The sequence below is a fragment of the Coregonus clupeaformis genome, unplaced genomic scaffold, assembly GCF_020615455.1.
Source record: "Coregonus clupeaformis isolate EN_2021a unplaced genomic scaffold, ASM2061545v1 scaf2048, whole genome shotgun sequence".
Lineage (NCBI taxonomy): Eukaryota > Metazoa > Chordata > Actinopteri > Salmoniformes > Salmonidae > Coregonus > Coregonus clupeaformis.
In genome coordinates, this window is record NW_025535502.1 from 16,109 (window position 1) to 88,197 (window position 72,089).

Genomic DNA, 72,089 nt, shown 5'->3' on the forward strand with positions numbered 1-72,089 from the left:
TGTATCCTGTCAGGCTGCTGAGGAACTGGTGGTGCAGCAGGAAGGCCCGGAAAAACCAGTTACAGCCGCTGGGGAGCAGGACCACGACCTGCAGAACTTCAGCCAGCTGGGCCTTTTCTATGAGTACCTGGAGATGGGTAAGAAGGTCCCTAACCCACTTCACTCTCTTCCCACATAGACAGGAGACTGTGTAGGGCTGTTCATCAACATGCTCTCTTTCTCTCTTTCCCTCCCCTACTCAATGCAGTAATCCAGTTTGGCTTCATCACTCTGTTTGTGGCCTCTTTTCCCCCTGGCCCCCCTGCTGGCCCTCTGTAACAACATCCTGGAGGTCAGAGTGGACGCCTGGAAGTTCACCACCCAGTTCCGCCGGCCTGTGGCGGCCAAGGCCACAACATCGGAGCCTGGCAGGAGATCCTCAATGTGGTGGCCATCTTGTCCGTTGTCACCAATGTGAGTAGGAGTAAAGCTGGTTGTTATCAAGTGTTCAAATCTATGTCTTTATTGTTGAACAGGCCCATTTTATCATTCATATATACTGTATAATCAGAATACATAAATAAATAGTTAAATGTGTCTCTGATCCCATCTCATGCTCTCTCATCTCCCCAGGCATTCATCATGGCCTTTACTTCAGACATGATCCCCCCGCCTGGTCTACCTGTATGCCTACCACCCTGGCTCTGAAGCCACCATGAGTGGCTACATCAACAGCAGCCTGTCAGTGTATGACATCTCCCAGATCCCTCTCCTCAGTACGCCCGAGGATGGGGCAATTCCTGCCTGGTTCAACAGCTCCTTCATCACCACCTGCAGGTGGGTAGAGACCGCAATGCCAGGCCACTCACATGCACATTTTATACACCCTTGAAGTCTTGACTATGGAGCTCTGATTGTATTCATCCAGATGTTTACCGAGGACTGCACAGGTCAATGCTTGGGGTTTAGCAGTATTGAATGTAGTTGCTGTGTCCTGACATTGGCCCTATATGTTGTCTCAGGTATCGTGACTACCGCTACCCTCCAGGCCACCAGAGGCAGTACTCCCAAACTATGCAGTTCTGGCACATCCTGGCAGCCAAACTGGCCTTCATCATTATCATGGAGGTAAGCCATCCAAACATGTCTATCAAACACAGCACATCTCTCCCCTTCTAAACCAGCAGGTGCTCTACATTACATCCAGTATGCACCAGAGCCCAGTCTTTGCTATCACTGTCTTTCAACATGTTATCATCTGTACTTCATAAGGCGTGAGTGTGTGATAATGGTATGCTCTGTAAAAACCCTCTTCCTTTCCCATCAGCACGTGGTGTTTGTGGTGAAGTTCTTTGTGGCCTGGCTGATCCCCGGATGTGCCGTCCGAGGTGAAGGCCGGATCAAACGGGAAGTTACCTCATCCAGGAATACCTGCACAGCTACGAGGTTGGGAGAAGCTCAAGATCCAGCTGAGTCAGAGTTTTATCATTGAACCCAAACCTGAGGTCTGCACTGCCACCGACAAACATGACGGATCTGAGTGCCTGTAGGCCCCCAGTCAGTAACTCTCCTCCACTGATGGTAAACAGAAATACAGTAAAGGGCTTCTGTCAGTGGGGCAATCCTATCAACTGTTTCTCTTTGTTTTGTTTTGTTGTTTGTTAATTTTCTAATGAGCAGCTAGCAGATTTCAACCTTTTCGCAATTAGACTTGCATTGAGGCAGGGACGGAATAATTTGATCGATGACCACATCCTCGTCACCTTTCTCAGCCTCCAATGCTGTTGCAATGCAATCTCCTATTGTTCAGCGATTCATGTGCTCTGTGGAATGATGTTTCTTGTAAGTGAATCAATCATTCACTGCCAGGTGTTGATTGTGATAGGATATTATGGAATCCCTACAAAAGTATGTGCCAACTTGTTAAGTGTTCAGTTAAATGCTATTGAGTATTGTATTTATTTAGAAAACCCTCTTAGGCCCCACTCCCCCTATCTGAGATACCTACTGCAGCCCTCATCCTCCACATAAACACCCGTTCTGCCAGTCACATTCTGTTAAAGGTCCCCAAAGCACACACATCCCTGGGTCGCTCTTCTTTAAAACAGTTTCTCCCAGCTAGGTAATGATAGATAGAGATGCTGTAATGGTCCAAGAGGGTAATGCAACCATACATCTACTGTATATATATTGTGTCTGTTAGAGCTTTTTCCAATGGATATAATCTACACTCAGTTTGAAATGTTTTGAGTGGCATATTAAGTCATACCAGACAAAATATTAGCCCTGTTTTTGGGGTCGCATTCCTCTTTCTTGTTTAGATTTATGGCGAGATATGCAACTGTATGTGTGATTTCTTCTGGGGTGGGACCAAAATGTGTTTTTGCCTGTGTTACTCGGGCACATGTATCTTATCTGCTCTTTATGTTGACACTTATCAAACTCCTTGTAAGCAGGAAAATCAGATTCTCAGCCCTGTTAGTCATTACTCACTTAAGTTAAGTTGCTCATTCCTATCAGCTTTTCTGTCACACTCCGTGTCTGTATTCAGTAGCACAATGGGAGGCCTTCTCTTTTAATTTGGTTTTAGCACAGAGCACTTATATGGGACTGATTTTATTTAGCTAAATGAGTCTTTCAGACAGAAAACTCCACTACATTATCAGTGTTTTATGTCAATCATTCCAACATGTCTGGATGGTCTCATATTAGAAAGGAAAGTTGACTTTAGATTACATGTTTCAAAGCAATTTGTTATTCAACTTCAAAAGGGGACTGCAGCTTATTGAATCGATTTCCAAGTTACTGTAATGTGACTTGTGCAAACAGAGGTGTTAGCTATACAGTATATAGACTCAGAGTATGCATCAGAATCTATTGTGTCCCATAGACATTCAAGGTAAGGAAACATGCATAATTTAAGAACTTGGGTGAACTGTCCCCTTTACAGCAATCAATTCTCACTATTTTATCACAGCCTGTATACACATGAAGAATGTTGGGATATGTACAGTAGTTTTCACATTCATTTCAGTAAACAAACTTCACTTATTATTTAGATTGCTGTACAGATTACATTTGTAAAATATAGTTTACTCAATGTAAGATTAGGTCTTATAATGCAGTTAATTCTGTAATTTATTGATCAGATTTTATTTGTAGGCTTTTTCTAGGTTCATCTGTTTTGAGCTAATCTGTTTTGTAAATGTTAATAGCCTCTCATGCTGATGGTGGAAACTATACCATTGGACAATTTTACTTGGTATACCTTCAACTTCAAAGTCATATGCTAGATCTCTATCTCAGGCTTGTCAATATTCCAGTGCTTGACTAACACCACTCTCAGCCATACAGACAAAATCCCTTGGGAGACTCTTGACTCCTCATGTCCTTCTTGCATGCAGAGTGCAAGCCATAGTACATGACCAGTAGACCAATGCCTTAAATGTCTATGTTTACTTTTTGGGATGTTCTTCAAAAACAATAACTTTCTATTGTTCTATTCCAAATGATGTTTCACAACTCACATTCTTTAATATCATAGTCTGTGTTGTCTAAATATGTTGTGTCTTGCTTGTTTTGCATGAAAGGCCATTGACCTTTTAAACAACATTTTGATAATGTAATAAAATAAAATATTTCAGGATTTTAAATGTGTGCACTCTACAATTACTGTATAACTAAGCAATCTCAAATTCACATTTATTTACAGTTGTTCAAAAACATTGTCAAACAAACATGTATAGAATAGAATAATTCAGGCATAACAAAAGCAGCCTATTCATATGAGAAATACTTCAAATCTTTGACAAAGAACAGTCAATATCAGGTTTTTTTATTTTATAAAGTTGATCATCACCAGTGGTGTAAAGTACTTAAGTAAAAATACTTTAAAGTACTAATAAGTCGTTTTTTGGGGTATCTGTACTTTACTTTACTATATATATTTTTTGACTACTTTTACTTTTACTTCGCTACATTCCTAAAGAAAAATTATACTTTTACTCCATACATTTTCCCTGACACCCAAAAGTACTCGTTACATTTTGAATGCTTAGCAGGACAGGAAAATGGTCCAATTCATGGACTTATCAAGAGAACACGTGTTCATCCCTGCTGCCTCTGATCTGGCGGACTCATTAAACACAAATGCATCTTTTGTAAATGATGTCTGAGTGTTGGAGTGTACCCCTGGTTATCCGTAAATTTTTTCAACAAGAAAATGTTGCTGTCTGCTTTGCTTAATATAAGGGATTTGAAATGTTTCATACTTTTACTTTTACTTTTACTTTGATACTTAAGTATATTTAGAACCGAATACTTTTAGACTTCTACTCAAGTAGTATTTTACTGGGTGACTTTCACTTTTACTTTCTATTAAGGTATCTATACTTTTACTCAAGTATGACATTTGTGTACTTTTTCCACCACTGTTCATTTGTAAATTATGTCTGAATGTTGGAGTGTACCCCTAGCTATCCATAAATAAAAAATTTAATTGTGCCGTCTGGTTTGCTTAATATAAGGAATTTTAAATTATCCATACTTTTAGACTTTTACTCAAGTAGTATTTTACTGGGTGACTCACTTTTACTTGAATCATTTTATATTAAGGCATCTTTACTTTTACTCAAGTATGACAATTGGGTACTTTTTCCTCCACTGATCATCACGATCTCATCGCAGCCAGTACTGCAAGTAAAATGTACTGTACTTCGAGGACGTCTCACTGGCCTAATGCAAAAACCTGACAGAATTACGCTAAATGCCCGCCAGATGGCGTCAGTGCCTCAATCCATTTATACTGTATTAGCATAAAGTAGTTGCCAGCTTTTTTTCAGAATCTCCATGTGTCTCTCAAAGGTGTCTGGCTCTCACATTTTATTATTTCACAATGACCCAACTTCAGAATGAATTGTGGTGGAGCCGCAAGTCTCAAGAAATAGTCAGAAAAAGTGGATTAATTGTTTTTTGACTTATTTGCAACATTGCTCCAATGAATACGCATGGAGTAGCCTCCATATTGTACCCTTCTACCCTTTGATGTTATAGTTACAGTAATGTGTGTGTGTGTGTGTGTGTGTGTGTGTGTGTGTGTGTGTGTGTGTGTGTGTGTGTGTGTGTGTGTGTGTGTGAGAGAGAGAGAGAGAGAGAGAGAGAGAGAGAGCAAGCAGAGAGAGGTGGGTGAAAGTGTATGTGGGGGGATGCCTAAATTATTGATGGATTACTGTTTTCACGAGAGCTCATTCGATGGGAATCCACCCTCATCTGGTTTCCATAGCACCGCCCTCCGGAGGCTAAGACAGTCTTTTATGTAGGCTACATGTAGGCTTCATGCCTGATATAAAACAAATATTGGGAAAAGTTGTAAAACTGAAACTGACTTGCGTGTGTATGTCACCATGCATAGCCCTCACACTTTGTAGGGTTATGATTTCCAAATGCAATCAAACCATCTAACCGTCCTTTCTTATTCCAGCCTGAACCACTCCCTAAAACAGTCGACTACAGTGTAACAACAATAGCTTTCAGGACAGTAGGCTATATTGAACATTGCTCTGGTGATCTGACATGGAGATGCTGCGTGCACCACGCGCAGATAGTGTGCAAGAGGCTGTCGCTGACCTTGGTGCTGAACAGCCAGAGGTTCTCACGACGTCAGAAAAGCTGGCGCTCTCCACATGAGACGCGTGAGCCCAGCTCTGTGGTTTACAGAAGCAACTCCACACACCGCTAGTTCCCGCTTCTACTGGTTGTTTTTTGTTTTAAATTATATGGTTATCACCGTAGACGCTTCTAACGTTTTTCTCTTTCGTTCGCTTTAGGAATGATCTGTTGATTTTCATCGCGATGGCATTGCATGCACTTGTACGCGATGCGAACGATGAGTTTATAATGCTGAATGGGGAATCAGAGCTCATCTGATTTCTCTCATATGTAGGCGTTTTTACAGCGATCGACGCGTGATAGGCTACAGATCTTGTCTGCTTTTCTTTTCAAAGAATCAGATACATCGCTTGCTCCACGGGTTTGTTCGGTCACATTGCACCGTAACATGAAGCTTAAACAGTAGACATATTTGAGAAAAACATCACATTTGGATATGGAGTCCGTCAAGATGAGAGCCAAAGAGGGAATGAAGGAATTTGGGGCGAAGACCCTGGGGCAGATGTACAAGTAGGTGTTAAAATGTAGTTTTATATGCAGGTTAGCCCATGTTTAAACATGGGGCTGGTTATGATTTCTGTATTTTCAAGTGATAGGCCTACAATATGGTGGTGTAATATGGTGGTGTAATGGTAGTAGACCACTACTGTACTGTACGTTCCTATCCCATGCCGAGAAGTGTGTTACTTTTATCTCAAACAGCTTGCAGTCATGGTCACGCCTCTAATAGACGTAGTGGGAAAATTCTGCAATTCTGCATAACCTCGTGAAAGCGCAGGAAGGACCTTGATGCATGTGGAAAAAGTCAATAACACATTTATGCATTAAACAGATAGCTGTGAAATGCATTTGCCGTGAACTAGCCTAGGATGTATGCTATTAGATAAAAATCCACGGAGTGTTATCTTCGTTTGGAATTGGCTTGTGACCGGGTCCCTGTAATATTTTAAATATTTTACTGAAAACCTCCTGTAGTTGTGTGAGGGATTCCTGTATTTTTTATTTATCTCTTTTCATTATTTACGGGATGGGTATCGATTTATTACTAGTAGCCTAAACGTCTAACTGATTTTTTCTTGCTAAGTGGCAAGGGCTTCATTCAGACATCTATTCTGATGCTTGTAGTTGTAGCCTACTGTCAATCAATGTATTGTTGAAGCTCTAAATTAATATATTTCGTTTTGGTTTGGATATTCTTTTTTCGATTCATTGTTACTTCCTTCGATAGGCCTAGGCAAAAAGATGAAATAACAGTTACATGTTATTGCGTAAAAAATATGTATTTTTCGTTGGGCATAACGAAATGATCACCTTAATGTAATTCATATAATGACACATTATGGGCAGTAGTTTTGATATTCCAAATGTATATTCTAAACAGGAGTGCTTAATTAGCTATCTTCACTGTTATAGTGCCGTTGTGAATAAGATAGAGAGTTCCTTGTCATTTTATCCTTATGCCAATTTCACATAAAACATTTTAGGTAAAGGCCTAATACTGGAACTGGAGCCTAAGCTTTATTTGGGCTTATTTTTGGTAAACGAATTAATTGTGCATATGGCCATAAATACATTTGAAACCGCTGCATGAATGTTTGCCTGGAGAGATGAGCAACTGCCCAATCCGTGAATGCAAATGAGGGTGAAGGTGAGCGGTTGCTGCAATGCGGTGGACGCATCTTCAGTTGCTTCGTGCTCCAGTGTACGATGCTTTTTTTTTGGCATTTGATTAAATTGAACCTGGTTCCGCTAACATACAGCGCTATTTTCTATTAATAGATGTTTAATTACCTTGCTAAAGTAGACTTTTCGTGTAATGAAAAAATCTAAAATATGTTTTAGATCATGTTAGTTGTCATGTTCTGAATCGTGTTGGTTATGATTCATCAAATAGCGCCCCCAGTCGTTGGGGCGAATACACTATTCTCATAAAACAGCGGATTGAATAGGCAAAGATATTTAATGTAGACCTAGATAACCTAATAAAATGATATTTTAGTACGCTATCCGAAGAAGATGGTTTTAAAATATAAATTAGTCTCCTTCCTTATTTACTAAAACGTCTACATTTTAAATACTATTATTGGACATGATGCAGGCCATATTTTGAAGGCTACAGGCTATAATATATAGGCCTGTAGGTCTATAATTTAACATAATTACAGGCCTGAATTTTTGCTAAACTAACATGCCTTTATTATGCATAACAATCAAATATCAAACGTAGGCTAATCTATTAATTTGAGGCTGATCAGCCGAGGAAATTGGATGATATTTTATTTTATTTTTAATCTGGCTGTTTGCAGGGTGATGGAGAAGCGACAGGGAACTGGTGAAGTTATCGAACTAACAGAGGATGGCAGGCCCTCTGAGGCCCAGGAGAAGAAAGCACCCCTGTGCGACTGCACGTGTTTTGGGCTGCCCCGCCGATACATCATCGCCATCATGAGCGGTCTAGGCTTCTGTATCTCCTTCGGCATCCGATGCAATTTGGGCGTGGCCATCGTGGGCATGGTCAACAACAGTACGATACACAAAGATGGGAAGATCATCATCACAGAGGTGTGTGTGGTGCACACTTTACTGACGTCAACATCGTGTCACCGCCCTCCTGCTCCATAATTTGTCGGCCCTAAAAATAGTCGTTGGAGATCTCTTAATATTCTCACATTTGACCTGACCTTGTATTGCAAAGAAAGAATAAGCAAAGGAACATTACCCTTAATGTATGGGTTTGATAGCGAGATTAATTTTGCTCCATGCTTTTTCAGTGCAGCCATGATAGGTATGCCACAACCAAACTAAACTACTGTATCCCATAATAACACAGTATTTAGCCTGTGTATCCTACACATCGAAATGGTGTACCGGTATATCCCTATTTCCTGTTATGATATGAGAGCCATAGACTTTGGTTATTAAGGTTATTATACGGTATTATACGTTTTGTGAATTATTATATTGAATTACAATGGAATTATGAATGTGAAGAGGATTTATTTTGATGTTTCATCGATTTTTAATGGTTTATTTTATTGTCTTTGTTCTTATTTCACTGGAAAGAAAGCAAAGTTCAACTGGGACCCAGAGACAGTCGGTATGATCCATGGTTCGTTTTTCTGGGGCTATATAGTGACGCAGATCCCGGGAGGGTACATATGCTCGAGACTGGCAGCTAACAGGTAGGCAGGCCTACATTCATATATATATATGTATATTTTTTTTAACAAAAGTTCGCTTTCCTTCTCACAGTCTCAAATGGGATTTATTCGTTATTATTCAATTGATTACTAAAATGTATCACCATGAAATGAACGACCCTCAAGAAAAAAAATGAAAATAGGTCTGATTTATTTTAGTCATAAAGAGATGTAACCAATATGTTTGTTCCGATAAACTGTGGTGATGATGATGTGGATGCAGGCTACTGAAGCCTGGATATATTCTCGGTTTTCATCTTGTTATTATCACACCTCTTCCCGTCAGAATAAATTATGTGATAAACGAATTTTCAAACAAAATCTATATTTTAATGGTATGAAAATGTTGCAGACACAATGGCATCCCACAAGGATAGGCTACATTTGGCCGTTTACTTGGACGTTTCAAATCTTTACGACAATTCGGACTTCATTGTGAATGAGAGGGAGGATTTACAGGCCTATATTGCGAGCCAAGGTTTAACAGACAGTAGGTAGGCCTAGTAACCAGTGTGACACTGTGACTGCAATGGAGAAGGCCATTAATGGGGAATTAATTTGGGAGGGAGACGCTCAGTCGCCGACGTTGGCAGGGCCATTGAGATTTGACCGTGTAGCTCCGGTCCACAGGGCTTTCTGCCACCTGTTAATGAGGTCCTCGGGGGGAGCCGTGTCTAATTTGCTGCATTCTGGGGGCATGGCGACCAGCCCGGTCCTCGTCGCCAAAGGCTTACTCACGCTCATATGCACGGTGCACACTAAACATGGCTTATAAATAAGGTTTAGGCCTAGCCTACATGAGACCTGAGCAGCATTTAAATATAGGATATTATAATAGGAAATCTAGGTTTAATGACTATATATTTTAGTGGATATTTGGTCCACTGTTCATAATAGTAGTATCCATAATCATTTGGTGATCGCAATTCATACCCTTAATAGACATGAAGAAAAACAATCCATTTAGCAACATAAAATGTTTTGTTGAGTATATACAATATTATTATTTGTTGAGCAGGCTATTTAAATATGTAAGATATATTCCATTTGTATAATGTATAACATGTTTATTGTCTATATGCTTTCTTGATTGACATTGAGATGTAATCAAATCAACCTGTCTCGTGCCAGCGAGTTGCCTCAATCGGATTAGAGGTTGCCCCCCGCGTGCCTGTGGGAGGGGCGGGGTCTCGGGGTGTGTACAAAACGTGACAAAAATTTAAAAAACCATGGTTCGTGTTATTCATTAGGGATTGCCTCCACTGGCTCAGCTGCGCTCAAACCAATGCAGTCTGCTGTCGGCACTCCCTGTCATCACGCTTTAATTTCTTTCTCCAATTTAATTATTGCTATCTAACCTAAATAGAAAAGTTAACGGTGCACTAGCTAATGCTTGACATGAAAAAATCCTAGTCTTGAATATTGTAATTATGCAAGAAAATTATATATATTTTGGACGTAAGATTGGCAATTTGATTAGAAGAATAAAACCAACCGGCCGAATATAGGCCTTATATAACCGTTAGAAAAAGGGATAGAGAAATTATATTGAATAGCCTATTCGAATAGGACTAAGTCAATTTTTGATAGTAAGCCAGTAACCGAGTGTGGACTGTGATATGTTCGATGGGTCCCTGCTGAATATAACCAGAATGGCCATAAAAAAATCAGCGATTAATAAATTAAACATGAAGTCAATGAGAGGCCTAGGCCTATGCTATTTCTGTTTCCCGCTTTGAATAATAAATTGGGCAAAACATGAATAAACCTAAAATAAATCGCTAGGTCTACTGGATACATTGTTTATGAACATTATCTATAGGCCTACGACATACTATATATGCATGTTTTCATATTTTTATTTCTTTTAGGGTTTTCGGTCTAGCCATTTTCCTTACCTCGACGCTCAATATGTTAATCCCCTCTGCGGCGCGGACGCATTATGGACTGGTCATCTTTGTGAGGATATTGCAAGGGCTGGTGGAGGTAAGGGCTTCTTTAATTAAAAAGTCACATTTCTGGAGAGCTCTTTTTGATATGCAAATTGTAATAGAACCTGTGTAGGCCTATCCTGTCAATAGCACCGTTTTCGAAAATAGCCAGTTTTCCTTTGTGGCATTTCGATTATGATTAGGCTACAGTATATCAGAGGCAATGGAATAGAGTCAGTACAACAGCCAGAATGCACCCTGGGGAAATGTGAGACTGTTGTATTGATCTGCAGCTGGGTATTTGTCGTTTCCTCTCCTCTATGTCTGTTATAAAAAGATGTTCTGCTTTTTTGACACAAAAATTAACTGTCCTAGTTGCCCCATCTTGATTACTGTCCAGTAATATGGTCAAGTACAGCAAAGAAAGACCTAGCAAAGCTGCAGCTGGCTCAAAACAGAGCAGTACACCTTGCCCTTAACTGCACATACACAACTAACATCAACAACATGCATGCCAGTCTTTCCTAGTTGACAGTTGACGAGAGATTAACTGCTTGTCTTCTAGTTTTTATGAGAAATATTACGGTGATGAAAATTCCAGATTGTCTGCATAATCAAATAACATACAGCTCAGACACCCATACATACCCCACAAGACATGCCACCAGGGGTCTCTTCACAGTCCCCAAGTCCTAAACGAATTGAAGGCAATGCACAGTATTATCCTGAGCCATGATCCCTTCCATCTCCAATTACTCAAGCAAACACCAAAATTACCTTTAAATAAATGGATAAAACAACATCTCATGGCACAGTAGGGACTGTGAAATGACACACACACACACACACACACACTCTAACACGCACATTATTATTTAGTTGTATTGTTTGTATATCGTTGTATTTTACATTTGTGTGCCTGTTCTTGTCTATCAGTGTATCAGTGTTTTCCCACTGGGCACAGACGTCAATTCAACATCTATTCCACATTGGTTCAACGTGATTTAATTGAAATGACGTGGAAACAACGTTGATTCAACCAGTGTGTGCCCGGTGGGTTGTTACTTGTCATGTTTTATGTTTTTGTGTGGACCCCAGGAAGAATAGCTGCTGCTTCGGCAAAAGCTAATAGGGATCAGAATAAACCAATAAACTTGTTGAAACATATCTGCTCTGCTCTCTGGTAGTAACACCACAGTTAAGAAAATGCTGGTCTAGCCAGAATCAGATTCCCAAAGACAATGTGCTGATACATCAGCAGCTCATAAATCCACTGTCCAGTAGGCATAGTGAAACATGAGATGTTGGCAGCTGCTGCCTTGTATAGTAAAACATGATGCCGTGTTGATACTGAAGGGCAGGCTACAACACATCCAGCTAAACCGACACACCATCCTGGCAGCAGAGCCAACCATTGAGAATCATTTTGAACACCATAGATGGAATTTTAGAATAATACTTTATTGTCCATTATCTTGCAGAGAATGGAAATGTGTATTTATGCTCACAGCCCTGACTCATTACTAACTACTTTCAATGCAATAATTATTTTAAAATAATTGGCTATATGCTGCATTGGCTGTGAGTGATAGACATAGGGTTCAGATGAATGTCTTGTGATAATGAATGGTGTAATTCAATAACAACAGCACATCTACATGTTTGGCATTGATGGCTGAGGTGAAACTGGGCCAGTAGCTCCCAACTGGGTACACATTGGTTGAATCAACGTTGTTTCCACGTCATTTCAATGAAATTACGTTGAACCAACGTGGAATAGACATTGAATTCACATCTGTGCCCAGTGCCCACGTCTGTCTCTTGATTTGAATGAGCCATCAGGTGACAAAGGCTAATCTGGTTATGTCTTGTTTTTGTCTCTGTAAGGAAAGGCTTCAGTGTTTTGGATATATTCAGTAAATTGTGCACAATGAATTAAGTTGGGAGTGGTATACATTCCATGTGCATACAGGAGGACCTAAAAGTGATCCATACACTGTATAGTGATCTCAGATCAGTTCAGTGGATAGCTAGGAGAAATCTCCTCCTAGCATGTCCATGCAGATTGCATTTTCCAATAGCACACTCTGTTCCAATTAGCAGCTAATTAACATTTAATGGCAGCAGCATTGTCAGTGTTATGAGAGGCTCATCAGTTAGCTCAGCGCACTGCGTCTCTTATTAATGTTAATCAAAAAGGCAATGAAAAGAGAATGTTGGTTTTTGTTTGTGATCATATTTGATTTACAACCATGCCAGCTCATATCTGGTAGGATCTCCTCAAGTGATTGTCAGCTCAGTGTAGGCCAATCTATTATTAGTATGTCTTATGTTTACAATTTGTCCCATTATTCTGTGACAATCTATGTTTGAAACCATTTATTTGTATCACACAGTTTCCTACAATTAGTCTTTAAAATGGTTCTGTGCAACCTCGTGTTTTTTATTTAAAAAAATGTATATGTATTAATCAGTTGAGCCAAAATGGGGGAAGTATTTGAAGGACATGTGAAGAAAGATTAGAAGACAAGGTTAAGATGACAAATGAATGTTGCATTTACTTAATGAAACCCATAGTGGGTACAGTAACACATTACACTATATCTCAGCTATCTCGTTAAGGGCGATAGACTGTAATAAGGCTCAAGATTTAAGGCCTGCCCACTGGGCACACACTGGTTGAATCAACGTTGTTTCCATGTAATTTGAACCAACGTGGACTAGATGTTGAATTGATGTCTGTGCTCAGTGCATGGTTATTTCATGTTCATAAATGTTGTATTTTACCTAATGAAACCCATAGCGGGTGGTAACTGTAACAAAAGGCTTACCAGTTTAAGAGATGACATGTTATCCCAGGAAAGGTAGCCTAACGGTTACAGTGTTGGGCCAGTAACCGATAGGTCGCTGGTTCGAATACCTGAGCTGACAAGGTGTCGATGTGCCCTTGTGCAAGGCACTTAACCCTAATTTGCTCCAGGGGCGCCGTACTACTATGACCCTGTAAAACAACACATTTCACTGCAGTTATATGTGACAAATAAAACATTTATTCTTATTTTTTAATTAGATGTTTTAACCCATTGTGTGTTGTAACTGTAAAAAGTCTATGCTTAGCTTTACCCCAGGATATCCATTATTAAGGGTGGTAACTATAGAAACAAGGTAGCTTTGTTCACGTCAAGGGAATTTAGCAGAACAAGGTTGCTATATTCACATCAGGGGAATTTAACGAAAAGTGTCAACCTATTTGCAATGCACCTCCTTGTTATTGCATTTCCATTTTAGTGTTTTGCACTTGCATTCAATAGTGTCTATGAATCACATGATTATGAAGGCATAAATGTAAGAAAGCGTGTATACTTAAAATGTATGTAGTTCTGTCCTTGTGATGTACTTGTGTACATGTATTATGTCATGTTTTATGTTTTGTGTTTACCCCAGGAAGAGTAGCTGCTGCTTTAGCAGTAGCTAATGGGGATCCTAATAAAATGCTAAAAACTAAGTGTTAAGCAGTGTCGCTAGAATCCATTACTATTGCCATAAGGAGCAGGATCATCAGAATTTTCTGGCCATCTTATTAATTATAACTTCATAATAATAGCAGCAGTATTATTTATTTATTTAGTTTAAACCAGTTACCTACTCTTAGTTGCTCATGGTTCTGTGGTGTGTGTGACCTACCCAGGGAGTGACCTACCCAGCCTGCCATGGGATCTGGAGTAAGTGGGCTCCCCCTCTGGAGAGGAGTCGCCTGGCTACCACCTCCTTCTGTGGTAAATATTATTTTCAATAGTATCTTATCTTACCTGTCACACTATGGTAGTGAAGCAAGAGGTACAGTAGTTGTACTGCTGACTATTTAGATGTCCTTTTTCCTTCTTCTCTTACCCCTCTCTACCATTTCCTCTTGCAGGTTCCTATGCTGGTGCTGTCATAGCCATGCCTCTAGCAGGGATCCTGGTGCAGTACTCAGGCTGGTCCTCTGTATTCTATCTCTATGGTATGATAGAGTTCCATGCCGATGTTATAGCTTCCAAATGGAAAAAGCATGAGCTGATGCACACCCATCCTGAAGAAGGCACTGCGTGCCAAAACGTTGGTTAGGTTTACCGATTCAATTGTTGGGAGCATATATAGAGTTTTCAACTTTCTTTCTTTCTTTTTATATAGCTTCCAATCTTTTCTAAATTCTTTTTTAAAATCTTCATCACATTTTAACCAACAACCTATTTGAAAATATGTTGAGTATAGTACATCATCTTCAGGAGATTTTAAAGCTAGTTGCTGATGCTTTCAGACGTCCAGACCATTGATTTCTCCCCAATGTTTTGGTGTGTCTGTTCTCCAATAATTTTCCATCTCTCCCTGGACTAGATGAATTTGGCCTTTCTGTCTGGGGTTTAGTCTTTGGGGGATTTCTGAAAGATCAGGCTGCCTGTTAAGAATTTCATGTTTTCATATAGGCCAATCTAAGCTTTTCACGTGTCCACATACAACAATGACACGATTAATACACATTTATAATAGGGTTTCTGTAGCTTTGTGCTTGGACCCCTAATGACTGGAATAGTTACATAATCCACAACCCATATTTTATTTATCCTGTGTAACAATCTCAATATCACTGTGCAGGGTGCTTTGGGATCTTCTGGTATATGTTCTGGATCCTGGTGTCGTATGAAAGTCCTGCTGTGCACCCTACCATCACCCAGGAGGAACGTGTCTACATAGAGGAGAGCATCGGGGAGAGTGCCAAGCTCATGGGCCCTGCTGAGGTGAGGGACAGGGCTTGAGGTTGGTTGAATAAAAGTTGTTTGAAGGGTTTCAAACAACTTTCACTCAACTAACCTCATGCCCTGCTTCTCTGTTTCAGTGAAATAATCAAAATCAGTGTGAAAATTTGACAAAGTTTTATAGTAGGCCAATATATTTTCTGAGTGATATTAGAACAGAGTTCTCAAAGTCTTCAAAGTCCACTTCTCCTCAAATCAATTCCTATGGTATTAAATTGGGAGATGGTGCTATACCCCACTTTCTACTTAGGCGTGTTTTGATCTCTGCTCGCCTGAGGCCTCATGTATGAACCGCTAGTAAGTACAAAATATACCCCTAAATGCGCATGCGCCAGTTTCACACCAAAAAAGTTGACATTAATAAAAATCTAACTTGTGAGAATGTGCTCACCTCCCTGCAAACTTTAGACCATGCGTATGCGCATCTCTGCTAGTGGAGTGAAAATCTATGTGTTTTATTTGTTTAATCTAACATATAGACATAGGAATCAGTTTCCTATTTATTTTATTTTCATATCCATTGCAGAATAAATTCCTCACCTTATCTAGCCGTGATGGGTTCATATTCCTGAAGTAGCCATACAACAAATTACCATGCGCATCTCTCATTGAATTGGACTTAGTAGCCTAGCAAAAAGATAGGCTATACAGTGCATTCGGAATGTATTCAGACCCCTTGACTTTTTCCACATTTTGTTACGTTACAGCCTTAATCTAAAATGGATGAAATTCTATTTTTTCCTCATCAATCTACACACAATACCCCATAATGACAAAGCAAAAACAGATTTCTATAATTTATTGCACATTTATTAAAAATTAAAAATTGTAATATCACATTTACATAAGTATTCAGACCCTTTACTCAGTACTTTGTTGAACCACTTTTGGCAGCGATTACAGCCTTGAGTCTTCTTGAGTATGACGCTACAAGCTTGGTAAACCTGTATTTGGGGAGTTTCTCCCATTCTTCTCTGCAGATCCTCTCAAGCGCTGTCAGGTTGGATGGGGAGCGTCGCTGCACAGCTATTTTCAGGTCTCTCCAGAGATGTTCGATCGGGTTCAAGTCCGAGCTCTGGCCGGGCCACTCAAGGACATTCAGAGACTTGTCCCGAAGCCACTCCTGCGTTGTCTTGGCTGTGTGCTTAGGGTTGTTGTCCTTGTTGGAAGGTGAACCTTTGCTCCAGTCTGAGGTCCTGAGCGCTCTGGAGTAGGTTTTCAATAAGGATCTCTATGTACTTTGCTCTGTTCATCTTTCCCTCTATCCTGACTAGTCTCCCAGTCCCTGATGCTGAAAAACACCCCCACAGCACGATGCTGCCACCACCATGCTTCACTGTAGGGGGATGGTGCCTAATTTACTGAGGAGTGGCTTCCGTCTGGCCACTCTACCATAAAGGCCTGATTGGTGGAGTGCTGCAGAGATGGTTGTCCTTCTGGAAGGTTCTCCCATCTCCACAGAGGAACTCTGGAGCTCTGTCAGAGTGACCATTGGGTTTTTGGTCACCTCCCTGACCAAGGCCCTTCTCCCCTGATTTCTCAGTTTGGCCAGGCGGCCAGCTCTAGGAAGAGTCTTGGTGGTTCCAAACATCTTCCATTTAAGAATGATGGAGGCCACTGTGTTCTTGGGAACCTTCAATGCTGCAGACATTTTTTGGTACCCTTCCTCAGATCTGTGCCTCAACACAATCCTGTCTCGGAGCTCTCCGGACAATTCCTTCGACCTCATGGCTTGGTTTTTGCTCTGACATGCACTGTCAACTGTGGGACCTTATATTGACAGGTGTGTGCCTTTCCAAATCATGGAAACAGGATGCACCTGAGCTCAATTTCGAGTCTCATAGCAAAGGGTCTGAATACTTATGTAAATAAGGTATTTCTGTTTTTTATTTTGTATACATTTGCAAAAAAAATTGAAAAACCTGTTTTGCATTGTCATTATGGGCAATTCTGTGTAGATTGATGAGGGAAAAAATAATGTAATTTTAGAACAAGGCTGTAACGTAACAAAATGTGGAAAAAGGGAAGGGGTCTGAATACTTTTTGAATGCACTGTATATATTTCAAGTTTTGTAATCCCATTGGCATCACGGTTTATAACATATAGTCGAAAGTTGATATTTTACATTGAAGTAGGCCTATGTTGGCTACTGTAAGTACACAACATGGTCTCAGGGCAATCTCTGACACTGACACTATTTACAATGGTATGTTACGTTACATTAGCCTCCTATTTTCTTTTTTACATAACATAACAAGTGTTTGGGGTGAAAGAAAATATACAGTGGGGAGAACAAGTATTTGATACACTGCCGATTTTGCAGGTTTTCCTACTTACAAAGCATGTAGAGGTCTGTAATTTTTATCATAGGTACACTTCAACTGTGAGAGACGGAATCTAAAACAAAATTCCAGAAAATCACATTGTATGATTTTTAAGTAATTAATTTGCATTTTATTGCATGACATAAGTATTTGATACATCAGAAAAGCAGAACTTAATATTTGGTACATAAACCTTTGTTTGCAATTACAGAGATCATACGTTTCCTGTAGGTCTTGACCAGGTTTGCACACACTGCAGCAGGGATTTTGGCCCACTCCTCCATACAGACCTTCTCCAGATCCTTCAGGTTTCGAGGCTGTCGCTGGGCAATACGGACTTTCAGCTCCCTCCAAAGATTTTCTATTGGGTTCAGGTCTGGAGACTGGCTAGGCCACTCCAGACCCTGAGATGCTTCTTACGGAGCCACTCCTTAGTTGCCCTGGCTGTGTGTTTCGGGTCGTTGTCATGCTGGAAGACCCAGCCACGACCCATCTCCAATGCTCTTACTGAGGGAAGGAGGTTGTTGGCCAAGATCTCGCGATACATGGCCCCATCCATCCTCCCCTCAATACGGTGCAGTCGTCCTGTCCCCTTTGCAGAAAAACATCCCCAAAGAATGATGTTTCCACCTCCATGCTTCACGGTTGGGATGGTGTTCTTGGGGTTGTACTCATCCTTTTTCTTCCTCCAAACACGGCGAGTGGAGTTTAGACCAAAAGCTCTATTTTTGTCTCATCAGACCACATGACCTTCTCCCATTCCTCCTCTGGATCATCCAGATGGTCATTGGAAAACTTCAGACAGGCCTGGACATGCGCTGGCTTGAGCAGGGGGGACCTTGCGTGCGCTGCAGGATTTTAATCCATGATGGCGTAGTGTGTTACTAATGGTTTTCTTTGAGACTGTGGTCCCAGCTCTCTTCAGGTCATTGACCAGGTCCTGCCGTGTAGTTCTGGGCTGATCCCTCACCTTCCTCATGATCATTGATGCCCCACGAGGTGAGATCTTGCATGGAGCCCCAGACCGAGGGTGATTGACCGTCATCTTGAACTTCTTCCATTTTCTAATAATTGTGCCAACAGTTGTTGCCTTCTCACCAAGCTGCTTGCCTATTGTCCTGTAGCCCATCCCAGCCTTGTGCAGGTCTACAATTTTATCCCTGATGTCCTTACACAGCTCTCTGGTCTTGGCCATTGTGGAGAGGTTGGAGTCTGTTTGATTGAGTGTGTGGACAGGTGTCTTTTATACAGGTAACGGAGTTCAAACAGGTGCAGTTAGTACAGGTAATGAGTGGAGAACAGGAGGGCTTCTTAAAGAAAAACTAACAGGTCTGTGAGAGCCGGAATTCTTACTGGTTGGTAGGTGATCAAATACTTATGTCATGCAATAAAATGCAAATGAATTACTTAAAAATCATACAATGTGATTTTCTGGATTTTTGTTTTAGATTCCTTCTCTCACAGTTGAAGTGTACCTATGATAAAAATTACAGACCTCTACATGCTTTGTAAGTAGGAAAACCTGCAAAATCGGCAGTGTATCAAATACTTGTTCTCCCCACTGTATATGTATTTTTTTATATGGTTATTTATCTTTTATTGTAAGTGTGCATTTGTCCTCTGTAGTGGTCATTAGGATGTAAATATGAACAAATGGGGAAAAACATAGTTGCATCTGGGTGTCCACTACATTTCTTGATAAGCTCTTATTTATAAAAAAATATTACAACTCACTTAACTATTCCTGAGAAATTCACTTACTAGAAACAATTTGAAAATCAAACTCACAAAAAAAGATAATTAATAATTACACACACTTCTTTTCAATATCAATATCAATAAAATGTGATAATTTTGACAGCAGCCATTTTCTTTACTCTATATATTTTTTATACCCCAATTGGTAGTTACAGTCTTGTCCCATCACTGCAACTCCCGTACGGACTCGGTAGAGGTCGAGAGCCACTGCTTCTTGACATACTGCTCGCTTAATCCGGAAGCCAGTCACACCAATGTGTCTGAGAAACATCGTACAACTGGTGACCGCGTCAGCGTGCATGCACCTTGCCCGCCACAGGAGTACTAGAGCGCGATGGGACAAGGACATCCCGGCCGGCCAAACCCTCCCCTAACCCGGACGACGCTGGGCCAATTGTGCGTCACCTCATGGGTTCTCCCGGTCGCGGCCGGCTGTGACACAGCCTGGGATCGAACCCGGATCTATAGTGATGCCTCAAGCACTGCAGTGCCTTAGACCGCTGCGCCACTCGGGAGGCCTTATGTAAAATATTTTGATAGTATGGGTAGGCTACAGTATTGCCGTGTGATAGGAGCGTAACATCATAGCCTATTTAATCTTGGAAAGCATTCAGACGCCTTGACTTTTCCAAATTTTGTTACGTTACAGCCTTATTCTAAAATTGATTACAAAAACAAATCCTCATTAATCTACATATAATAACCTATAATGACAAAATGAAAACAGGTTTATCGAAATTTTTGCACGTATTAAAAATAAAAAACTGAAATACCTTATTTACATAAGTATTCAGACCCTTTCCTATGAGACTCGAAATTGAGCTCAGGTGCATCCTGTTTCCATTGATCATCCTTGAGATGTTTCTACAACTTGATAGGAGTGTACCTGTGGTCAATTCAATTGATTGGACATGATTTGGAATGGCACACACCTGTCTATATAAGGTCCCACAGTTGACAGTGCCTGTCAGAGCAAAAAGGAATTGTCCGGAGAGTTCTGAGACAGGATTGTGTCGAGGCACCGATCTGGGGAAGGGTACCAAAAAATGTCTGCAGCATTGAAAGTCCCCAAGAACAGAGTGGCCTCCATCATTCTTAAATGGAAGAAGTTTGGAACCACCAAGACTCTTCCTAAAGCTGGCCACCCAGCCAAACTGAGCAATCGGGGAGAAAGGCCTTGGTCAGGGAGGTGACCATGAACCCAATGATCACTCTGACAGAGCTCCAGAGTTTCTTTGTAGAGATGGGAGAACCTTCCAGAAGGACAATCATCTCTGCAGCACTCCACCAATCAAGCCTTTATGGTAGAATGGCCAGACTGAAGCCACTCCTCAGTAAAAGGCACATGACAGCCCGCTTGGAGTTTGCCAAAAGGCACCTGAAGACTCTCAGACCATGAGAAACAAGATTATCTGGCCTGATGAAACCAAGATTGAACTCTTTGGCCTGAATGCCAAGCGTGACGTCTGGAGGAAAACTGGGACCATCCCTACGGTGAAGCATGGTGGTGGCAGCATCATGCTGTGGGGATGTTTTTCAGCGGCAGGGACTGGGAGACTAGTCAGGATCGAGGGAAAGATGAACGGAGCAAAGTACAGAAAGATCCTTGATGAAAACCTGCACCAGAACGCTCAGGACCTCAGACTGGAGCGAAGGTTCACCTTCCAACAGGACAACGACCCTAAGCACACAGCCAAGACAACACAGGAGTGGCTTCGGGGCAAGTCTCTGAATGTCCTTGAGTGGCCCAGCCAGAGCCCAGACTTGAACCAGATCGAATCTTTGGAGAGACCTGAAAATAGCTGTGCAGCGACGCTCCACATCCAACCTGACAGAGCTTGAGAGGATCTGCAGAGAAGAATGGGAGAAACTCCCCAAATGCATGTGTGCCAAGCATGTAGCGTCATACCCAAGAAGACTCGAGGCTGTAATCGCTGCCAAAGATGCTTCAACAAAGTACTGAGTGAAGGGTCTGAATACTTATTTAAATGTAATATTTCTGTTTTTTTATTTTTAATATATTTGTAAAAATGTCTAAAAACCTGTTTTTGCTTTGTCATTAAAAAACGATTTAATCCATTTTAGAATAAGGATGTAACGTAACAAAATGTGGAAAAAGTCAAGGAGTCTGAATACTTTCCAAAACCCAATAATCTATTGATAAACTAAATATTGAACAACAATTCATATTTTGCATAGAAGTGTGGGCTGTAGAATTTAGCCTACTTTTAAATTGTTTCAAATATACAATCAATCTTGCAGAATATGCGGACAGGCACTCTCTATAGACTGCATGCATGTTGTGTTTCTCTCTTTCTCACCACTGCTACCCTTTCACCGGTAACTCATGTATTTTCCTCCCTTTTGCTCCATCGTAGAAATTTAAGACCCCCTGGAAAAAGTTCTTCACCTCCATGCCTGTCTATGCAATCATCGTGGCCAACTTCTGCAGAAGCTGGACCTTCTACCTACTGCTTATCAGTCAGCCGGCTTACTTCGAGGAGGTGTTTGGGTTTGAGATAAGCAAGGTGAGACCAGTGGAGCGTTCCCAGGATAGGGCACCAGCCTAACCAAACAGGGTTGCTGGGGTATGGTACTCAAGGCCTAGGTGAGGGATGTGTGAAAATGTTGTGCTAGGCTCTAACTGACTTAAATACCTTTTAATACCTCTATGTTGATGTTCATTGCAACTGTTCCTGTCCTCAGGTTGGCATGGTGTCTGCCCTGCCCCACTTGGTGATGACAATCATTGTGCCTATCGGAGGGCAGTTGGCTGACTACCTACGCAGCAGGAACATTCTGTCTACCACTACAGTCAGGAAGATCATGAACTGTGGAGGTGAGAGAGCCCCTTCAGCACATCATGCACAATTACAGTTGAAGTCGGAGGTTTACATACACCTTAGCCAAATACATTTAAACTCAGTTTTTCACAATTCCTGACATTTAATCCTATTAAAAATGCCCTGTCTTAGGTCAGTTAGGATCACCACTTTATTTTAAGAATATGAAATGTCAGAATAATAGTAGAGAGAATGATTCATTTCAGCTTTTATTTCTTTCATCACATTCCCAGTGGGTCAGAAGTTTACATACACTCAATTAGTATTTGGTAGCATTGCCTTTAAATTGTTTAACTTGGGTCAAACATTTTGGGTAGCTTTCCACAAGCTTCCCACAATAAGTTGGGTGAATTTTGGCCCATTCCTCCTGACAGAGCTGGTGTAACTGAGTCAGGTTTGTAGGCCTCCTTGCTCGCACACGCTTTTTCAGTTCTGCCCACACATTTTCTAAAGGATTGAGGTCAGGGCTTTGTGATGGCCACTCCAATACCTTGACTTTGTTTTCCTTAAGCCATTTTGCCACAACTTTGGAAGTATGCTTGGGGTCATTGTCCATTTGGAAGACCCATTTGCGACCAAGCTTTAACTTCCTGACTGATGTCTTGAGATGTTGCTTCAATGTATCCACCTCCTTTTCCTTCCTCATGATGCCATCTATTTTGTGAAGTGCACCAGTCCCTCCTGCAGCAAAGCAGACCCGCAGCATGATGCTGCCACCCCCGTGCTTCACGGTTGGGATGGTGTTCTCCGGCTTGCAAGCCAACCCCTTTTTCCTCCAAACATAACGATGGTCATTATGGCCAAACAGTTATATTTTTGTTTAATCAGACCAGAGGACATTTCTCCAAAAAGTATGATCCTTGTCCCCATGTGCAGTTGCAAACCGTAGTCTGGCTTTTTTATGGCGGTTTTGAAGCAGTGGCTTCTTCCTTGCTGAGCGGCCTTTAAGGTTATGTCGATATAGGACTCGTTTTACTGTGGATATAGATACTTTTGTACCTGTTTCCTCCAGCATCTTCAGAAGGTCCTTTGCTGTTGTTCTGGGATTGCTTTGCACTTTTCGCACCAAAGTACGTTCATCTCTAGGAGACAGAAGGCGTCTCCTTCCTGAGCGGTATGACTGCTGCGTGGTCCCTTGGTGTTTATACTTGCATACTATTGTTTGTACAGATGAACATGGTACCTTCAGGTGTTTGGAAATTGCTCCCAAGGATGAACCAGACTTGTGGAGGTCTGCAATATTTTTTCTGAGGTCCTGGCAGATTTCATTTGATTTTCCCATGATGTCAAGCAAAGAGGCACTGTGTTTGAAAGTAGGCCTGGAAATACATCCACAGGTACACCTCCAATTGACTCAAATGATGTCAATTAGCCTATCAGAAGCTTCTAAAGCCATTACATAATGTTCTGGAATTTTCCAAGCTGTTTAAACTTCTGACCCACTGTGATACAGTGAATTATAAGTCAAATAATCTGTCTGTAAACAATTGTTGGAAAAATGACTTGTGTCATGCACAAAGTAGATGTCCTAACCGACTTGCCCAAACTATAGTTTGTTAACAAGACATTTGTGGAGTGGTTGAAAAACAAGTTTTAATGACTCCAACCTAAGTGTATGTAAACTTCCGACTTCAACTGTATATCCAAATGTGTTTGATAGAATAATAATGTTTTTACACAATCTGTATGATCGTGATACAATGACTGTAGCAAAACAATTCTGTTTGGGACTGACTGTGTATTTGTGTAATTAAATTGCAACTGTGATTGCCCATAGACCCTGGGTTACTGTAGCATGTGTGTGACTGTCTGTCTCTGCAGGGTTTGGCATGGAGGCTACGTTGCTGCTGGTAGTGGGATTTTCCCACACCAAAGCGGTGGCCATTTCCTTCCTGGTCCTTGCTGTGGGCTTCAGTGGATTTGCAATATCAGGTCAGTGCCTGTTAAATACATGGTATCAGAGAGTCTGCCAGTATAGATCACAGCTGCCTGTAGGAGACTCCTCCCTTACTCTGTGTAGAAAGAGAACAAATCTCCAAACTACACTGTAGATTCTGTCTAGAATGGCCACTATTTATTGCAGGTTGACGTTTATTGTCATGAATCTTGCCAGCGATTTTCTCTAGATGGGCCAGCTGCAAAGTCAAAATTGGCTATTGTCAAAATTCAAGTAAACAAAACGTAGCTTTTTGGATTTAATTTAAGGTTAGGGTTAGGCATTAGGGTTAGCAGTGTGGTTAAGGACTTGCAATTAGTAATATCCAGCTACAAAGGGAACAAGGACGATTTCTCACATTCCTCAAGCATCTATTCCAGCTGATGCTTGTGGCTCCAAGGCAGACCTTGGTTTCACTACTACTCATTTTTCTTGGGCTTTCTCCTGGAGTATTTAATAATTCAGCGCAAGTCCCGGAGGAGCTGCCATACAGGCTGGCTGTGTGCAGCTACAGAGGACACTCAGTGTGGGGGAGGAGATTGGCTGGCTAGCTACTCCCTTTGCAACAAGATGGCTGCATGGTGCTTTGTTTTTCATCGCAATTTCATTTCCATTACATTTATATTATGTTTTGGATATTTCAGTAGTTTTGATACATCCACATACTAGTACTCCATTAAGGGACACATGTTCTTAATTAAAGAGAAAAGGTCATTACTAATGGTAGTTTTTAATACCTACCAAGAATGAGCAAAAGCTCTAGAGACCTTAAGGGCTAGATTCTATCAGATCTGCATTAGCCGACACCCACATAGCGGTTGTTTTGGCGGTGTCGGAGGTAGAACTGCGTTAGAACTGTCAAATCCACAAGCGGCTCCTTGCATTAGCTTATCGTGGACACTGCCATTGGATGCAAGTACGAAACCAACCGACTTTATAATACGACTTTATAATTAGAAGTTCATGCAGCTGCGTTACAAGTTCAAACACTCAAATGCGTGATGATCTATTGTCTACACCTCGATTAGACTGATAGGCTATGAATCCCCCATCCAAATGAACATGGAAACATGCATTAGAAGCCTAAACTTTATATCACTGTGTTGAACTTCTAACACGGTGGGGATAATAAGGAAGGGGGTGGTTTGTGACACTAAAGTTACACCTCCAACAACAGTCGCTATGCGGATGTCGGCCAAAGCGGGTTTACGCTCAAACTGATTGAATCAAGGTCTAAGTTATAGCGAAATTAGTTAAACCACAAGAACTATAATCCCTTGATTTTATTTAATCAAGTGCTAATCAATTGTTGTCTTAGAGATCTGTCTTATAGAGAGTAACTTTACACTTAAAACCTTGTATTTCATTCTGATCGTTCTTTCCATCAGGATTCAACGTCAATCACTTAGACATTGCTCCACGCTATGCCAGTATCCTTATGGGCATATCCAACGGTGTGGGCACCCTGTCTGGCATGGTATGCCCATTGATCGTAGGTGCCATGACAAAAAACAAGGTAAGACATTCTGTTACCCTTGGAAAGTCCATAAAACATTATGATTAAATGTAGATTCATTATCGGATAGAATTACAAATCTCTGTGACTTTGTATAAAACACTTTATATTCCATCTGTCCCCATGCAGACTCGAGAAGAGTGGCAGTGGGTGTTCCTCATCGCTGCTCTGGTTCACTATGGGGGAGTCATCTTCTATGGCATCTTTGCCTCTGGAGAGAAGCAGCCGTGGGCCGACCCAGAGCTGACCAGCGACGAGAAGTGTGGCTTCATCGATGAGGATGAGCTGGCAGAGGAGACGGGCGACATCACCCAGAGTTACGGTGCCCTGGGTGGCGGTCCGGCCAAAACGTACGGTGCCACTACGCAGAACGGGGGCTGGGCCGATGGCTGGGATAAGAAGGAGGAGTTTGTCCAGGAAGAGGCAGAGGGAGGGCCGTACGGCTACAGGCAGGACCAGGACTACTCCTAGAGACAGCAGACACACTGACCATCACACGGTAGACTTATTTTGTAGTGTTTACCAGTTTAGACGAAACGAGTCAAAAACCAAACAAAAAAGATAACAATCCATTGTTGTATGTTTGCACAAATTCAAGTCATTATTTCAAAAGATAAAATTACTTCAAAAGATAATTTTATTGTACAAATAAAAAAATACTATAGAGATATAACACATATCAAATTGGCAGATCTATTTGTAAATGTAATATGCATAGAAATTATAGATATATTTATTTGGAGTGCAATTGTGTGTAAGTGTGAACCATTTCCACCTCATCAATCTGAGCTTCTTCATTCTGTAGAAGCCTGTTATGTACGATCAGACAATATTTAACTGGCTTCCTGGATCATCATGCCTAACTGGTTCTTGTTACAACTCCTCATGAGCCAGCCATTGCAGTGTGAAAAGGGGTCTTAACCAGGAATGAGACTGTATGTCTTAGGTTGTACAGTATCTCTTCTGAATGCACTGAAAGTAGTGTGTCCTTTTAATGCACAATATCATTTTATTTTGTTATTATTATGTGTTTGTAAAACTGGGTCTTTAACACAAAGAGGCATAAAGATACAATAACGTTTTGAAGAACGACATAACACTTTCACCAGCTGATGTAAAAGTCTGTTAAGATGCATGAAAGAAAGAAATGATGAAGCGTTGCTCATGTGTTTACAGTACCAATTCGAGAGCTTGGGACTATATGGTTCTATCTCCATTTTTGTCAAATTGAGTTAGTGACATAGCCTTATTCTGTTCAATGTTCTCTACCCATATAATACTCTAAATACTCCAATTCCTGTTGTTGAGTTCAAAAGTTGCTGACACCATTCAAACCAATGAGGGTTTGGAACTTTGAAGCCAATTATCTCAGAATCATATTTTTGCAGATAGAACCTTGTAGTCCCAAGCTCTCGATTTCATGCCTATAACAATGTTACATCAGTTGTTAAAAGTGTAGGATTGGAGGTTACAAACGTTCATAACTCAGTTATGTAATACTTATGATCATTATGTCCGTTTTATTGTCTGGTCAATTCCAAGTCATTTCAAGGCATTTCAATGAGATTTGTTGTTGTTTAAAGGTAATGTTTGTCTATGGTGACTAAAGAAATAGAACTATGATGTATAAGAGCACATGGACAATATAAAGAAATTGCCATATTTTCCAGGAGAAGTACCATTTTGCCGGCATGCTGCCCGGCACTATCAAGGGCCTGTGCAATGCAGAGAAAGACAATTCAGGCTAGCATTTAGACTAGAGAAAGACCAGCCAGCCGATCCAGAAGTAGCCAATCAGTATATTTACTGTACAGACAGTCCAAATGGATTGAGTCAGCAGGAGATATGTTTTGCTAATGAAAAGGGAACATTTTTAGACTGGGATAGTGATCCAGACAGACAATGTTGTTAAAGAAAACTATACCTTGCCAGTCCAGGAGGACAATTAGCCAGTTGGTGAGTGAGATTCATATTACGTCTACTTTTAAAAACATTAGAGCATTACTGAATAATGTATGTCACATTGAACGTTTACCATTCCTAAAAGAGTAGGTAGACAATCAAAAGAGCAGCAAGACATGATTTAGCCAGTGTGTAAAGAGTGGGAATGACCAGTGTAGAGATACTGGGTTCCAGTCAATGATTTATATATACACTAGATGACTAACGGGGCTCTGTTTAGAAGCCACCGCGCCTCCATCTTGGCACTCCCCCACGTTGTAAAGAACATATTTTGGAAGCTATAGAAATGCATTTTTTTATGTCTACATTTGTTTTTGCCATGTTTATTCTATTACAGAAATCTTAATGCATACTTTTAAATTATATTATGTGAGCTAAACATAAAAATAATAATATATATATATATCTAAAAACATTTTCCTTAAAAATATAATTTTTAGAAAGTTCTAACGTTACTGTCCCCGCTACATCAACAAAGAATACTTAAATAAATGTAATTTTGGCCTCAAAACATTTAATTGAAATACTGTAGAATTCCATTCATTCCTATGGAGGACTGCTCCTACTGAGGAGTGCCAATATGGCCGACCGGTGGCTTCAAAGCCTCTCATTGGCCAATACAAAGCGCAGCTATCCAGGGTTTATATACATCATTGGTTTCAGTAGCGTGTCAGGGACCTAAACCTGCTTTTCACTGTCTGTCTGTGGAGACCTAAAGTCAGCACTTCACAATGTATTTATGGAAATGTATTTATGCATGGAACAAAGCCGTAGTCTGAATGTTCTTACTTTTTTATTTATTTCACAAAATGTATTTTGTCTCTCAAACTGTTACTAATGTGTCAATTTCTTTGCACAATTAACCAAAGGTAACGTGTCGAGCTGGGTTTGAACAGGAGGGCTATATATTAAGGGAATTGCTGGACATTGCAGTGAAGGCCTCTGTAGGCCTCTCCAGGTGGCGCTAACCATACTCAGTGTACAAAGCAATAAATCCATGGTAACAGTTGTTGTCAACCATTGAAAAATGTAAAACACTAGCATATGTAACTAGAGTGTTTCTTTTACGTTTCAAGTCGTGTTTTTTGTGATATCAAATATAGAAAAGAACAAATACAAGTACTTGTAAAAATATAAAATCTATGTAGTTAGAGTCCTCCACACAGCTCTTTGACATGCTGATAATGCAAGGAGTTTGTGAGGGGACTGCTCACCAGAAGAGAATGATACCCTGGGCCATTCCTGAGACATGGATGATGTCCTTCTCCATATCTCTATGGTTCCACTCCTGTTGGTGTCTGCGCATCCGTTGTTGTTCTGTACAGTTTCCAGTGGTCGTTTTGGAGGGTGTGCTATTGTTCAGTTTTTTCTCTCTCTCTAAACCCTGTTGGTTTGATTGATGTGTGTTCTGTTAGTGGCTGGACCCCTAGTGCCCCTTCAACCATCTGTCTCTAACTACCTAACCCCCTTCCATTGTTGCAATATTCAATGACGTGAAGATTGTCTGTAAAGGTGATCTAACATTTACAAAAATGGCAGATGTATAACATGAAGTAACGGTACCTTCTTCCTGTTTTGTACCTCTGAGTGAAGTTACAGTGTGATTCTATGGCTTATTTTGCTGTGTCAATGGAGAGATTTGTTGATGTCAAAATGAAATGCTCTATATATCCATTTTATAAAAAAACTAATGAACAAAACATAACTTGTATGTGTATGTATTTGTGTGAACACATCCACAATCGTACAGCTCAATCAGTAATGTCTGTATAGGCAGATGAAGAAGCCCGGCTTTAAGTCCAACTGCTGTATTTAGGATTCCAAAGGGGAAAGTGCTTAATGTGTCTGACTACTAACATCGATACAATGGTCCTTCAGAGTTACATGCTTGCTCCAGAGAGCCCTCTCTCCAAGATAATTTGCTTTATGGTATACGTTGCATGATGTCTGCATATGACCAGAGTCTGTGTTGCACAAAGCTTACAGGACATGGTGACCCCTCTCCACTATAGGACCCTTCCTTCCTCCCTCTCTATTCTCCTTCTTTGACTTGCAGTGAAATCAATGGACCAGTCCCTCGTACTATTGACTGTTCTAACCTCTTAATGGAGATGGGAGGGAGGAGCAGCACTTATAGGGCTATTTGGAAGAACTGCTCGATTCAGAGTGACCCTTGGGACTGAAGCCCCCCTCATGGTGGGAGACCCACCACACTCTTTATGAAACAGGTGCAGGACATATTTCCTCATTCGTAACATTCATCACTAAACTGGTACACCAAGTTTTTATATATTTTTTTTACAGATTGTTAAATTGATAGATCGAGTGATTGTTAAAAGGTTGCTTTGAAGACCAGCGTGATTGCTAAGCATGGTTGCTTAGAAGGCACAGATGAATTGTTGAGGGCTTTTCCTCTTGCATTCACTGCTAATTGATACCAGCAGTCAGTAAAAAGATGACCTTCAGTTCAAATCAATATTGGCAGAAACTGAAAGGTTACTGTCTCTGTTAGACTTCCCTTTGTCTCAGCATGTGCCTGTGCATTAACAGAGAATCCTGTCACCCTGTCATGCCAATTGAATTAGCTACCTTCTACTCACCAACTCATTTACAACTGAAGAGATGACTAACTCCCAATTCAACTTTATTAACTGTGATTAATTCATTATTCATGCCCCTTCCCCTAAACTCAACAAAGGTAAAACTATGTGTTAACATTCCGCTGTTGTCCTGGCTTTGTTTCCATTTAGTAGATAAACTAATTCCAAATAGAATAGGCCTACAGTTCGGCAGCTGTCAATACGTAGTTTTGTCACATTGTCAACTGTTGACTGGTGCCTTGGAGCAAACCAAACTGCTACCTTTAAATCAAATATATCTTCAGCTGCTGCTCAATAGCATTTAACACCCGATGAAAGGTACCAGTACACAGGAACAGGACTAGAGAGTTTTTTCAACACTAGTGATGTCTGTTTTTTGGCGGCTCTGTGAGGCATATTTCCTGGTTTCTCTGCTAAACAGCAGGATGTTTGCAGAAGCCATGGGGGCGGAGCTCCTTTGGTGATTGATGGCACCTTCTGGATCAGCAGAGGATAAACAATCAAGGGGGAGGGAGCGTGTAGACACAGATACCCTGCAATTACACCATGAGCCATGTCCTGGCTCAGCCCATTGCTTTCGTTAATTTGACAGGCTCGATAAATGTGTCACCAGCCCCTTAAATTATATTTTCTCCCAGCCAACCAGCCAGAACGGTCACGGTTCTCATCTCATAGCAAACAGGGGAACTGACCCATAACCCTCCGTGTGACCATCAATCCATCTATTATACCTACACTGTCTATCCCTATTCTGTCCTATATGATTATTAAGGCAAGAGAGCAAAATGGAAGTGTCTGTGTGGGTTTGTTTGTGTGTGTGTGTACGTGGTGTGTAAATGTACATGTATGCATTATGCAAGTGTGTGTGTGTGTGTGTGTGTGTGTGGTGTTAGTGCATATCAGAGGGTGTAGCTACATAAGAGAGTGTACGTCCATATGCTCAGTGGTTTAAAGATGACTGCTCATCTGTGGGTTGGGGGCAGGTGATACAGGGGCCCCAGGGGACCGTGAGGGGAGGCTATGTGAAGCCAAAATCACTCTTTGATGACTGGGGCAGCACTGGAGCCTATGAGACCCTCTGGGCTTCATAAATAACACCCTGTTCTCCACATACAGCCTCCATGATACAGGGAGGAGCTACTGAAATCATTGTCCCAGGACACAACACCTCCAGAGAGGATAAAGAGAAGCACAGTTATCATGCATTTCAGCACCTCTGTGCATAAAACACTGAATGAATGAATGAATGAATGAATGAATGAATGAATGAATGAATGAACTGTCAGTAGTAAAGCGCCATGAACAGTCCAACCCACACAGACACCCTCTCCAATAGACCACTGCTACAGATCTCATCTATCATTTGGAGGTTTCATTACATTGGTGCAATAAAACACGAAGCTAGCAAATGATTTTTAATTGAATGAACTCTGTCGTTTAGATTCCAGACTGGAACAATAGAATGTAGAATCTTATTAGTGTAATGTCCCGGTTTCCTCTAGCATATCGCATGTCCTCTCCCCAGCCATCTTCAGTCATGAAGGGCCACGTGACTTTTTCACAGTGTTGCATGAATGATCATAGTAAGGCAGGATGCATATTTGGCAGGGGAGAGGCCTGGATTGGCTGGGTGAGAACCCGCCTCTGGCTCTGGCAACGTGATAGAGAGTGGAGGGGATTGGCACGTGTTGCTGAATTGCATCACCCCAGCTGGTAGGTGTTGGCCCCACCTCATCTGTGTGAGATATGAGATGTGCGTCACAGGTACGAAGCCGAGGGGAAGTCTCTGGGGCGTGGCACGATAATGGTTAGAGGGCTGAAGACGTACGCTCTCCGCTTCGTCTGGCTCCCTCTCAGATCACACTGTACAAGACCTGCCTAATATCACACAAACACACACATATAAACAATACCTGTCTGCCCACAAGCATCAAAACAAACAAACACATGCCCGCACACACACACACACTCACGCACGCTCACAGATGGACAGGTGCTTTCCTCTCCCTGCTCAAAGAACTGACCTCTGTACGTAGTTTTCCATTAGTAATATTGTTGCACACAATACTGTCTCTCGTACTGTTTTCAGAATGTCAGTGAATGCAGTCTTCAAAGGATATGCCAGTGTTTGTAGTGCAGCCCTGCACCTAGAGTAGCATCAAATGAGATTTTTACAGGATAGAAGAGAACATAGAAGGGAAGAGAAGGGACATGTTTTTCAAGAGGAAAGGTAAAAGTGACAATTAATATTTCGCACTATGTCCTCATAAGAGGATTCAAGGACACTGGTTCAGTGGTAGAAGCATTCATTTTTCAGAATGAGGCACAGCAGGTTTGGGAATATGGGTTTGGGGATGTTTTTCAGTGTGAGAGATGATCCTGACCTATAAATAAAATCACATCAAAATGTACCACTAAATAAAAAGGAGAGGATGCATCACATGGTTAGAAACAGAAAAGGGTTTTCTAGGATAACATCTGAAAAGCATTGAAAATCTATAGAAGGGAACTGCTTCATTCAGCCTTGCATTATTCATGCCAAGGGAATGACCATGTGGTAGCATGTTACAGAAGAGAGGATGGAAGACAACAACCTGCATGTACAACCAATGCATGTCAGAAAAGCACCAAAGTTTCTGGGTGATGGAGATGGCATAATGATCTGTTTCAGCACTGGACAGCCAACTGAGGAATGAAAGGGAAAAAACAGCTATGTGTAGGGGATGGAGAATGACAGGAGAAGTAGACAGAGTAGAAAGGAAGGGGGGGTTCAATTAATGGAGCTTAGGCACGTGTGTATGGGGGGGTCTACTGCCAAGGGCTTCTCATTCAGCCCTGCATGCCTCTCAGGCTCTCAGTAGCTCTTCACCAGATGGGAGGTAGGGAGGGGTGGAGGGTCGCGAGGGTAGGGGGGCCTCTCCTGAACCCCTAGCATTAGGCCTCCCTTTGTCCTCTTGGCTGTCACCGATGGCAGCGCAGTTGGGTAACACAGGCAGGCACACTGCAAATCTCATTAAAAAGTGAGAGGAGTGGCTGAAGGAGGCTTTAGGAGGCTTTCTAATAACACTACATGGGGAAAGGTTGCATATTGGATCCAATCACAAACATCTGCCCCCACCATAACTCACTCTATCCACTAAAGGTCTTCAAAAACCTCAGCTAGTTTAAGGATATTTGATATGAAATGAAGAAAGCATCACAATGTTATAGACATTTTACAAACTGCCATATTTTACCATGACAAACACAAAACAAGACTGTCTGTGACTTGTGTTACACATCACCAGCATTATAAGTCAACTAGTTTTACAGGGCCACATAGAATGACCTTCTCTTCCTTTGAAACAAATGTTTTCCACTCACTTGTCAACCAACCAACACAACCACCCACACTCACAAACACTGCCCTCCTCCTTGTCCCTGTCCCTGGTCCCCTCCGCCTACCCTAGTCCCTTCCGCCACTTTCTCCCTCTATGCTTTATTGATTTAATGTTGTCATCACACCTCTCTATCTGATTTCATTAGTCACAGTGAGGTGACACATCAGATGGAGGGATCTCAGAGAAGGAAGAGGAGTGACAGTATCACAGTCTCCCATCTTGTTCAGTGTTAGGATGGAGCACAATGTAGTACTTAGGGACTGAATGGGCTCTACAGTATATGGGTTCTATTATACGGTTTGATATTGTATCCACAAACTTGACTGAGTGATGATTTCCAATGTTGTGTGTATGTCTATGTAAGTGCAGGTGGTCCTCTTTTGAACACTGCTCATTCTTCACGTCACTGACCCTGTAATTTACCTTTAAACACAGTGAATGGGGGCTTCACCAACCCTGTAATTTCACTCATTGTAAGATTACACACACACACACCAATTGGCCTACCATCCTATCAATGTTACAGCCACTCAGATAACCAGATGGATAGCTATTTCCTCCTGGCAGATACACTATGTGCTGCCAAAGGATTTTAATTGTCTTCTGTCTTTTCAGCTTCATGATTCCATCTTTCTTGCATTTTTAATATGAGCGTTTTGGTGCGTTCCAATTTTCACTGGGCTATTCCGTGAGCTTTCTGATCAATGTTCATTAATTTCTTCTGGATTTATATTCCATTTGGTTTGTCTCTCTTCCTCTGTCCTCAGTTTTCAACTCACTTTAATCTTTCGCTCGCTTTCCTTTTTCTCTGTCCTGCTTTAATGAGCATGGTGTTCACCGCTGGGGCGTACTGTCCCTTTAAGAGCGGAAGGTGTGAGAGCAGACACCTTGTTATGAGTGAGAGGGAACAAACCATAGAAAATGAACACATACAAGGGGAGGCACACAAGGGACAGTGCCTTGACATTTACTGAAGCGAGAAAGAAGTGCAGTCTGATTCTCTCATAGACAAAGACAATATAGCGTCTTGACACCAAGACAGGACTATAAAAATCAGCACAGAGCTTGCTAGATAAAGGTGTCAGAGCACAATGTGTAGAGTGGGTGACAAAATCAGAAAAGGGTCACGATGAGAATCAAAATGAGTCAGATCGATATAATATGATAACGTATGACCACTGCCGCTGTATTTCTCTCATTATGTCCATTCCCTGTTCATCTGCCCCCCCCCCCTCTCCCCCCTCTATCTGTTTGTCACTGCATGGTGACTCAGACACTGCAGAGCTGCTAGGTCTTACATGATATGAAATTAGTCACACTGCAACCGGACATTATCTAGCTCTCTTTCTCACACACGCTCATACACACACACGCTCATACACACACACATGCACACACGCACACACACACACACACACACACACACACACACACACACACACACACACACACACACACACACACACACACACACCTGCCTACCTACAGGCATGCACGGACACACACACACATACACACACACACGCACACACACACACACACACACCGCCTACCCACAGGCATGCACACCAATAGGCATGCACACACACACACACACCAAGCATTTAGCCTCACCCTCAGTACTCCTTCCAACCCTTCCCTGCAGCTCGACCGCAACCAGCCTGGCACGGACAGTGAACTGGCGTACTTATCAAAGAAACTCCTCCATTACCAGACTGTGCTCTTCCAATGTACCCAGACACCTGAATAAATACATAAACTGATTTTAATGATGCTCTCTTCACACTGCCTTGACCACACATCACACAGGATGAATGCCCACACTGGCTGAGGCTGTCAATCCACACGCCTCCCCTCAGAGACATCCTGCTCTCTCTCTCTGTCTCTTTCTCCATTTCTCTCTCTCAAATTGAAAGTCAGCACTGCATGGTTGGTGTGTCAGCTGTGAAAACAGTCTTTTAAAAGTATTTTCTTTGGTCTCGAAGGCTTCAGCAAGTCAGTCAAGCACAGGCCTTCAATTGCAAATAAAAGTGCCCACTGCCCACAGACAGAATGTGACCATGAAAGGAAAACTGTTCTGCACATAGGCCTGACAAGAATGCTTGACAGTCTTTCGTCATTTAGCTTTCGGTGACATTATGAGCATTCTGGGACAGTTGATGTTGCTTTAACAGCTTGGTGCACAAGCTCTTCAAAGAGCCCTCGCAAATTGATTACATAATGCCACTCCCCTCCTTCAAATAAACAGGCACGCTGTTCTCACAGACCTAATGCTTAACTGTCTTGTTACTGTTGCAGAGAAAATGATGTCCCCTGAATGAGTATTGGCAGACATGTTTGTGCTGTTTAGAGAGAAAATGATGATGGAAGGGGGAGATTTAGAGAAGTAGGGAGGAGTGTGGAGGAAGGAGAGACAGGAAGGAGGGAGGAGTGGGGAGCAAGGAGGGGGAAGAAGGATGGATGGGAGAGGGAGAGGGAGTAAGAGCAGGAAGTAAGGAGGAAGGAGGAAGTGTGGTTAGGAAAAGCCTGTTTAGTCCGTCTGACTGCTCCCTGAGCATTGATGCAGCTCCCTCATGAAAGTGAGTTGTGTTGTGTGTAGCTGGCTGTGGCATGACGCCACGTCACATGACCCCTGGAGTCTAGCCAACCAATAGGCCGTCTGGGAGCCAGGAACACAGGGGACCACAGACAACAGACGGAGAGATGGCAGGAGGAGAGGGAAAGAGAGAGGGAGAGAGTGAGTGAGTGAGTGAGTGAGTGAGTGAGTGAGTGAGTGAGTGAGTGAGAGAATGAGTGAGAAAGTGATTGAGTGAGTGAGTGAGAGAGAGAGAAAGTGATTGAGTGAGTGAGTGAGAGAGAGAGAGAGAGAGAGAGAGAGAGAGAGAGAGAGAGAGAGAGAGAGAGAGAGAGAGAGAGAGAGAGAGAGAGAGAGAGAGAGAGACAGACAGACAGACAAACAGAGAAACATAGTAAATGATATGACACATATTGAGAATAATGGAAATTAGTAGTGAGAAATGTAGTGGAACAGATGGCTGTGGCACAGCATACATGTAGTATATGAGAGACAACGGGGAGAGAGGCGTGCACTCCCATTGGCCACATATACTGAGGCTGTGATGTCACCACAGACCTAGGTACCTCTGTGAGAGTTGGTGCCTACAGTACAGTACGTGCAGTACTATCAGCCCCCTCCCCATTGACTAAGGACAGCAAATGAAGCACATAATAAGGGTGGACAAAAGGGGACTGGGAAGATGCAGAGCAGTCAGTGCTAGTTTGTTGTAAAACCAAGTGAATATGTGCTGGTGTCTGTAAAGCACCACAACGCTACACGTCTATCTCTACCTTGTGAGGGAGTCTAGTTTTAAACACAAACCCTGACTCAGTGAGACTCAGTGAGAGTCTGTGTCCCTATGTGTTGGGATGCTCATCAGAACTCCAGACTGCAGTATACCTGTGTGTGTCTGTATTAGCTATGGCAGTACACATCCAGTACATGACTAAGTGTGTATGTGTGCATGTATAATATTTGTGTGTCCTTGTCTAGTTCTCTTTTTCTATACACCTTTTGTCCATCTTTCCAAAGCTGAGCTAGGTTGTCATGGAGACCACACACTTGTGGAAAAGGAAACAGGCAGAAGGGAGAAATCCGGTTGTCATGAGATACTCTGAGATTGTGGGGTCGAGGAGAGAGAGAGAATGAGAGTGAGAGAGAGAGTGAGAGAGTGAGAGCAGGAAGACTGCAACAGCGACAGAGAGTGTTGAAACCACAGGCACAGCTGAAATCATGCTTTCCTTTCTCTGCTCAGGCCAAGTGGCGTGAATGCAGATAAGAGGACAAGTTGCAACCATATGCACATGCACACAGACACCTGTCCTGAGGAAGCTTAGCTGGGACCTTCCCTGGAGCCTGTGTTTGTTTGCTCATCATGTCCAGGTATCCTCCAACATGTTTAAACAGGCTTCCACCATCGGTCATAACACAAGGACCAGGTGTCTAATCCCTCACCTGATGACAGGGGTTAAGAGACTGAGGAGTGATAATATAGCCATCACAAGCACTCCATCACATGATAATTACATTTCAGTGGCACTCCATTGCTTCCACGCTCTCAGGATAATCTTGTTAAAACCGAGTAGTCGGCATCCCAGTGACAGAGAGAACAGGCTCATGGAGAATACAATGGCTCATGGAGCAGCCAATGTCTGAATGAATGAACGAATGCACAGTGTGGAGGAGTAAAGCTTTTGTTGAGTAACCTTGGTGCTGGAGACCAAGGTTGGTTCAATAATCTTGTTTTTCTTGTATTATTTTGCTGAAAGATTGGTTCATTTCTGATGAAGAATATACTGAAAAGGGAATAGCTGAAATTTCACTTGAATTTGATGTGTTGGTTGTATTATAATGTCATACAATTTAATAGTCCATTATAATGAAGTCATTATAATGCTATGTGGGGTGAGGCTGGAACTTGAAAGCCACAATGGATAAATGTATTTGAAAGAACTGAGAGAGAAGTAATTCAGTACTAACTTACTTAAAATGATACACCAATATATTTCAATACATCCACTTTTGGCAGGAATGGACAATCCTTGCAGAACTGTTTGTATTCTACACAGGATATCATTTGCTGTCCCCCTAGACATTTCTCCTCCCTTTTTCTTGGCTAGTATGTTGAGTAGTCTACTAAGTAAGTAGCTATATCTCTCCCTGGCGGCTGGTTCAAACACTGCAGGATCATGAACATATACTGTATACTGTATCTAAAATGTATTACAGATGCTATAGAGAAGAATATTGTTATATTTCTGCAGAACACAATGACTCAATCACCAAAATAATGCCATTGGATAGTTTAGTTTGTCAAATTCCGATCCCTATTGAAATATTTGTAATTTCCAGTCCAAGGCTGCCACAGCAGTAAACTGTGACAAAGCAGACAGCCAGTGTAATTACTTTACAACTGTACCCTGCAGCTACTGACCTGCTGCCCTGGCAGCCCAGGCTCCAGTAATATCAGGTTCATTTGTCTGGCAGGACTGACACGTTATCCATTAGACATTTTTATGAACGTCTCACACCCACTCCTTTGCTGTCCTCGAGGTTGATTGCATTTTCCAAAGCTCTGGTTAATTAAGAAGAGGACAGCAAGCTGATTAAAAACGAATAAGTTCCTTTGACAGCCATAGTGAAAAATAATAAAGTACTTCTTCATTTTTTCTAACAGACAGACATTGTAGAAAATACTTTCTGACTGGCATTTAATATGGCAATGTTTTTCCACTGATTGTGTTCAGTGTTTAGTGTGTGAAACATTACTAACAAGTTCAAGGGTCCAGGACATGCTCTCTCAGTCATCCTACATGGGGTGATCTGGAACTAGATGCTCAAACAACAATGCATGATTATTAAAACATTGCACATTTAACTTCTACGGCAAAAATGTAATTACTTGAGCGCAGCATATCCCCCTGAAAAAGAGATCTGTCCATTCTAATTTCACAGAGTGATGAAACATTGGTCTATACTTAATACGTGTGAACCCATCTGATGGAGCACGGGTTCTCTTGACCCTGGGGACCAATTTGAGTGATGCACAGCACAGGGTTTCCTGGATTTCCATCACCCACCTACACCATATTTGGGGAGACACTAATGGTTCTGGTTGTCTTGGCAACATGTGATGCCATCTGTCAGGGTCCTGCTCACTGATCCATGTCCTGTATCTGAAACATTGTTTTTTAAGCAATCTCTGTTCACCCTCAGCCATTGTAAAAACAGAGAACCATGCGCTTATGTTTTTAACAGGGTAGTTTCACTTCCAATAAATTATCCTCTAACAGTACATCTGAAGCAGAAATACTGTAGTACATTTTTTACTGCAAAATTAAAATGTACTTTGAAGGATTTCACATAGGACATTTCGCAAAACACATTTTGGAATCCACAATGAAAACACGCTGTTATATATAAAAAGGTGTATTATAGTACATATTTTCTACTGTATAATACTGTACATAGCAGTACACTGAAAGAACAACAGCAGCCTTCCTGTTGAAATCTAGGCTGAGTTCCAGACGCTCTACTGTTAATGAACTCTGTTGGTGCTTCTGAGTCATTGTTAAATGGGTTTAACATGCCTTTAACACACTGGCAGCATGGCCAACACACACATACACAGATTGATTCCTCAGGTCACATGAGACGAGTCCCAACTTCAATCTGTCCATCATGAGGTCAGCTTCTTCAAATCTCTCTCAAAGCAATCTTTCAGACAAACATTTGTTTATGTAAATATGTTTCCTCTCTCTCTCTCTCTCTCTCTCTCTCTCTCTCTCTCTCTCTCTCTCTCTCTCTCTCTCTCTCTCTCTCTCTCTCTCTCTCTCTCTCTCTCTCTCTCTCTCTCTCTCATTAACAAGCACACACATATACAGGAGTCTGATGGGCTGAATGTTAACCAGTGCAAATTAGGGCATGGGCTGGTGGCAACTGGAAAGGGGTGTGTCTGGTGGGCTTTATGGGCACAAGAGACCTGTCCCCTGGGAAGGAGTGGTGGATCAACCCCACCTGGGACCGCACCCTCCTCCTCACAGGGATTAACATGTCAGCGCCTCAGCGCACACCTGATGGATAGCTGCCCTTAAGCTGTATCCCCCCACCCCTCCCTCTCTTTGCCAAAAGTGCAATTACGTCTGCACCCCCTCCCCTCTGCTTCAGCACCAATAAACTAGATATTAATGAGCCTGGTACAGGGGCGGGAGAGAGGATGTAATATAGCTGGTTTACCAGCTGATGTCGTCAGGAAACAGGGAGGTGGGAATACTGGGAGAATGGTTTGTAATGGGCTAGCATACAGTGGGTACACTCCATAATTGTCATAGGCTACAGACAGACCTGCAAGATAAATCAATAACTATACTGTCAAGATGCTGTAGCCTATGCTCTGCTTAACTGGTTGAGAATTATGGACATATGATAGATCTCATACTAGTTGATGGTTATCAATGATAAACAGTGCCCTCTACTGCTAAAACTGTTGAAAAGTAGAGCTATATTATTTTAGGATTTTGGCCTTGTAGTTGCCTACCTACCTGACACTTATGGTTTAGAAAATAGCTTACTAATTGTGTCTCCATCCACACCTTTTCAAAACGTTCTGTATGTTATATCTCAAACTAATGTCAAAAGCCGCCCTTTTCGCTACCTTTTAAACTTTCCAGGGTAGCTGGTGTAGGGAACACTGCCTTGTTCTTCTTCTTCTTTAAATTTGTATTGGCGGATCGCAACTAATTTGATAGGTGCTTACACCGTCACCCACTGTACTGGAGTTTGAGGCCAGTCAATTTCAACACATAACGCCACTCCAGTTATCACTCCTTTCAACGGCACCCTGCTCCGGAGAGCAAACCAAGTCACAGGTCTTGTCCCGAGGCGCGTGGTGCGTAGCGTCTGCTCCATCTGGATGGAAGACACAAAAAATCATCACAAGTCCACTTCCAGATACCTTCAGCAATTCAACAGTCCACACCCTCTTCTCCACACATCCTGACACCACATATGGATCAGCCAGAAGGCAAGGATCCATTCTCTCCAAAAAATCTCACTCCTATTGGGCCAGAATCATCTTTGTCATCATCGGGATGAGGCCCGAACTCTGCGGTTTTCCTTGCACCTGCCACCGCAGGAAATTCATCCTCACTCTCATCAGGTCACATTTGTGAGCCAATCTTCATCACCACACCGCTTCCCTCTACACTCAGCTTCCCTCTACACTCAGCTTCCCTCTACACTCAGCTTCCCTCTACACTCAGCTTCCCTCTACACTTAGCTTCCCTCTACACTCAGCTTCCCTCTACACTTAGCTTCCCTCTACACTTAGCTTCCCTCTACACTCAGCTTCCCTCTACACTTAGCTTCCCTCTACACTTAGCTTCCCTCTACACTCAGCTTCCCTCTACACTTACCTTCCATCTACACTCAGCTTCCCTCTACACTTAGCTTCCCTCTACACTCAGCTTCCCTCTACACTCAGCTTCCCTCTACACTCAGCTTCCCTCTACACTTAGCTTCCCTCTACACTCAGCTTCCCTCTACACTCAGCTTCCCTCTACACTCAGCTCCTTCCCTTCTTCTTCCCTGTCCATTTCTACATCTCCACGCACTTTCTGCTCCTTCATCCACTGTAATAGTAAACTGTTCAAATGGTTCTTGTATCTTGAATTTGCCACCATGTCAAGTTGACTTAAAAAGCTCTACCCACTGCCGCTACCTCGCTCTCCAGCCAAGCAAAGTGAAGTGAAGAGGAAATTCAGCAACTCTTGGAGGACAGTGGAAGATGACAAAAATGCTTCTTTATTTTCTCTTTAAGTAAAACCAACTTGTTTTGCCATCAGGGTTTTTACAGATTGAGGCTTACGATACATATATTTAAAAAACGTGTATTTGTTTATTCCTATTGTGATTGGTCCCTGAACATGAACATGGAAAGATGTTTTGGGGTGGGGGTGTTGACATTTCTTTTTGACAGGAGTGTTTTAAATTGTGATTTATCAAGGGTGCTGCAGCACCCTCAGCAACCCTACAACCAGCGGCTATGTCCCCGAATCCCTACAAGGCCATTTACTAATATTTAAAAGGCACCATTAATCTGTAAAACCCATAGGTAAAACTGGAAAGGGACGAAACACGTTGGTTTATTTTTGACAATATATATATATTTTAAAATCAATTTCCACTTTCCAAAAGTTGTTGAATTTCCTCTTCACTTGGGTAGCTGAGCTGCCACCCATATTGACATAGACCTTAGAGAAAAGGCAGACTTGAATTAGTCACAGCGCAAATTCCTATTATGTTGTACCTGGAATCCACTATAAATGCTTTACAGTGCTTTTAGTCATCGCTGATGTTCCCTGTCTCATGGTGAGTAGTGAACATTGTTGCTTTGAGCACTCAGCACCACTGTTTTATCAGTCCTCCACCAGCAAGTTTCCCGCAGAGACTTTAATAATCTCCATCTGCTATTAAAACGTGCAGTGGTTACTTGTGTGGGTGGTCTTTATGACTACTATGTGCAGGCAGTATCTTGAAATTCAGACGTGTCACCTCGTGTCTTTAGATTTTTGGCGCGACATCCATTCCATGTAGGCTAGCAATAAGGTGGAGTCATCAAACAAAACAGTCGTGAAAAGTTTTGAAATTGGACCTCGACAAATGAATAACTTCTTATCCTTGTCACAACGTCGTTGACAGCGGTATTTCGAACACCTACAACTTGTAAGATGACACCAGCAGCTTTCACAAGACGCACAGGGGTGTTTCATTGAGTAGTGGAGGTAGCCTACACTCTTATTGTACATTTTCCATATAGCGGACCTGAGAGGATAACCTGTAAGTGATGTTTGGTGCTGCTGTGCCGACACACACAGTCTCTTTGTTGATTATTACTGGAGGAACTTATTGAACAGTTTTACTTACTCATTGACTCTGTAAGTATTTTCTTTCTAATGTTTTATTTCTATGCAAAAGTTGATTAAGATATTATTAAAATTATACTTCATGAAGAAAAACGTCTCACATTTACTAGAATTGATCTAAGCGCACATATCACATAAGGGTATCCCCCTCAAAGACTTTGTTAGCCAACCATCGACCAACTTCCAACAGGGGCACTGAAAATAGTATATCTATAGTCATATTGAGGTACATCTGGTAACCAGAGGGCAATATTTGGGCCAATATTCACTCAATGAACAGCTTGAGCTGTGGTCACTGTTTATGTTATAAATGCAAAAAAGCATTTTTTTTCGGTTTGATTTTAGTGGGGAAGTTTTTTTTTCCTTTTTTTTTTTTTCCAGTGGAATTCTAGAGCAAAGCCCCATTGTTCAAGGTGCATAAACAGCGATGGGCAATTGACCTTACAATCCTATCTGCCGGTCTGGGGTTTATTTAGTCTGGAACCAGCTGAGGGAGAGCCATGCACCGGGGCTGGAGCCCAGCAAGATGTAGCCTGCCTACCCTCCAACCAACCCTTTGAATATCAGTGTTCAGTAGGGTTGCATTACCCCAGTTAAGCTGTTTCGATCTGAGACTCGATACTTGGGGACACCAGATCTCTGTTCAAATGCTGCTTTAGAATGGTGTAGCTTCCAGCAATGCTGTTGGACATCAACTTGAGATTGCCCATCTTGTTGATCTCTGAATAGTTTGGAAAACTGATATTTAGATCAGGGGAAGTCTCTGAAAGTCTCATCTATAGATATGTGTTCATAGTTGCCACAAAAAGCCTTCTGGCTGTTTGGTGGTCAATTAGTTCCACTTGACAGTCATTGCTGTTTAGAAAAGGGCCTCTCTAAGTACGTCCACAACACAGTGGAACACACACTCGCCGTTGGCAATTGACTTTGTGTCAGGACAAGCAGTTGTCAGTTTGAGGTCTTTTCTGCTCAAACTCTTGAAGCTTGAAAGGAGGTACTATAATATCCAGATGAAAACATTCTCTCAGCCTGTTGAAAGGACACTTGTTTACCGGTGCCAGATGTGAGACATCAGAGCCATCAGACCCATCCCCAGGAGAGAGCCCAGGTTAGGGCCAGCTAGGGCAAATGGAAGCAGACCATCAATCAGTCTTGTCAATTTCAATGTATGCTCACATATTTGAATGGCCCGCTTTTGCATTACAGGAACGTACTACACACATTCTTAAGTTTGATATTACCAGTAGAATTCTAAACGTTTTCCCCCTAATGGGTAGTTTTGTTGCCCTGTGAGGTTGTTCCCTCTCAGTAAGACACAGTCAATGAATAAAGCAGAACAGTAACAGGCTCCAAAATGTAAATGAAGGAAGTCTTGTGCTAGCTAAAGAGATTTTAGGTAGGGCTAGATAAATGAAGTGGTGGAGACCTACATAATATCAATGCAGGTATGGGCTTGTGTGTGTCTGTGTATACTTGTGTACAGTATGGTTGCATGTGTGGGTGTCTGTGTACGTGTGCATGTGTGTGTAGGTGTACATACAGTATGTGTGCATGTATTTTTGGACTTGAGTATAAAGACCCCTTGTGTCTAAAAGGTAGGCCAGCGACCTTTGCCCTCTTTCCCCAGCCCTGGATTGTCCTGTAGTAGAGGTGTGAATGTGGCACCTGTGTGTTCTGTTAGAGCGTGAGGCTCCCAGGCCCAGGGTGGTCAGCCTGAAAAACAACCACATACATGGCAGACAGGCCTCCGCCTACTCACCTACGCCTGTATGGTGCATTTACAAAGCCACCCTACTAAGGTCACTAAGACGAACATAGAGGGACCGTGAGTCTACAAGATCATCAATCTGATCTGTCCATGGTTGAGGGTTTTGTTGGTACATTGACCTACTACTGTTGCTGTAGGTTGTGTGCTTGCTACGCCATCTACCTGCTTTCACTAGCAAATGGACTATATAGCTAGTAGCAGCTATTCCTCCTCCGTCCTACCTGTCTGGATTCCACACATCTCCCAGGTGTCTCCCTTAACCTGGGGCTTGTGTTGCGTAAACCATGTAGGCCTTTCTGCCAACATGAAAAAATACTATAGCATACTATGGTATAAATACTATAGTATTCACTGTAGTGTTTTTGCGAACTTTAAAGATGATTCACTGTAGTGTTTACTATAGTATACTGTAGTATTTACAGTTAACTATAGTACAGTGCATTCGGAAAGTATTCAGACCCCTTGACTTTTTCCACATTTTGTTACGTTACAGCTTTATTCTAAAATTGATTAAATTGTTTTTTTTCCCTCATCAATCTACACACAATACCCCATAATGACAAAGTGAAAACAGGTTTTTAGAAATGTTAGCAAATTTATAAAAAAATACAAAAAAAGAAATATCACATTTACATAAGTATTCAGACCCTTTACTCTGTACTTTGTTGAAGCACCTTTGGCAGCGATTACAGCCGTGAGTCTTATTGGGTATGACGCTACAAGCTTGGATAGTTCAGCGCTTCTGCTCTTTTCTATAACTTACAGTATATGGTCTATATTTGTCATGTAGGTTTCTCACTTATGGATGGCACAAATTGTGATATGGGGAAGGGAATGGGCAGGGTTTATGCAAATTAAATACTGTAGTATTTACTATAGTTTAAAAAGTGTAGTGTTTTGCGGACTGTAGTGTTTTTGCAGACATTACTGTAGTATTTACTACAGTGTTTTATTGCGGATAATACTGTAGTATTTACTATAGTATTCTATAGTATACTACAACATTCTATAGTAAGTACTACACATGATCGATCGAGGGATACTACAGTGTGTAGTATAGTATACAGTATACTTCAGTTTACTGTAGAATTCTATAGTAAGTACTGTAGTATTTCTTCATGTGGGTGCCTATGTGACAGCATGACAGCTCCTTGGTCAATATTTGAAGACAATAGGACATTACCTTGAAATTATACTGTGTGAACATGTGCATCTTATCAACAAAGGCTATTTTCAGTACAATTAGAGTGATGGGGTCTGTGGGGGTTACGTCCCTGTCAGCAGTCAGTTTGTTTTACCTTCCAATAGTCTGTGACTTTAAACAGAACTCACATTTTCTTGGCAATTGAAATGAACGGCACATCTGATGTTAAAAGGTACATGCCATAGAAGCCAGTCATCTTATGGTAATACTCCACTCTAGTGTTTGTTGAAGTTGACAGTATATTTTCTTCGGTCCTTCCCTGCAACCCCGGTGCGTGTTGTTTTCTTACCCCTGCAGATTAACTGTGGGGATTACGGGAAGCTGAAGCATGTCTCTGCATGGAGTTGGCCTTTATGATGAATACTTGTCTGGAAAGAGGAGAAATGAGGCATAGAATAGTGCCAGGGGATTCGCTCTTGGCTTTAGATGTTGGTCTATTAAATCCTTCCCTGGCATCAGTTACACTAACAGTTATGACAAATGTTTGTGTGTTGGATGTTTTAAGGTTGGTGCATGTGTGTTCATGTTTGTGAGAAGATTTGTGTGTATGTGGGCTCTCTGTGTGATCTCTTGTGTCAGTACATGTATTTTGTATGTTTGTGAATACATGGTCCATAGTGTTTATGTGGGTTAGTAGGTTGTCTGTATGTGGAACATCAATGCTTTTGGCTTCACACTGAAGACCAAGTTACGAGTTTTACCTGTGCCAGGAAACCCTCCTGTTCCGGTCCTCCACAACTCCAAACCTTTCCGCTCATGTGGGAGTCTGGTGGACAGTCCTCTACTGTGATCTGTTGATGACTCTCCTGCATACGTCCTGGCCCACTCTTGGCCCTGTCTCAGCTGTGATGCCCCTGTCCTGGCCCCTGCTCTGGGAGGAAGGTGGAGTGCTCCTAGCTGGTTAGTGTCAATGAGGGAGTTCCACACCATTAGATTTACTGTCAACTGAACTAGAGGCCAGAGCTTGATTGAGTTGCGTTGAACTCTTGCTGTAGTAGGCTATTAAAACTTTAAACAGAATGGCTGTCCTGACGTATACCAACTAGAAAATGTACAGAAAATATTGAAACCCCAGGAAAACCTACTGTACCAGAGGCTGACAGACAGGTGAAGCCACTCTGACAAAGAACTGATTTACAGATAGAAAATGCCTCACCCCATAATAAGCGCCTCCAACTCCCTCCATTAATGTGACATATTCAAATGTTGCAAATCCTAGAAAAAGTGACAATACAAAATGTTTTAAATATGAATGAACTACAACATTAACAGCTTCCTTTCCTCCTGTCCTGCTGGCAAAACAGGAGGGAACCATGAACAATCACTGGTGGAAAGAGAGGACAACCAATACAGTCCAATACACCTCACTGGGCTCCGGAATAAGTTGCCCTCCTCAGTCCCAAACACCGCCACGATGGGCCTTGTGCCTGGAGAGCCCACAGCAGTACACCAAATGGCTCCCCCAGCCGCCACGAGGCAGCCTGCCTTGCCCATGAGAGAGGACCTGGCTCTCTGGCTCAACACGTTTCTGGGTAGGTGACCTTCACATGGTTGCTTATGTTGTAACAAAACACCTGCAACTAACTGTAACCATCTTGGGGTTTGGGGCTTTAAAACACTTTTTAAAAATAGTTGGATAAAGAAGGATTGTAGAAAAATTTTTTGTGCGGAAAAATATAGGGAAGAGGCAAACAAGGAAGGTGTTGGGAGACTATGACTAAGATAATCTGATTACATTGGGGTTTAGCTAGATTATTGTGCAACAGGCTTATTTTGTAGTTTCTGAACATCAATAAAGGGTGTCATTTTTCAAATGTCACGAAGGACATACTGGTTATGCGATGACATTAAATTGGGTCATCATACTTTTATATTGGATAATGGGGACCTAGCTTCAACAGGTTGGTGTTCCTGAACTGGAAAGGCACACATTAACTTAAATCGCCCGAAATACCCTGCATGTCTGGTCACTGAAAGGAACCCTGTTAAGATTCCAGGGGAACAATATTGTTGGAAGGAAGTCAGAAAGGGCCTGAACATGTCACAGCCGTGTGTGTGTCTGGATCGGGAGATGACTAGATAATATCCGTCACTCACACATAGGGCTCGAATTTTTGCAACAATGTAAGCCACACATAAGTATTTTCTAGGTCTACAACCAGGAAGTTTGCATGAGAAGTGATGTCGTTAATAATAAGATCCAATTAACAAGGCAAAATGCTTCAGTTTAAAATAGGCATAATAAAAAATGCAAATCCCATTACTCCCGAGCAACCTGTCATCATTAGTCATGAACTAATGCCAGAACAATAAGTACATCTGTGTCATCCCGCAGTGAGTAGTAACCTCCAGGACAAGAACACCTGTGTAATGACATACTTAACGCCCTACATGATAAGTTATGTTAGCTACTATATAGTCACTTATCATGTACAGCAGATTTTTTTAGTAATAGGGTATAAGTAAATAAAACATTATTAGGATGTAAAGCACACCATGATACAGTACCACTATTTGATGTCATATGGGCTCTCCTTTTGTGGTGCTTAGCATGGTGTCGGTGACAGACATTTCTCGCCACAGACTGGGGTCGAGCTGGTACAGCTGATGGACAGGCTGATAATGGAGTCTGCTGTGCCAGCTGGCCCAGGGAGCTACAGGAGAGATGATCCAAGCCAGCAAGGCAAGTGTAGATACAAACATACATGACCATAGACACCATACATTACATGATCACAATTAAGAATATCTGTCTTTTCATTAATTACTAACGCACATAAATGGATGTATAAAAACAGTGGCTCAGTCTAAAGATACGATCTGCAATTTTTAAATTATGTTGAAACCTAACCATCACTTGAAAGTAGACAATTTTTCACTGAGTCTCTGGTTTTGAAGTCACCATCATGGTTCTCTCTCCACCCCCTTCCATCAGAGTGCTGCTGATACTGACTGGGACCAACCATATAAAACTATCATATTGTTCAACAGCTGATGGAAACTAACTACTGTAAACAAGTAAAAACATGTGATCAGTGTTATTTCCTAGATAGTTGCTGGTTGAAAAACAATCTTCACAGGACCTTCCAACCAGCAGGTTTTGCATGGGTGGAGTTTTGGCTTGCCTGGTGACATCACCAGGCAGTTAATTAGTTAAAGGCCCAGTGCAGTCAAAATGTGATTTTCTTGTGTTTTTATATATATTTCACACTATGAGGTTGGAATAATACTGTGAAATTATGAAAATGATGATAATGCCTTTTTAGTGTAAGAGCTGTTTGAAAAGACCGACTGAAATTACAGCCTGTTTTGGTGGGATCGAAGCTTTGGCCTGCCTGGTATCATCACCAGGCGGTACATTAGTTAATAGAGCAATATCAAAAGAGAGAGTTCCAAACCTCTCGGCACCAACAGCCAGTTTTCAGTTTTCCCCTCCCCCATTCAAACCACCCCAGACGGTCCTAGCAAAATTCTTGTTGAGAAATCGTTTTTTGCTAAAGCAATTTATGTTTCTTTTGGATTTTTTTATGGAAAACTATTACAGTAAGGTACTTGGTATTAGATTACCCAGAAATGAATTGATATTGATACTACTTCCCCCAGTCCTTCATCCGAGGGGGTGATTCATTGGCGAGCTGATGCTACTTCTGGCTCTTTTCTTTCGCCCGGGACAACACTGCCACTTCCTCTACTGGTGTCGGAAGATTGGTGTGGATGTGAGACCTACCTGTTTGAGTCTGAAGGGTTTTGGGTAGTGCCTACTTGTCTCGTCTGTACGACAGGACACAAATCTGTCCTTAAACAACCAATGTCCAGATGTCTGTCTGTTTGAGAGAGAATGTAATTGTTGATCTGTAAATTGAGTCAACGAGAGGAACTCATGAACACTGAAATGGTGTGGCTAATTGGCAACAGACCCCTACAGTAGTTATTAACACAATTCTGCCAATTCTAATCTGTTATAAATTTGTGCTCTGGGTGTGCGACGGCCCAGAGACTTACCAGAGATGTCTGTTTTTAAAACTTTCCCATCTTCTACTCTCATCCATACCTACTCATCATACCCCTAAATCATGGGAGCTCTGCAGTAGGGAATAGTTTATTTAAAGGGCCTGTTCTGGACTAGTAGCCCGTGCCCTGTAGAAAGACTGCGCGAGTCCATTCGTCCTCTTTCTCTGTCCTCTAGAAGCATGGCCCCACTGGGGAAAACTCCAGTGTTACCTTTTGTCACTGACTTCCTGGCTTTGATCTGTGACTGTCACTATGGAGAACGCTGAGTCATGCTTCCTCACTAGCTGTAGAGTGATTTAGGCGAGTGTGTGAGATGGGTTTAAAGGAATGAAAGAGACAGAGATGTTCAGGTGGATCAGTGAAGATGGAAAGCAGGTAGCTGCAAAGTGCTAGTGACTCTGTACCTTGAATAGAGGGATGATAGTGCTGCACTTCCTCTGTTAATTATTATAATACTTACGACCTACATGTACATATAACAATACCTCGACTAATCCAAGACATGACTCTGTACCGACCCCTGTATAGTGAGGGAAAATGATCCTGCTGATTTGTACGTTATCCACTGACAAAGAAATTATCAATTATTTTCATCATAGGTACACGTCAACTTCATGACAGACAAAATGAGAACAAAAATCCAGAAAATCACATTGTAGGATTTTTTAATGAATTTAGTTGCAAATTATGGTGGAAAATAAGTATTTGAAGATTAATAACAAAAGTTTCTCAATACTTTATTATACTTACACTGTTATGACACAGGTCAAGCGTTTTCTATAAGTCTTCACAGGTTTCACCCACTGTTGCTGGTATTTTTTATTTATTCTCCATGCAAGATCTCCTCTAGAGCAGTGATGTTTTGGGGCTGTCGCTGGGCAACACAGACTTTCCAACTCCTCCAAAGATTTTCTGTAAGGGTGAATCTATGGGAACTGGCTAAACCTCCAGGACCTTTAAATATTGCCCAAGCCACTCCTTCGTTGCCGGGCGGTGTGTTTGGGATCATTGTCATGCTGAGCGTTTCATCTCTTCAATGCTCTCTTTTGATGGAAGGGAGGTTTTCACTCAAAATCTCACGATACATGGCCCCATTCATTCTTTCCTTTACACGGATCAGTCGTCCTGGTCCCTTTGAATAAAAACAGCCCCAAAGCATGATATTTCCACCCCATGCTTCACAGTAGGTAGTGTTCTTTGAATGCAACTCCAGCATTCTTTGTCCTCCAAACACGGCGAGTTGAGTTTTTACCAAAAAAGTTATATTTTGGTTTCGCTGACCATATGACATTCTACAATCCTCTTCTGGTCTTCAAAATGCACTCAGCAAACTGAATGGGCCTGGACACATGTGGCTTAAGCAGGGGGGACACGTCTGGCACTGCAGTTTTGGTCCCTAGGCATCAAGTGTCTTGCACTGATGGTAAACATTGTGGTCCCAGCTCTCTGCAGGTCATTCACTAGGTCCCCTGTGTGGTTCTGGGATTTTTGCTCACCGTTCTTGTGGTTGTTTTGACCCCACGGGGTGCAGAGATCTTGCGTGGAGCCCAGATCGAGGGAGATTATCAGTGGTCTTGTATGTCTTCCATTTTCTTATTAATTTGCTCCACAGTTGATTTCTTCAAACCAAGCTGCTTACCTATTGCAGATTCAGTCTTCCCCAGCCTGGTGCAGGTCTGCAATTTTGTTTCTGGTGTCCTTTGACAGCTCTTTGGTCTTGGCATAGTGGAGTTTGGAGTGTGACTGTTTGAGGTTGTGGACAGGTGTGCCTCCGATAACAAGTTCAAACCAGAATTTGCCATTAATGGAAGTAACTTAGTGGAAAGGAGCCTCTTAAAGAAGTTATTTACAGGTCTGTTAAAGGCTGAAATCTTGCTTGTTTATGGTGACCAAATACTTATTTTCCACCATAATTAGCAAATAAATTCATTAAAAATCCTACAATGTGATTTTTCTGGAAATTTTTCCTCAATTTGTCTGTCATAGTTGGCGTGTACCTATGATGAAAATTACAGGCTTCTCCTCATCTTTTTAAGTGGGAGAACTTGCACATTGGTGGCTGACTAAATACTTTTTTTCCCATGTATGTAGAAAGGTATATTTTATCATCTAAAGGGAATTCAACAAAAATACCTGGTATGGTGTTATTTTTTAAGATTAGTTTGGATGATTATCTTACCTGTAGAAACCTATCCATAGTCTTTAAAAGTTGATTCAGAAAGGCTAGTATAGCTGAGAGGTAATGGTGTTTATAATTGTATTTTACTACATTGGATGAAGGCTCATCCTCAAGACTGTCCAACAGTCATTTCTCTATACGAATTATTTTAGTGTACAATAAAATATTTTTGATGATACCCTGAGATATAGAAGTAGAGGATCATTTATGAAATATGTTTGTCTTGTACTCTGATTTAATATCATGCATATCATGCTAATGACATCTCATGTTTGCCTTTTTTCATGCCCATGTGAACTATCAATTTATCTGTAGTCAGTTGTTTCGATGGTTAGCTACTACCCTGCAAGCCTTGTTTCTTCCTCCTGGTGCTGGAATTAGGCCTTTACTTGACTGAGGACACAGCTAGAAAAGACCCAACTCTCCACCTCTGGGGTAGCAATGTGTCATAAGCAATAGATGGTACAAGCAACATAGACCAGGTTTCCTGGCCTCTGTAGCTGGTTTAGACAGGCAGCCCAATTTCTTCATCTTTGCTTCACTAATTGGTCTTTTGACCAATCAGATCAACTCTTTAAAATATCTAACCTGAAAAGATCTGTGATTGGTCAAGACCCATTAGTGGGGAAAAAGATCAGAAGAATTGGGCTGCCTAATCTAAGCTTACAAACTAATATTATACAGGGAATTCATCCATTGAGGTCCACTTAAATTAAGTCTAACTTTATTTATTTTGGAGTAAATCATTGTCAGCTCATTAACTTGACAGAGATGAAAACAACATACATTGATTGTTTTTAAAACCTCATAAATGATGTATTAGTTTGGAGAATGAATATATGCTACCTTACTGATGAAAGGCCAACTGAGATGGATAATGTTTTTATTTTTTTATTGTGAAATCATGTAATTCCTCTATGAAAAATAAAAAACATTTTCTGAATGTGCCATATGTCCAACCATAATTTTACTGCATTGGTTGCAAAAACCATAATAGCCTATTTGATTATACTCTCATGAGTGAAATCTGTAAGCCCAGATGGGTAGTTCTGAGAGAGAGGTTTACCTAAACTCAGTGTTTTCTGTCATGACATAACATGACATATACATCTAAAATACAGTAATAAATATATAGAATACATCAGTCTTCTGGAATAGTATATTAATTACATTTTTATTTCAGTAAAACAAATTAGATTAAAAAAATGGACACAAGTTTGAATACATTAAAATAAATTAACCACTGTGATCTCATGCAGAGACTATAATGTATTTTTATCGGCTTTCTCCATCCTCAGTGGATTTAACCAGTATAAATGACTTGTGAAAATCATAGCAGTGCAACTTATGAGATGCCACTTGAAATTGGCATTGTGCCTAGCGTCCCACATTGCTCACATTGAACACTTTTCAGTTCCTCATGAAACACTAGAAGTCCCAATAAGAGAAGCATTTTGCTGTGTCTTTTGCATACAAGTTTGTATATTGTGCATATCCCTTCTCATTCTTTCTTACTTGGCCATTTTACAACTTTTCCAGCAATCTTGCTATACTGCAGAGTTTTCTCTATCAACCAAATTAGCAACAAAACCTTTGTTATCATTCAAACAGCACCCAATTACAATACATGTACTGTTTCTTGTACCAATTATGTGCATTCAATACCATTGGCCAGTTTGGAGATCTAAAGGGACAAGCCTGCTTACAGTAAGGGAAGAAAGTATTTGATCCCTGAATGCTGATTTTGTCTGATTTTCCCACTGACAAAAATAAGTCAGTCTATAATTTTATGGTAGGTTTATTTGAACAGTAGAGACAGAATAACAACAACAAAATCCAGAAAAACACATGTCAAAAATGTTATAAATTGATTTGCATTTTAATGAATAATGGTTGACCCCTCTGCAAACCATGACTTACTACTTGAGTAATACAAAACCCTTGTTATGGCAATCTGAGGAGTCAGATGTTTCTTGTAGTTGGCCACCAGGTTTGCACCGCTCTCAGGAAGGATTCTGTCCTCCTCTTTGCCAGATCTTCTCTAAGTCATTAAGGTTTTGAGGCTGACGTTTTGGCAACTTCCCGAAGCCTTCAGCTCCCTCCACAGATTTTCTGCTAGGATTAAGGTCACAGGACCACGCTGACCTCAGGACAGCAATGCTCTTCTTGAGCCACTCCTTTGTTGCCTTGGCCGTGTGTTTTGGGTCATTGTCATGCTGGATACATGTCGACCCATTTTCAATGGCCTGGCTGAGGAAGGAGGTTCTCACCAAATTTGTTGGTACATGGCCCACGTCCATCGTCCGCTGATGCGGTGAATTGTGCTGTACCCTTAGCAGAAAAACACCCCAAGCAATGTTTCCCCTCCATGTTTGGCCAGGTGGATAGTGGTCTTAGGGTCATAGGCAGCATTTCTCACTCTCCAAACACGGCGATTTGAGTTGATGCCAAAGAGCTCCATTTTGGTCTTATCTGACCGTAGTGTGTTACCAATTGTTTTCTTGGTGACTATGGTCCCAGCGCTGCCTTGAGATCATTGGCGAAATCCTCCCGTGTAGTTCTGGGGCTGATTCCTCACCGTTCTCATGATCATTGCAACTCCGGTGAGATGCATGGAGGCCCAGGCGAGGAGATTTTGTGTTTCTTCCATTTGCGAATATCGCACCAACTCTTGTCACCTTCTCACCAAGCTGCTTGGCGATGGTCTTGTAGCCCATTCCAGCCTTGTGTGAGTCTACAATCTTGGCCACAGCATCATAGAGCTCTTTGTGGTCTGTAGCCACTGGTGGAAAGTTTGGAATCTGATTGATTGATTGCTTCTGTGTGGACAGGTGTCTTTTATACAGTTAACAATCTGAGATTAGGAGCACTCCCGTTAAGGGTGCTTCTAATCCTCAGCTCGTCCTGTATAAAAAGACACCTGAAACCAGAAAATCTTTCTGAATAAAGGAGGATCAAATACTTGTTCCTCAATAAATGGAAATCAATTTATAACATTTTTGACATTCGTTATTCTAGGTTTTGTTGTTTTGTTATTCTGTCTCTCACTGTTCAAATAACTACCATTAAAATTATCAGACTGATCTCATGTCTTTGTCAGTGGGCAAAACGTACAAAATCAGCAGGGGATCAAATACTTTCTCCTCTTTATGTGGTGATATAAACTGGAGGAGAAGACATGGACAGAAACTCTACCAATATACACAAGTCAGAGGTGGTGCTACATGCCGTAACAATGTTTGGATGTTTCACTTTGTAGTCACTTTGAGGCGTATTTTTGTATCTACAGGTAAATGCTAATTCCTGAAGGGTATAGCTCATCACCTGCCTGTACCTCTGCTGAAAAAAAGTGCATCACAATGAGTGTGCTTTTTTTAAATGTAGGTAACAAAACAGTGTTCCTTGAGTACTCTGTACTCTACAAAATACACTCAAATTCCATCTTACCTGTAATTACATGCAATTCATGCGCAGTGCTAGCCTCCTCCAAACCTGTCTGAACCTAGACCTGCCCACAAACAAACTCCACAACATGGCCTAGTTTCATCCCAGACCCTTTATGTATGCACACAAGTGTGGTGTATCATTATTATACCTCTCAAGTCCTGTGAGAACTGTACACTTACAAAATGCAGTAATCCAATGTTACCCAAATGAGGGCCTTTTGACCTCTCCTTGTCTCCTGAATTGCAAAGGGGACTCAGAAAACTGCAAAGGGCCAGTAAGACTGCCTGTTGCCTGGGGCAAAAGTGGCACTGAAATTAAGAAATGGTGAGCTCCCTCAATTAATTCAGCCCACTTGCAGGAAAGTGGTCGACTCAATAAGGATACTTCATGCTCAAGTGATGCAGATGGTGCTTTTAACAGGACATCACGTTGTCTGCTTACAAGATACCACATATTTGGTCTTGTCTCCAAGAGACCTAAGCAGTTCCTAGTTTCCCCCTACTGAGGAAGAATACAGAGAACAGCTATACGGCAAGAGCCAGACACCCCTGCCTCAAGCGAGGAAGAAGGTTGGCTAGACTGGAAAAAACAACATCCCAGTGGTGTTACTGAGTGTAAACATTAAGTATGACTTTTCACAGCCCTACTGCTATCTCAATGTAAATCTCAACATCACCCATTTTCCAACTACAAGAATAGTAACAGAAATGTTCTGTTGAATCAAAACCTGGATTCAATTATTAGCTTTAACAGAAGCTTTGGGAATCTGCTGCTGTGCAAAAACCTGCATTTTACAGCAATTCCACTAAACCAAATCACTCACAGGCATTGATACTTGCTACAATGTGGGCTGTGCTATGTGAAGGGTTTTGTGGCAGAATACAATTAAATGCAAGTCCCAACACTGTTGTCTGCTGTTCAATTCCTGCCAAATCCTGTCACTTAGCAACTATAAATTACTGTCTGTCATTGTTTCTAAGTTTGAATGTGTTACCAGAAGGTTAAAACAATTTTTCATTGAAGATCTTCAACCTTTATACAATGCACTTACTGTTACTTAAAGGTCCAAAGCAGCCGTTTATATTTCAATATCAAATTGTTTAAGTGTCAATTAAGTACCTTACTGTGATTAGTTATCAATTAAAATAGTCAGAAAGAAAACAAAAATAGCTTCTTAGCAAAGAGCAATTTCCCAGGCAAGAATTTTGCTAAGACATCTGGGAGTGGTCTGAGTGGGGAGGAAAACTAATCAAGCAGCTTCTTACACTAAAATGGCATTATCATAATTTTCACAATTTCACAGTATTATTCCAACCTCATAGTGTGGAAATATATAACACAGACAAATCACATGTTTTTGACTGCACTGGGCCTTTAACTGCCTCTGCTACTCTCTAAACAGTGCTTACCGCCTTGCAATCACTCTTACTTCTTCTAATCATTTGAAGCATACCATTTATTCCAAGCAAACAACATCACTGAAGACCCAAATCGCCATTGTTTACCTCGAAACAAACTGAAAAAAAAAAAACATTCTTATTCAAGAGTTGCTTTATACTTTTAAACAATGACCTGGAATCTACGTAGAGATGCATTTGTACATACTGAATCATGAAGAAGCGCTGAAAGATATGCTCTTCAAAGCGCAGTTCTGTATTTTATCTTGCTGTTTTCCACCACTGCCATTTCCATTTTGTGCTCTTGGTCCTCTGCACTTGCAGGCAGTTCTAGGCTTAAGCTGTAGAAGTCCTTCCCAGGGACTAATGCTTGATATCCAGTCAAGCGGATTCAAAACAATGGACAGTTTATGCCAGCATAATTTTTCGTTACGAACAATAACAAACACATACACACCCGATAAAGAGGAATGATGACAGGATGCTCTGCCACTTTATTTTCTTGTTTGTAGAGTTTGTTCCATTTAGAGATGTTTGTTGTTTCTTTCTAAGCTCTTGGAGTGTGTGCTTGTGTTGTTTGTGTTAAAAGAGAGCACCATTTTAAGACAATTCCTCTTGAAAAAAAACAGACAAACAGTCGCCTTTGAGGCTGCCACTTAGAGTTAGAGTCAAGCGTTTAACAACAAAAAGGTCTTGCCATGTCCCAAAGTATTCTGGGGGCCATTACTCTGTGTGTTTTAGATGTACAGTAAATAGTTCAGTTTTGGTGTGGTTTGTCTTTGCTCTGTTCTCCCATATACAATTTATCTGGTAAACTCTTGATTCAGATGGATGACAGGAGTGGTATGGACAGGAAAGGGGTTGAGTAGTGAGATAGTTGGTTGGACAACAACGTTGGATGAGGTTGGATGGGTGTTGCTTCCTTGTGCACTCTGTGCTGCTGGGCAGCCCACCGGTCCCATCACGTTCCGTTCTCCTGCCTGGGCTTGTGTGGGCCCCGGTTGTCGGGGAGAGGGGGTGCTTAGGGATGGGGCCGGGGTGCACAGGAATCCAGCCAGCAGAGTGAGCCCTAAGCCTCCCCAGGCACAGAACATGGACCAGCCATGTAGCCATGGCTGTCATCTCTGGGAGGCCATACATGTAAGCGTGCGGTAGCCCGCAGGACAGCTCCAAAGATGATGCCTGCCACACCCACGTACACAGGGAGATGATACAGCATGTTCTGAGGGAGGACAGAAACGAGACGTATAGGATTCACTGCTAAATCATTCAGCTTAACTTTAATTAACATATTATGTCCTTCCTATGTTGGTAGGCCTAGTGGGTCAGCCAGACAATAGATGGTAACATCTTTACACTCCAGGGATGTCATAGGTTTTACAGAGTGTACCAAAACAGGAGATGTCATGTTTCTTGTATGCCTTATTATATAAACCTATATATGTTCACACATATAGCTCTCTCACACACAAGCGCATATACCCACACTACTGTAGTCTACGCAATGCATCAAACAAACACACACATGCACACACACAGTTACACACACCCCAAACAGAGGTGCCAGCTCTTACCTCCATGAAAAGAGTCTGAGTCCCAGCTACATACTGCATGAGGTCATGCTGCTGGCAGCAGCCCAGCACTCCGATAATCCAGTCAAACAGGATGATGGACACGGCCATGCCCACAAAAACCAGCCGTCATCCTCGTAGATCTGCCCAACAGACACACACCTCCATCATTTAGTGGACAAAGAACAGTGGAATCAGAGCAGAAGGCCTAGTGGGATCTACAGCATGCACACGAAATGCAATGCCTGCTGACTATGCGCAGCATATGATATGCCAAAATATTCCTGCCATAAATAGAGGCCATACACCCTTACAAATCCCTGTCACCATTCACAGAACCATGTCTGATTTTCCTTATCTTTTGAAGGATCTCAGAGCTGAAACGACAGGGAGGGATTGTTTCAAGCGATAACAAGATGGAAATTGAGAGGAGTTGGTTTTTGCTTCACCATCGCACTCTCAATGTGCACTCCCACTTTAAATGTAGTTGATCACATGAGATAACAGTTAAGAGAAAGAGAACTAGAGATAGACAGAGAAAAGAGATTGAACCCAGGGAGAGTCCAGACATACTGTACAGCCAGTAAGACAGCCATTAGACAGAGACAGGCTCAGACTTGCAGTGCAGCACTCATCCTGCGGATGGTCTTGGTGATGTTGATGGGTAAATTCCAGCGAGAAGGATGGAGGAAGAGTAATGATACTTGACTGGGATGCACCGCTGAATCAATCCTGAAGAAAACATTTTTATGATTAGGATAGAAACACAGTCTTGATAAGATCTTGATAAAACAGGCTGCTTTGCAGACAAAATACTCAACCACACTGAATATGGTGGCTCCAGATTAAGCATGTAGACCACTACGGTAGTTCTAAAACCAGAACATTGTTATGAGTCCTTTTTGTGTCACTGTAGATAGTGGCGCGTCATACAATATCCTCAGTGTGCCTCTCAATAGCGTGTAGAGACAGCTAGCTGTGATTCAGAGCTTGAGAAACAGCATCCGGCATCACATTCATGTAGATCAGCCTCTAATTAGGCTCTCTCAGTGCGAGTGGGTATCCAGACCAATTATACCAACTAGGAAGAGTAGAGAGTTGCATTACTGTTTCATCATATCACTGTGATAGAGATAGACACCTATGCTCAAATGACATATTATTATTGCAAATATCTTCACATATTCAGGATGTTGTTTTCTCTAATCATTGCACAGTTCATTTACCAACAGTTACTTGTTAGATCGATAAATTGTTATTCAGGGAGAAGGGAGATTTATGCTGGAATATGTTTGGCACGTGAATTTTTAAGTGTGGAATAAGACCCCTGCCATAAAGCCTAGTCAGTCACCATCGATGGAAATGGCTATATGGTTCTAGGCATAAACAAGAGGAAGAATCAAAAAGGAAAACATGAACAAGTGATAATGTTCAAAAAAAGGGTTTGAAAAAGGCCTTAGCATTGAGTTCACTCTGTTCAGAGTACAGAAATCCATAATTCATTGTTCCTCATGTCAGGTGGGGAAGCACACGAAATCATCCAGATGAGCTAGGTGAGACATTTATATCCCATGAGCTACTTCTCCAAAAAATCTAACATTTGTGAGCCTCAAGACCAGAGCAATGGATGGAGACCCAATTTACTAAGCACTTGCTCAGTAGTAGATCTGGCTACCTACACGCTTTTATTGTTTGATCAATTTTAAGTCAAAAGCTGTAAAAACAAGTCTCATCCAAATGCTGAGAACCCAATGTTGAGGCAGGGATATCACCAAAACGTTAGTGTTGACCACCAAATGTGATAGAGTTGTCAAAAGTCACACTGAACTTCGGCTGCAAACATTCAGCTACGGAGGCTAAGGAAGTCAAAAGTACTGTATGCAGGCTAAAACATGGAGCCAACAGTTCACAACCTCATATGGAACTATAGCAGCCTGAGGGATGAAATAGACATTGCTGGATTGGAGTTCCATGTCCCGGTTACTAGAGGAGAATCTATAGTATTGGCCAAATTAATCACTTTTAATGCTCTGGTCTCACAGTCATGGTAGCCAGATCTGTTTGTGCTAGCCAACTAATCTGTTGTTTTGTTGTCATGCCATACATGCAGCATTGAATCACAGGGTTGAAGATTTAATCTTAAATCAGCCATACATCCCACGTATCACAGGAATGGAAGATTGTTGTGTAAAAACAGGGAATGGAAACTAAATGCAAGTTTCACCCAAAAAGTTACATTGTTAAAAAACAGTTCTGAGGGTGGACGTGTTATACTTTCGACCCGCTCAGTTTTCCCCACAAAAATACCCAGAAAAGGCAAAAAAAATTTGGAACCAGCTCCCCTGTTTTTACACTATGATTTTACTATAGATGGGTTGGTGTTTAACAAAACCGTAACATGCATACGCAGCTAACAGAGCCAAAACTGAACAGGAGTTGGCTTAGATTGTTGACAACATGTAAACTATATTTCCTCTCCAATGTTTATTGAAAACAAATACATTTGCATAATGAGCACTTACTTAGTTGTCTCTCAATACATCGTTACAAGTTGTTGGTTAGCTAAGCTAGCACGGTTTTGGCCATATTAGCATAGACATGACATCAGTCAAAACACCTCAAAACAAGACATGAGTATCAAAAACAAAGATCAAACCTAGCTGAAACGAGCCACCTACAATTTCCCCACATGGCAGCTTGTAGCCCATTATCTTAGCTGGCCACATCCAAATAACTCAAAATGAGGTTCAAAACGTAAATGAATCACTAATCATGAAATAAATAATAATTAATCTTCCGAATAATACTTTTCAAAGCTTAACAAAATAATTAGGGCTTTACAATGATGCTGAAAACTTGGATACATTTTTGGGGTTAAGGGGTTAAAATCTTCCTAGAAGTCACAGAGGGTGCACAGAGGACACATCAAAATGCTGAATTGTATTCTTTATAAAATATCTGATGTATTGAATTCTCCATGTGGTCTATATTAAAGAGCACTTCATTTAATACTTTTTAAAACTCAACATTGGTGCATAATTTCTAATTCAAATATCAAAGGGATGCAAAAGGCACTATTTTAAAATCGTGAACAACGCAAGAACATTTATGTTTTCACTGTCCTCTTAGGCCTGATTAGACTACATTAGGAAAACATCCTGGTAGAAAACAAACATGCTACAATTTCCTGGAGAATTCTCCAGAAATTTCGATATCCTGAATTTCCCTTGAATGAAGTACTGTGTTTTATGATAACATTGATGCTTTCGTGCTCTCATTGTTCATCAGAATCTCCAGAGTTGTCAGGCATGAACGCCTCATTGCATTAAAAACCCTGATCTTATGTATCGGACAGGAGGCCGTTCTGCGAGGAGTTCCATGCACTGATTTTCTCTCCACGCGGCTCAAATTCCCACGAACCAGGATGTTTATCAATAATTCAGTCTTTGCTCTTCTCTCGGTCTCCCCCGTGGCAGAGTCGACCCATCACCCATAACACATTATATCTAGTATTTTAATGTAACAGATGCCAAATGCACTCAGCAAAATCAGAAATGTCCAAATAGCACCTGAGACAAAACCTTTTCGCTTTTTTACAAAAGGAAGAACCCCTTCCTCCCCGCCATAGTGTGCACTGCGGGCAAAACCGGGCTGGTCGCAAAGCCTAAATTGAATTCAGCACCATGGACAGAGCTGTCCACAAAGCGTAAAAAATACGGAGGTGTCACGTCTTCGGCGTCACGGACACTACTGGCATTCCCATCTAGATTATTTACTGTAGGCTACTGTAGTTTTACAATGAGAACAAAAGCCGCTCTTGTAAGGCTATTATTATGGCAACGGCCCTACGGTAACCAGTTACGAGCATCAATTAATCCCATGCCCAGTGTATCAATACAGTCATGTTGAGCTTGGATCTGAGCAGCTTGTGCTTACACTCAGTAAGCAGCTTCAGCACCACATAACACCAGGGCCTGATGTGGGCTAGTAGCTGTAGCATCCTTGCAACCTATATATGAGGTCCTCTGTCTCCAGGTCAAATCCGCCCTCCAGGAACGACACTTTCTCCAGAGCCCAGATATGGTTATGAATTGAACTGGCGATTGCAGTGGACTCCATAGCTGATGCACCGCGACCAGAAAGTGCCGTTTTCCCTAATAAGAGGCTGAGCTCCCGGCACTTGGACCGTTACCTTTCCTTACAATGCCATTTGGGGGCATCTGGAGGAGATTGCTAGTTGAGGATGTAGATGTACCCCGGGTCGTTTCTCTTGTTGGCGTAGTTTTTACACCTTTCTCGGTGTCTCCGCGCATCTGTCTCATACCAATAGTCGGTGCAGATTGCCGCTAGCTGTAACCCCAACGCACATAACGCTAAGAACAGCCCACTGCTGGATTAAAATTTTCATGGCGGCCATCTTCCCCACTCGATGGAGAGCCCAGACAGTCGCGAGAAGAATCACTCGGCTGCCGTGATGGTACCCCGTGTCAAAAATCACGACGGCGCTCACAGCCTCATGGAGCTCTGGACGGCAAACATGATGGACGCCCCGGTTCTCTTGGGCTAGATGCTGTCTATTGTTGTCGTGCGTCCCGGCAGATGTGATGATTTTTCCACCATATGTTTTGGTACTGTAAAGAGGAGATGGGATGGATGGCGAGTGGGTAGTGATGCAATGCGTCTCTTTCCCTCCTCTCGGGTTTTTCAGTAGGATGGAAGAAACTAAGCGGCAATAGATCTTCATGATTGTTCAATAATAATAATAATAAAATAATAGGGGCTAAACATGTATGATTAAATATGAATACATTGTGTTAATATACGAATTATATCACATGTATTATTAGTGGTATTATTCTTATTATTTGGGACATGTGATCTACTACAGCTGTAAGGACCTGACACAGTTGTTTTACTTTCATATGAAGTATATACAGTACCAGTCAAAAGTTTGGACACGCTCCTACTCGTTTCAAGGTTTTTCTTTACTTTTACTGTACCATTGTAGAGATAATAGTGAAGACATCAAAACTATGAAATAACACATATGGAGTCATGTAGTAACCAAAACAGTGTTAAACAAATCAAAATATATTTTACATTTAAGATTCTTCAAGGTAGCCACCTTTTACTTTGATAACAGCTTTGCACACTCTTGGCAATCTCTCAAGCCAGCTTCACCTGGAATGCTTTTCCAACACTCTTGAAGGAGTTCCCACATATGCTGAGCACTTGTTAGCTGCTTTTCCCTTCACTCCTGCGGTCCAACTCATCCCAAACCATCACAATTGGGTTGAGGTCGGATGATTGTGGAGGCCAGGTCATCTGATGCAGCACTCCATCACTCTCCTTCTTGAGTAAAAATAGTCACTTACACAGCCTGGAGGTGTGTTGAGGTCTGTCCTGTTGAAAAACTAAGTATAGTCCCACTAAAGCGCCAACCAGATGGGGGCGTATCGCTAACGAAATGCAAAGCACCCCCCACACCATACACCTCCTCCTCCCAGCCTCAAGGTAGGGAGCCACACATACGGAGGTCATCACGTTCACTAGTCTGCGCCTCAAAAGACATACGGTTGGAACCAAAAATCTCAACTTGGGCTCATCAGACCAAAAGGACCGATTTCCACAGGTCTAATGTCCATTGCTTGTGTTTTCTTGGCCCAAGCAAGTCCTCTTCTTCATTGGTAGTGTCCTTTAGTAGTGGTTTTCTTTGCAGCAATTAGACCATGAAGGCCTGATTCACGCAGTCCCCTCCTGAACAGTTGAGTGTTGAGATGTGTCTGTTACTTGAACTCTATGAAGCATTTATTTAGGCTGCAATTTCAGAGGCTGGTACACTCTAATGAACTTATCCTCTGCAGCAGAGGTAACGGTCTTCACTTTCCTGTGGCGGTCCTCATGCAGAGCCAGTTTCAAAATCAATAAGCGCTTGATGGTTTTCTGGACTGCGCTGAAGAAACTTTCAAAGTTCTTGGAAATGATCCGTGTTGACTGACCCATTTCTTAAAGTAATGATGGACTGTCATTTATCTTTTGAAGGCATTTGTTCTTGCTATATTTGGACTTGGTCTTTTACCAAATTGGGCATTATCTTCTATATGCCACCCCTATCTTGCCCCAGCACAACTGGTTGGCTCAAACGCATTAAGTAGGAATTAATTCCTAAGTACAACTTTTAACAAAGGCACACTGTTAATTGGAAATGCATTCAGGTGACTACCTCATGAAGCTGGTTGAGAGAATGCCAAGAGTGTGCAGAAAGCTGTCATCAAGGCAAAGGGTGGCTACTTTGAAAAGAATCTCAAACTATAAAATATGTTTTTGATTTGTTTAACACATGTAAGCAAGATTTTGGTTACTACACATGATTCCATATATGTTATTTCATAGTTTTGATGTCTTCACTATTATTCTACGTAGCCAAAATAATAAACATAAAGAAAAACCCTTGAATGAGTAGAGTGTGTTCAAACTTTTGGCTGGTATTGTATATTGGGCCATGAGAAACATTTACATGCACATGAGACCACATGCTGGATCAAAAACATCTTTGGAAACCCAACATATTTACAATTACAAGCCTTTTCTGTTGCACAGTTAATAAACACACAGAACGGGTGTGGGCTGAAATTCAATTGGACTCACCACAGCAATGATTGGTGTGTCTTGTTTACAAACTCCCACAATCCAGGTTTTGAATGAATTGAGCCCACAGCCTTTCCAATATAGTTAACATTTCCAGTATAAAACAACATGGAGACACACTGACCAGGGGGCTTCCCAGGCTACATCGGGGCTCTCCAAGCCTATTCCTGAAGAGCTACTCCAGCCCTAATCTAGCACACCTGATTCTAATAATTAGCTGATTGATAAGCTGAACCAGGTTAGTTACAACTGGAATTGGAGCGAAAACCAACAGGAGGTAGCTCTCTAGGAACAGGGTTGGGAGACCCTGGGCTACATGACAACAACATCAATATTTTAAGATTATCTAATTGTATTCGCCTCCTTCACTCAGGCTTGGCTGATCCAAAAACACTGCTGCTGTATATCACAAAGCGTTTTTACAAAACTTTGGAGAGACATTCAATCAGTACTTCAGCACTGTCATGCTATATCCACTTAGGGATGGGTTTTCATTTACAATACAATGCAATAAAGGTGTACATATTCATATGTCTTTACCTAGAACAAGTACATTGCATTAATAGAGTAATTACATTGTTATTTTTCAAGTATATAAGAGCAACTTTAGTGTAAAAAGCACATCTTAAGGAAGTTTTGGGGACACATTCCTATTCAGAATTGTGTATATGGGTCTCAATTGTTCTATACCTGAGGGTAAAGGGGGAGGTAAAGATATCAATGAAAATCGGCACATTGTTCAATAATTGCCAGAATACATTCAGAAAATCACATTGTATGGATTTTTTATGAAGTCATTTGCAAATTGTAATTGCGGAAAATAGTATTTGGTCAATAACAAGAAGTTTCTCAATGCTTTGTTATATACGCTTTGTTGCGCCAGTGGCACTTTTAGGTCAAACGTTTTCTATGTAAGTCTTCACAAAGGTTTTCACACTGTTGCTGAGTATTTTTGGCCCATTCCTCCATGCCAGATCTCCTCTAGAGCAGTGATGTTTTGGTGCTGTCGCTGGGAAGCCTTCAGACTTCAACTCCCTCCAAAAGGAATTTTCTATGGGGTTGAGATCTGGAGGCTGGCTGGGCCACTCCAGGACCTTGAAATACTTATTCACGAAGCCACTCCTTCGTTGCCGGGGCGGTGTGTTTGGGATCAATTGTCATGCTGAAAGACCCAGCCCACGTTTCATTTCAATGCCCTTGCTGATGGAAGGAGGTTTTCACTCCAAAATCTCCACGATACATGGCCCCATTCATTTCTTTCCTTTACTCGGATCAGTCGTCCTGGTCCCTTTGCAGAAGAAAGCCAGCCCCAAAGCATGATGTTTCCCACCCCCATGCTTCACAGTAGGTATATAGTGTTCTTTGGATGCAACTCAGCATTCTTTGTCCTCCAAAGCATGACAGAGTTGAGTTTTTACCAAAAAGTTCTATTTTGGTTTCATTTGACCATATGACATTCTCCCAATCCTTTTCCGAATCTATCCAAATGCACTCTATGCAAACTTCAGACGGGCCTGGACATGTGCTGGCTTAAGCAGGACACACGTCCTGGCACTGCAAAGGATTTAGGGAGTCCCTGGCGGCGTGGTGTGCTTTTGATGGTAGCTTTGTTACTTTGTGGTCCCAGCTCTCTGCAGGTCATTCACTAGGTCCCCCACGTGTGGTTCCTGGGATTTTTGCTCCACGTTCTTGTGATCATTTTGACCCTCACGGGGTGAGATCTTGCGTGGAGCCCCAGATCGAGGGGAGATTATCGGTGATCTTATATGTCTTCCATTTCTAATAATTGCTCCACAGTTGATTTCTTCAAACCAAGACTGCTTACATATTGCAGATTCAAGTCTTCCCAGCCTGGTGCAGGTCTACAATTTTGTTTCTGGTGTCCTTTGACAGCTCTTTGGTCTTGGCCATAGTGGAGTTTGGAGTGTATGTGACTGTTTGAGGTTGTGGACTGAGTGTCTTTTATGCTGATAACAAGTTCAAACAGGTGCCGTTAACGCTGAGTTGCTTGAGTGGAGGACAGAGGAGCTCTTAAAGAAGAAGTTACAGGTCTGTGAGAGCCAGAAATCTTGCTTGTTTGTAGGTGACCAAATACTTTAGCCACTCATACCACTGTTTACAAATAAATTCATTAAAAATCCTACAATGTGATTTTCTGGAGAAAAAAAAATCTCAATTTGTCTGTCATAGTTGGCGTGTGCATGATTTGAAAGGTACAGGCCCTCTCATCTTTTTAAGTGGAGAACTTGCACAATTGTTGGTGACTAAATACTTTTTTTCCCCACTGTACATGCCATAAGTTAATGGTGCCACATGTAAATGATTTTAGAAGGTGTGATACTGGATGATTTTAAAAATGGTTTATGTCCAGATCCGTCTACACTTGTAAGATATCCAGACACTATGGGGGAGAGTCTCAATTGCATCCTCTCTCCCTCGCCTCCTTCTCAAAACCCATTGGAGATGTCAGAGGGGAGGGACCTCGGCTTTTCTCATCCAATGGTTTTAAGAAGGCAAGGCAGAGAGGCATGTGAGGAGTATTCAATTGAGATTCTCCCAATGCGTGCCTGACTACCTCCGGAAGTGGTCAGGAAGATCCCCTGATCACAATGTGTCTTTTGTGGAAGTCTACACCTGTCTGAAAGTGTGGGCACAATCAGAATCATGTGGACAAGATCAAGATAGCTGGTGCATGTTAGAACCAGGTATAAATGGGAGCTTCAGGTCTTAACTCACAGAAGGCTCCACAGACACAGGAGTAAGAGAAGGTATTAATCTGCAGAGAGTCGTTATGGCAAGCAGACTCTTGTCAAGAATTAACAAACAATCATAGCCCCCTCTCTAGGCTCCCATTACATTTTTGGCCCGGACTCTTTGCTGCAGAACATGCGTTTACAGAAAATGTTTATGTTTAGTGTGGAATTTTGTTTTGATTGCATAACATATTGAGTGCATAATCTCCATATCCTTCATTTGCTGTAACTTGTAGGCATGCAACTACAAGAGAATACAGTGCCTTCAGGAAACTATTCACACCCTTTGACTTTTTCCACATTTTGTTGTGTTTATAGCCTGAATAAAAATGTTATTAATCGGGATTTCGTGTGCTGATCTACACACAATACCCCATAATGTGAAAGTGGAATTCTGTAAAAAAAATAAAAATCTTTACAAATTAATTAAAGAAATGAAAAGCTAAAATGTCTTGAGTCAATAAGTATTCAATACTTGTGTTATGGCAAGCTTAAATAAGTTTCAGGAGTAAACATGTGCTTAACAAGTCATGTAATAAGTTGCATGGACTCTGCAATAATAGTTAAAACATGATTTTAAATGATTACCCCATTTCTATACCCCCACACATACAAGATAATTGTAAGTTCCCTCAGTTGGGCAGTAATTTCAAGCACATATTCAACCACAAAGACCAGGGAGGTTTTTCAATAGTTAGCAAAAGGGCACTATTGGTAAATGGGGGGGCAGACATTACATATCCCTTTGAGCATGATGCAGTTATTAAATTACACTTTGGATGGTGTATCACTACAAAGATAAGGTGCCCTTCCCAACTGCGTTGACAAAAAAAGAACAACTAAATCAATTTGAATCCCACTTTGTCTAAAATGTGGAAAAGAATCCAGGGGTGTGAATACTTTCTGAAAAGCATAGCCAAATCAAGACCACACAAAAATATTTTGCATAATATTATTTTAGTACATTTTAAAATCATATTTTCCATAAAACAAATTAAGCTCTCATAATTAAGGAGTTCCAAATATATCTGTCTGAGTGTCTTTGTCTTACTATCAAATTAGCATTGTATACAATTGAAAAATACATGCCTTGTTTTGTTGATATATACATCAAATGTAACAGATTAACCCAACTCTAAAAAGCAATATGGTGTAATGGAGTGGTGGAAATCATAACAGAATTTATGACCAAAATATTGCACCGTAATGTTGCCACTTTCTGGAAACTAAGCAATAAAATACTTAGCAGTACAAGCAGATACAGTAACAACAAGACTAGCGTGTATATAGACTAGATACAATAAAATAAAATAGCCTGAAAGGAGGAAACCAATAGAAAGCAGCACATGAGCATACAGCTTGAATAATGTAAGGACATGTGTATGCATTTTACTAGTATGGTAGGTAGTAAAGCCATGTGAGATTAAGTTTATACAGTATGCATTAGCTGCTCATATGTGTCTGATAATACCTGGTTGTGGCAGGTTTATGCATATGTCCAATAACTTACAGATGAGACTGATTGTCTGCCCATTATGGTCTGATGCGCTCATATAGTCCAGTTGCGTCCGTGAAAGCTTCAATAAGATTTATTTAGCTCTTGACGTTTCAAAATGTCTTGTCTCTAGGGTTTGGACATTAGTGTCCACACAGACAGTAGTCTGAGTCAGCAGACAAGGTGAACACAGTCTACCCAGTCTGATAGAAAAAGCAGGTACCATGATTTACAAGGTGCCGTTCTGATTTGTCGGATCGCTTCCATGTTGATGATGGCGATGCTGATGCTGATATTTGGATCTTTTGGCACTAGGTGGGTATTAGAAATAGTTCCATAGACTAAAAAAGCGATTAGTGCAATCTGAGGACTTAAAAAACTTTATAGAAAGGGGATTGTTTCCCAGTCCAGTAGATATTGCTGTGATAGTTTTTGAATGATCTTTTGGTAAAAGCTGAGCTTGTCCTTTAGATTCAATCCACTATGGCAGACAAGACAGCCACATGACACCAATGCCACAGCACAGAAGCAGGATCTGCAACAGGAGGTCTGGAAAAACAGAGAGAAAAAAATAAATAAAAATACTTGATTCAGTGTCTGCAATTCATTTTCATTTAAAGCGTTAACAGTTTTTCCCTCTGCATAATTTACTCTTAGTTTATAGTGAGTATTTGCATGGTGGTCAGTGGCTGTCCAGATTGACCAGGCATACCCAGAGCTGGTCTCCTCCAGGAGGAGTCAGGCACCGCGTTGACCAGGGCTATGTACAGGGAAGCCTCCCGAGGAGAATGGTAAGATCCGCGATGTTACATTTTCTACACAGCATGAAGTGAAGCGAATGAGACATTTAGTTTGCCTTAATAATTAAACAAAAGCTTTTTTCATATGCTGCTTGGAGGCCAAAGCACAGAAGGCTATGTATGGTCCCCTGATAGCCTATGCCAAGGAGTGTGGACAGTGCTCAACATGGGCAGGAGCTCACCGGAGCGGAGTACGGCACCTAAAATGGTCTCGCTTTAGCTCACCTCTTACAGAATATTAGCTCAAAATGTATTGTGGCGCTCTTGCACTAAATATAAACAGTACCGGCACTCCAAGTAAGTGCCTGGCCCTTCTTTCAGTCCAAGTCAAGCACTGGTGTGGCGCTGTAGTTTCAGTGCTCTGCTGCTGTTTTGTATATGGAGGATATAGGCGGCTCACCTGTCCCTCTGGGAGACTGGCACAGGGCGAAACAATTTGGCCCCAGCACCCTCCCAGGGCTGGTGGACAGCTGCATGTAGGGGCGGCACTCCAGCGGTCAAACCCTGTACGCAGAGGATGGCATAAGTCGCCCACCTAGAGAATGAGCAAAAAAATCATAAAAGCTGTGTGTTGACAGACCACATTAATATAAGCAATGTGTCACAGGTTCCCATGTAAGCAAGTCACAGATTCCAATGTCAGCAATGTGTCACAGATTCCCATGTCAGCAATGTGTCACAGATTCCCATTTATGTAAGCAAAAAAAGATGGGGATATCAACTAGAACTGAATCAACTCATGACTCAAAAACCAAAGTCATAGTTAGCTTTCAATGGTGAAGATGTTACTAAAAAAATTTCTTCCAAATAAATGGGTCACATCCCCCCTTAAAAATAGCGAGTTTGAACTTACCTCATGGGGGATTTCATGGAAGCAGAATAGCCAAAGGTTGTGGGGAGTTGCACCCAACCTGTCAGGAAATACATATAATGTCTCTGATCCAGGCTCTGCAAAATATATACTGTACAAGTTGTGTTTCCAATCCTATACTACTCAAACTCCGATAACTCATCTCACAGTACTACATTAGTGTGTATACATAAATGTTTGCTTTCCACGCATCCAACTAGGCTTCTCGCACACTTTGACAAAACACCATCATGCCTGCATACGAGAGTGCAGATGGAAACCAAAGTAAGTGGGATGCCAGTGTGTGTGAGCCGATGTAGAGACATCCTAGCTAGTTTACTTCCTCTCGTAAACTCTCCCATTGGCTCATGCTGTTAGCCTTATGCCTCTCCAGCTGGACTTTCCCCCTACAACCGTGGGTAAGTAATGCTAATTAACTCCATCAGAAAATAGCACAGTAGATTCAATGTCCTGACTCAATGTTGTGCTAATAATGACAATACTGTACTTAGTATTTAATCATAGTTGTGTTGTTGAAACTAGTCTCTTAAGCAGGGGTGCAGTATCATGCCCATAGTGGACTGAGCTGAGAA

At 41.6% G+C, this 72,089-nt stretch overlaps 1 protein-coding gene and 1 pseudogene across 1 annotated transcript; both read left to right on the forward strand.

The window, feature by feature from the left end:
- The window catches only part of LOC123488203, an 11,505-nt pseudogene extending 9,976 nt beyond the window's left edge, over nt 1-1,529 (forward strand).
- Nucleotides 1,530-5,549: 4,020 nt separating this feature from the next.
- LOC121556308 (vesicular glutamate transporter 2.1) lies at nt 5,550-28,098 on the forward strand. Its single transcript, XM_041870225.2, has 12 exons — nt 5,550-6,156; nt 7,953-8,208; nt 8,710-8,828; nt 10,718-10,832; nt 14,466-14,553; nt 14,694-14,780; nt 15,413-15,555; nt 22,035-22,184; nt 22,363-22,495; nt 24,321-24,431; nt 25,824-25,951; nt 26,081-28,098. The coding sequence occupies exons 1-12, from the start codon at nt 6,083-6,085 to the stop codon at nt 26,420-26,422; spliced, it is 1,746 nt and encodes a 581-aa protein (XP_041726159.2). The 5' UTR covers nt 5,550-6,082; the 3' UTR covers nt 26,423-28,098.
- Nucleotides 28,099-72,089: the final 43,991 nt, after the last annotated feature.

Bases quoted from the DNA above. Each gene is read 5' to 3' on its own strand.
- LOC121556308 (XM_041870225.2), top strand. From the start codon at position 6,083: ATGGAGTCCGTCAAGATGAGAGCCAAAGAGGGAATGAAGGAATTTGGG. The intron at 10,833-14,465 runs GTAAGGGCTTCT...TGACCTACCCAG, and splicing joins TATTGCAAGGGCTGGTGGAG to GGAGTGACCTACCCAGCCTG. The intron at 14,554-14,693 runs GTAAATATTATT...TTCCTCTTGCAG, and splicing joins GGCTACCACCTCCTTCTGTG to GTTCCTATGCTGGTGCTGTC.